General features: G+C 42.8%; 1 protein-coding gene across 1 annotated transcript; it reads right to left on the bottom strand.

Moving 5' to 3' along the window:
• Positions 1-13657: 13657 nt before the first annotated feature.
• PPP1R14C (protein phosphatase 1 regulatory inhibitor subunit 14C) lies at positions 13658-57208 on the bottom strand. Its single transcript, XM_079971583.1, has 4 exons — positions 56741-57208; positions 17641-17724; positions 17183-17215; positions 13658-14901 (listed from the first exon to the last, which is right to left on the bottom strand). Exons 1-4 carry the CDS (start codon positions 57014-57016, stop codon positions 14827-14829), a joined length of 468 nt encoding a protein of 155 aa, XP_079827709.1. The 5' UTR covers positions 57017-57208; the 3' UTR covers positions 13658-14826.
• Between the last annotated feature and the right edge of the window lie 14881 nt (positions 57209-72089).

The raw sequence follows: 72089 nt of genomic DNA on the forward strand, positions 1-72089 counted from the left end.
TTCTTTCATCATGTCCATGAACTGAACAAATCCAAACCTACTTAGCTTCAGCTCATGTCACAATGCAGCTGCTGATAATTATTCACTAGTTTGATTTCACTCATCCAGCACATAAGCTTCCCCACCCCCCAGAATAATTTTTTTAGCACCCTTGCAATGAAATAGAGTCAGCATATTTTTAGACTGGAAAAGGATGTGTGATTCTAAAAGGTCCAAAGAATGTCATTAAGAACTGAGAAACTTTGTTCTAGAATAGTATCATTTTTTCAGTTAGCAAAGTTTGCTTTTTCTTCCACTTGTTCCCCTTGATCATTTTATTGATCCTCAATAGCCGACTTTGGACCTTAAATAACACCTGCAATGACTACAGAAAGTGAAAAGAAAATGCATTTCCAGTAGCTTCAAATATTATAGAATCATGCATGCAGTGCTGCTACATCTCTTGTGAGGAGCCTACCCACCTTCAACACTGACTGGTACAAGCCAAGTAGGGTGAATAGAGCCCTGTGCAAACATCCACTTCCCCTGCGGCTGAAGAATTAAGAAACCAAACAAAGCTGCCTGTGGAGCATTGAAGTTCCCCATCTACATCTGGGAAGCAAACTGAGCAAACATAGGTTGTTGTTGTTGTTGTTGTTTAGTCGTTTGGTCGTGTCTGACTCTTTGTGACCCCATGGATCAGAGCACGCCAGGCACTTCTGTCTTCCACTGCCTCCTGCAGTTTGGTCAAACTCATGTTTGTAACTTCGAGAACACTGTCCAACCATCTTGTCCTCTGTCATCTCCTTCTCCTTGTGCCCTCCATCTTTCCCAACATCAGGGTCTTTTCCAGGGAGTTTTCTCTTCTCATGAGGCGATCTGTCCTTCCAGTGAGCACTCAGGGCTGATTTCCTTAAGAATGGATAGGTTTGATCTTCTTGCAGTCCATGGGACTCTCAAGAGTCTCCTCCAGCACCATAATTCAAAAACATCAGTTCTTTGGCAATCAGCCTTCTTTATGGTCCAGCTCTCACTTCCACTGGGAAAACCATAGCTTTAACTATACAGACCTTTGTTGGCAAGGTGATGTCTCTGCTTTTTAAGATGCTGTCACAGATTACCTGGTCACAATCTTCCCCCCCCTAAATATATATAAATAACATAAACCTATTTTATGCAAATCTATTCTCCCTTGTTCTATTTTTGGGGTTATATATAAACAACCACCCTACCTGCAGCTCCATTTGGCTTCAAAAGAATCTGCATTATGAATGTGGCAAGGCTGGAGCCAAACCACCTGCCTTTTCCTAACAATACTTCATAGTTCAGTTCCCAAACATAATGCCACTTCAGCTCTCCCATTCTAAGTGAGGGACAACTACAGATTTTCAAGCCCAGTCTCTTCCTGTTATCTTTGCATTATATTTAGATCGTAGGCCTCTCTGGTTCAGTTTTCCAGAACCTGCCCAGCTTCTGTGTTTATTTGCAGCTCTCGGTGCCAAGTACACTCTTTGTACCACTCACATATGTAGACAAACCTGGCAGCTGTCATGGAAGGGGCCTGAGTAGCATGCAAGTAAGGGGTGGCAAAGGGCCAACAGCAAGTCTAAAAATATTGCAAGATGGAGGCATAATAGACTATTAAGTAATCTGATAGATTAAGAGAGAAATGTCTATCGTGCCTGCAGAGATGCTTGAATATGGATTAGCACAGAAAGTGCTCAGAGCCATTGGTGCTGAACTTTCTGGGAGGTCCCTTTTTCCTTCAGCTATTACTCCGCTGTCCAGGTATCCCCTACCCATTATAGCCTCTCAACTATCCTTACTTCTCCCCTAAGCATTCATCCCCCCCCCCGCAAAAAAAAATCCACATGTAGCAAATAGCAATTTTGAAGTTGCGTATATGCATTTTGTTAATGTCATTCATGCATGTAATGCTAAGCCACACAATGGTTGAGCGCAACCAAGCAAATGTGAGGGTTCTCAGAATGAAGATCATGACCACTGTGCTCCTTGCCTGGTCCTGCTGCTGCTCTGCTATCCAGGGCTAAGGCATGGTTTGGCTTAGTGTTACCTACAAATCCGGGAGCATGCCTCCTTTTCTTCCAGACACACCATGGGCTAGTTTCATTCTGCTGCTTATGGCTTGTCTGGGGGGCGACAAGCCACAAGCCCAGGTTCAGATGTAGCTCTAAGCCAAACAATAGCTTAGTCCTGGGTAGTGCAGGAGCAGCAGGACCAGGGAAGGATAAAGTATATAGAAAGGTGTACAAGGTGCTATAAGTTAAAGTATAATTTAAAGTATATAAAGTATAACTTCCAGTTATATTTACTTTATGACACTCATATTTTTATGTAGACAACTTGGATTTTTAAGCCAAAGAATGTGAATAGTCTGGATACCTTTTATCACATGTGGTGAAACTGTAATGTAATTAAAAAATTATGGGAAATGATATGTAATGAAATGAAAAAAAATGTTCAAACTAACTTTTGTTTAAAAAAAAAAAAAGCTTTTTAATTAGGAATTATAGGTACCAAGATTTCAAAAGATAAGAAGAAACTGTTTATGTATGCTACAACAGCTGCCCAGATGCTGCTAGCCAAGAGATGAAGGAAGAGACAGCCCTGACCAAAGAAGATTGGCAAATAAAGTTGATGCACTATGCCAAAATGGCAAAATTAACTGGGAAGCTCAGGAACCAAGAAGACAATAAATTTTATAAAGAATGGGAAATGTTTATACTATATATACAGAATCATTGTAAACAGGTTAAAACATTAGCAGGATTTTAAATAGACTTGTCATGCAATAGAAATTACAGATAATTTAGGACAATGAAAACTTTGGAGAAGTATTGTTATGCATATGAAAATAGAAGTAAGAGGGCCCATGGATGGGATGGGGGGGAAATCAGGAGATTCAGAGCAATCTTGATATGTGAATGTGTATGATACTTCGATGTAACTTTTTTCTTTTTAGTTTTTCTTTTTTCTTTTCTTATTTTTGAAAACCATATACAGTGGTACCTCAGGTTACATACGCTTCAGGTTACAGACTCCGCTATCCCAGAAATAGTGCTTCAGGTTAAGAACTTTGCTTCAGGATGAGAACAGAAATCAGGCTCCAGCGGCGCGGTAGCAGCAGGAGACCCCATTAGCTAAAGTGGTGCTTCAGGTTAAGAACAGTTTCAGGTTAAGTACGGGCCTCGGGAATGAATTAAGTACTTTTATTTTTGTATAACTGCTATTGATATGCACACCCTACAATTCTAGGCTTTTACAAAGCCTCCTAACACAGATACACACACTTGATAATGGACGCCATAGATTCAAAGAATATCAAGGATATTTTCTTCATGATGGGGAGGGAGAAAGAGATACAATTTATATAACCAAGGTGGTTATCTCACATGGGCAGGGCTGGAGGACTGTTTCTAAAGTAAAGTTCACTTTGTAAAAATACTTTATTGCCAGGAGGGAAGTTCTAGCTCAATAACAGCAGACAGCTGGGAAGGGGAAGGTATCAAAAAGCAGCCAATCAACCAAAACTTCCCTGAGGCCGTGTTTCATTTTTCCAGATCATTGCCAACTTTATGCTGCCTCATTCTAGGTAGCCTCAATATGTTAGCTACTCACATGAATAGTTCATTCTTTTCTGCCCAGATAAAATCACCACATTTGGGGACCAATGGTATAAGTGTAACAAAACGGAAAATTTGTATATTCCTCACAAGCCTTAATGCTAAAACTCCCACAAGATCTCCATAAAGACTTGATCACCAGCATGCCTGCCATTTTGCATGGGTGTTGTTTGCTAGACATGGGGAACTACAGCCCATGGGCCAAATTAGGCCCACCAGGCATTCTAAATTGGTACATAAGACAGCTTTCCTCAGCCCCAGGCACCTGTCCCAAGTCAGGTGTGGAGCAGGTAAATCTGTGACTGCAAATGAGCAAGAAAGAGTGTTAGAGTGCACTCCAGATTGCTCCTATGCGAGTTGGAATTGCATTTAGCACTTGGGTTTGCCCAGTAGTGATGTATGGAAGTGAGAGCTGGACCATAAAGAAGGCTGATCGCCGAAGAATGGATGCTTTTGAATTATGGTGCTGGAGGAGACTCCTGAGAGTCCCATGGACTGCAAGAAGATCAAACCTATCCATTCTTAAGGAAATCAGCCCTGAGTGCTCACTGGAAGGACAGATTGTGAAGCTGAGGCTCCAATACTTTGGCCACCTCATGAGAAGAGAAGACTCCCTGGAAAAGACCCTGATGGTGGGAAAGATGGAGGGCACAAGAAGAAGGGGACGACAGAGGACAAGATGGTTGGACAGCGTTCTCGAAGCTACAAACATGAGTCTGACCAAACTGCGGGAGGCAGTGGAAGACAGGAGTGCCTGGCGTGCTCTGGTCCATGGGGTCACGAAGAGTCGGACACGACTAAACGACTAAACAACAACAACAAAGTTGGCACCAAATGTGAGCCCCATTGGGATTGACTCCACTGAGAAGCTCCAGATCAGAGCTCCTGCATTAAGGTCAAATGCAAGAGTCATGGAGGAGTAATTGCCTTTTGATATGCATAGCATGTAGATTCATCTAAAGCAGCCACCAGTATGTGAAACATGCATAGTAAAACAGAGGACTCCCCTGAGGTTGCTCCGGCATTTTGTGTGGCATGTGGGTTGGTCACTGAGTACCGCAACTTTATCATGGGGTGGGGGTCGTCTTTCTGCAAAAGCACGAATGCCTCTCTCTTTGCAGCACATCAGGAAGGATTTTGCTACTGGCAACACACACAAAAAACACACAATGTTTCTCTTGCATGCTATGTTTGTGATGATCACATAATCACCACTGCATTCTTACGGTTTATGTTTTGACTTTTACACTAAAAAGAATTAACTGCAAAAGAAAAAGGAGGGTGGAGAGAATGGTTTAGTTTGACAACCGTGTGGCTTTCAATAAAGTCAGTCAGCTGGACAAAAATCATCTGACAGGATCCAGCAAGCAGCCAGCTGGAAATAGGATTAAGCCAGTACTGTTTTACCAGTTCTGAATCTTATGCGGCACTTCACAATTACAGTTTTCTTCTGCTGCAATGGAAATAAAGCACACCACCAATGGAACAAACAATTTATTGCACCCACTTACAATTTTGTTCCCCAACATATCTTTATTCAGTCTCTTCTCTCTAGAGTTGCCGTTTCACATAGTACATTTTGATGAAATGGGTCCCCCCCACATCTAGATTCACATCAATTTTTGTCTTCACAAAACAAATACAGGTACTGCCTCATGAAGATGAAGAGTTCCTTTGAGGCCTTTAGACTTCATACAGAAAGCTGCACTTCTGCTTCCATCTGCTGCGTACATGGTGCCTCAGCAGCAAGTACATCTCTCTCACATATGTCCTTTGTTCAAGCAGCATTCAGCTGAATGTTACATAGTTCTAGACCTTTGCTACACTTATCACTCAGAAATGCATTACACTACACTATTCTCTCTCTCCCCCCCCCCCCTCTCTCTCTCTCACACACACACATATAGTGCCAACAGCAGAATTTATCAGAGCTGTTAGGTTGTACAATATTGCTATGAATTGTATTGACTTAATTCACATGGAAAAAGAACAGAGCATTCAAGTATTGATAAATATTGGACAGGTACATATTATTGCAAGAGCAAGGATATACTAAATAAACAGTGGTAGTAATTTTAGTCTACGATTCATAGTGCATTTTTAAATGTAATTAAATGGTACTTATCCAGTTTTCATATTTACAACCATTACTTGTACCCACCCGAGCAAAATACGAATGTGATATACACCTGTTTGAACCCATGGCAAGTATGTTTCTGTTAGTGCTAGGTGAAGCTTTTTTCTTTCCTTTTTTCTTTTCATCCTTAAGGAATGCACTCTTAAAATTCTCCTCAAGTCCAGTAGCAGAACAGGGACCAGGAAAGAAATCCTACTCAAGAGGCCTGGGGGGTCACTGCTCCTTCTAGACTCTGCCTATCACCCAAATCAATAATATAATATGAAATTAGGTGTATAATACTGGATTGAGAAAAATCGGCTGGGGAATGCAAAAAGAGCCTTCTTTCTTCAGCTCCGACATCCAATTGCATCCAACTAAAAGGTATTCCTTGATGGCATTTCCTTTGAAACTTTGCAAACAGGTGATTCTGTCAGTACACCAATAAGATCTGGCACTCGCAGGGATCATATATTTTAGTGTAGAAACTGAACTCAGGGGACAGTGTGGTAACTCAATCTTTGTTTTTGTTTTTCTTGCAAAACAGCTCGGTGAGAAATTCAGCATTTTCAGCATAAAAACCACATCACTTCAAGCACACAAATGCAATGAAGAAAGCTAAACCCAGACATAATTTATTTATTCCCAATATCTGTACAGTACGAAGTCCTCAGCAGTCCTCAGTTAGTCACTTTATTATTATTATTATTTTTAAAAAACTAACTAGATTTTATATTGTTAAATGCGAACATGGTTGGTTAGCTTTTGGTACATGAAAGAACTATAAAAAGTTAGGGAGCAAAGGAAGGGGGACGGAAAAAACACTCTGCTCATATGTAGATTAGGGTGTGTTCTGTAACCCTGATAATTACAGAACCACTTATTTTGTGGCTCAAGGGGAGGAAAGGTTAACCATTTGAAACTCTGTTGCAAAAAACCCTCCAAGCTGTTAAAGGTTGTAAACTTCTTTTTTCTCCCCAGCTGCTCAAAGGATCTGAAAATCTGCACTCTGAAATGAGCTTATTGTCTAACATCCTGGTAAAAACTTCACACAGGAGAGTGAAATCATTCCTTTACTTAATTGGCTGCCAGTTGCAGCCTTGACACAGGAACAAAGGAGTAATTCAGCAAAGTGGTTAAAAAGGTAAAGGACCCCTGACAGTTAAGTCCAGTCACGAACAACTCTGGGGTTGCGGTGCTCATCTTGCTTTACTGGCCGAGGGAGCCAACGTTTGTCCAGAGACAGTTTTTCTGGGTCATGTGGCCAGCATGACTAAGCCGCTTCTGGCGAACCAGAGCAGCGCACGGAAACATCGTTTACCTTCCCGCCAGAGCAGTACCTATTTATCTACTTGCACTTTGACGTGCTTTCAGACTGTTAGGTGGGCAGGAGCAGGGACTGAGCAACGGGAGCTCACCCTGTCGCGGGGATTCGAAACACCGACCTTCCAATCGGCAAGCCCTAGGCGCTGTGGTTTACACTACAGCGCCACCCACGTCCCACAGCAAAGTGGTTAGAATGATCCAAAACCTGCATGCTTGTATCCAGTGCTTTTTTTCTGGAAAAAAAATGTTTAGGAGTACTCTCATTTTCCTACTCATACTGAAATACTGCCCCTCAATGAGGCCAAACTTAGATTCAGAAAATGTTTAGGGGTATGTGTACCCCTGTGTCCCCCCAGAAAAAAGCACTGCTCATATCTTCCTCTTGCAACTTTTGAAAAGCAACTGCCCTGTGTTGCTCCATTCTGTTAAAGCCATTAGATTGATCTTCTACCTCTACAAAGATCTAGGATTCCATGCATCTAAGAGACAAATCAGCTTGCTCTCAACATAAACTTTTCTTTGTCCCAACAACAGAAGACCTAGCCTGAAAGAGGAGAGAGTTGGGATTAAGCTCTATGCACAGACTCTAAGGCCAAAAAGCAAGTCAATACAACTGATTTAAGCCCATGCCAGGAGCACAGCTGAGGACAAAGAGAGAGCACTTGATTTAAAAAATGACATCTTAAGGACTGCAGCATTATACACATTCACTGGTCCAGTAAACGGTTGTTATGGCAACCAGGAGAAGGTCTTTTGTCATTTTAAGACATGAATCTTGCAAGCTTACAGAACTTTCCATGGGCTTTCAAGCCAGTCTTCTACAGCATAGTTACAAACAGGAAGTGATCAGCAACAGCATAAATCTTGCCTTGAGCAGCTCTTAAAGAGTTTGCAAGCACCAGGAACTGGAAGATGCCTTTCAACAAGGCCTGCATCCAATTCTTAAGGAGTTCCAAACGAGGAAAAGTTCCATTGATTCTTCTGTCCACAAGTCAAGAGAATGGCAAGGCTATTTACAGTCCCTGAACGTGATTTAACTTCTATTTAATTAAGTGAAAAAGTGGTTCATGGGTCCTTGTTGAAATTCATATTAAACATGGCAGGACTCTTTGGTGCTTAATACAAATATAGACAGTAGCAAAACCCAGCTGTTGCTGGCAAAGAATTAGAACGATTTCAACACAGGAGCTTGACTTGCTTAAAGAACAGTATACTCAGCCCTGTTTTCACAGCCAGTGCACAAAGTGGAAGGTTTAAGAATGCCATTTCCTCCCTAATCAGACATAGACTAATGGAATCCTACACTTAACACAAGCCAGGCCCTCTAACAGTAATAAATTAGACATTGCTACAGATTTCGCCGGGGACGCAGGTGGCGCTGTGGGTTAAAGCCTCAGCGCCTAGGGCTTGCCGATCGAAAGGTCGGCGGTTCGAATCCCTGTGGCGGGGTGCGCTCCCGCTGCTCGGTCCCAGCGCCTGCCAACCTAGCAGTTCGAAAGCACCTCCGGGTGCAAGTAGATAAATAGGGACCGCTTACCAGCGGGAAGGTAAACAGCGTTTCCATGTGCGGCTCTGGCTCGCCAGAGCAGCGATGTCACGCTGGCCACGTGACCCGGAAGTGTCTCCGGACAGCGCTGGCCCCTGGCCTCTTAAGTGAGATGGGCGCACAACCCCAGAGTCTGTCAAGACTGGCCCGTATGGGCAGGGGTACCTTTACCTTTTTACAGATTTCGCCTGCTCCTACGGGCAGCATTGTGTTTCATTTCGTTTGTAGCCACCACACATCAGACCTCAATTTGAAAACTGGCAATTCAGACAGCAGTATTTATGGTAAAAGGCTAAACAGTATTTCCTACCATTTTAACTTCGTGTGCAAACAGGAGAAAAAGGCTGGCATGTTGAGACTGGAAGCAAGCAAGCAGCTGCACACTTCACCTGATGCCATTTGCCAGTCTAAAATTGGTCTCACAATGGTGGGGCCAGAATATAGCATGCCAGAATCAACGTGGGATCCCCATCTCCAGGACACAGATGACTCAAGCCACTGTCTTGAATGTCAACTCAAGTCCCTTTCTAAATTTAGCCTTCAGTCCAACCCTCAACCTTCATTTATAAACCTCCCAACCCTCTGTCCCTTCTCTTCCTTGCACAGCTTCCTGCTGGGCATGTAATAATCTCAACTGGGACGGTAATCGCAAAACAAGACACTAGAAGAAGGACAGAGCATCTATTCTATGACCTCTTCTAAAACCAGCCAGCCACCATGGAAGGAGGGAGGAAAGCTGCTGCAGGCCTAAGCTCCCAGATGCTCCTAGCTTCCTTTCGAATTTGATGGCTACCACTGGAGATTTTGTGACTGCAATGCTAAACTTTTGCTGTTGGAATGAAAGTAACTTACGTATCATAGAAATCGTACCTCCCAAATGTATAGCACCTTTCTGGGAAACGCCATGCTATAGTTATTATTATTTATTAATCTGTATACCACCCTTCATCCAAAGATCTCAGTGTGGTTCACAGCATAGTTTGATAGCTCTTGGTCTGAAATTCTCATAATAATCACCCCATTTTGTAAATTCTGGGTCTGCTTAAAAGAGGTGGATTGTAAAAAAAATAAAAAAATAAAAATGGCCTATTGGCTTTACAAGTCCCCACCTCTTCAGCAGGGAGGACACTGGAATTAAGGGCTCATCCACACTCAGTTAACCCGTATTTTGATCATATTGTGCACTGATTAATTCCCCTGGGTCTGAGAGTGTAATACAAACAATGACTGAAGTGGAAGAAGTATGAAAGCTAGAATCACTTTGGCCTCACTCTGAAGCCCACCCATCCAAGCCAAAATCTCAAGTGGAGATCAATAATGTGTACTCAAAACCCTCCTGCTGGCTCTTCTCCCTCAGTCCTATTTTAAAAGAAAATGCCAGATATTGGCTTGAGAGCATGCACGTTCATTCCTAGACAAGATTAGGCTTAATGGCACTCCCAATTTCTGAAGGTAAATGAAATTATACTGTGGCCAAACACGACTCTGTTCATGCTACTTTTCCCACCTAAAGAGCCTAGGCTGGAGATCTGGTTTCTTGCTGTTTTAGTTCACGGTGTGCTATTGAAATGTCACTCCATTGCTGGAGGAACACCCACACAGCATAAAAGAGGTGAATCACAATGAGATCTCAACTCAATGGGTCCAATTCTCATCTTACAAAAACATCAGGAGTAATTCTGTTAGATCACTGACGTTACACCGCTACTCAGGGGGGAAGAATCCAGCCGCTTCAGTCCCAAAAGCAAAACCAGCCAAGAAATGATTTAAAATTCAGTTCCGCTCTCAGATACATTGTAAAGGGACAAAGGAATTTTCAGCATGTGTAATCTGTAGGAGTGCAAGCCACAACACTAACTGTTTTATGCTCACGCATGAGACTGAAGGCAAACAGATACTGCTTTTTAGCTCAGAGCTTCTCATGTTTCTAGTGGGTGGGTGGTGGGAATCTTTTCTGAAATGAGTTTCTTAAAGGATGCCATTTTCAGCAACCATTCTGCTGTGCAATTCAGAGCATATAGCACCAACCTGGTTAACTTCCAGGAAATTGTGGAGTGTTTTTTAAAAAAATACATTTTAGGTAAAGCTTTATGTTGTGCTATGTGACGATTTCAAGGCGAAGAACAAGTAAAGATCCCTATCTAATTGTCAATGTTTCTTTTGTTTTACTGCCAAGTATTAAGTATTTTAATACTTAATACTCTGGCCGCAACCCCAGAGTCGGTCACAACTGGACCTAATGGTCAGGGGTCCCTTTACATTTATTAACAAATTATTCAGATGTAAGAAAATTTGTCATATTTTCATATGATGAACATGACTTCATGACTTACAGTAGGTTGCCTTACTGTCTGGCTTCCATTTTTAAAAGACCCAAATTACTTAATGAACCGGAAAGCATTTTAAGACACTTTGTTTAGCTGCCATCACTATGGGCTGGGGGAGACTACATTTCCCTCTTTCCATCCATTGTTCAGTCGTAAGAATCTTTTTGAAGATTCTATTTCCAGTCCAGACTGACTTAGTGGGCTCCTAGTGTGGTGCTATTTTCAGATTGAACGCAAACGCAATGAAAGCTGGCTTGGTGCTCTTGCACAACAAGCCAACTCCACCCCCCACCCCCCAGTGGATATTTTGCTGTGAGGAAAGATATGTGAAAACACTCTGGAAAGTGTGGGATAATGAATGATGCAACACTACACAACCTCCCTACAAGAAAATAATATTCAAAACAGGTTGACTGGAAGTGACCCTGGGGGTGGTAATCCAAACTTTGTCCTTCTACTTTTACTCTCATGTGATAAAGAACTACAATGTTCTGAACATGAACAGAAGGAAGAGGCAACCAAACCTGTTCTCAGTTACAGAGGTCCTGCAACTTCTTCTTGTTGTTAGGTAGTTTAATGTCCCTTTTATCCAGAAAGGAGATATTTAATTGTAATAATAATAAATTCTCCTCCTACATACATGTTAGGAGTTGCAAATAATAAAAATACTTAGTGTTTAAAAAGGTAAAGGTACCCCTGACTGTTAGGGTCCAGTCGCAGACGACTCTGGGGTCGTGGCGCTCATCTTGCTCTATAGGCCATGGGAGCCGGTGTTTGTCCACAGACAGCTTCCGGGTCATGTGGCCAGCATGACTAAGCTGCTTCTGGCAAACCAGAGCAGTGCACAGAAACGCCGTTTACCTTCCCGCCACAGCGGTACCTATTTATCTACTTGCACTTTGATGTGCTTTCGAACTGCTAGGTTGGAAGGAACAGGGACCGAGCAACGGGAGCTCACCCCATCGCGGGGATTCAAACCGCTGACCTTCTAATCGGCAAGCCCTAGGCTCTGTGGTTTAGACCACAGCGCCACCATTTAGACCACAGAGCCACCCATGTCCCACTTAGTGTTTAGCACCCCTTTAATTTCAGCTTGCAAGCAACCAATATGGGAAAGTGCGTGTGCATATATGTTTAACTTTTAAGAACCCCTTTAGACCGTGAGAATGCCATATTTAATTCCCCATCCCCATCCCATTCAGTTCAGGGTCCAATTTAAACATTTAGTGAAATTATCAAGTTCAGATAATATGTGCTGAAAAATAAAGGTTCATTTTACTCTGCAGGTTTTATAAACTGTCTAAGGGCCTCTCCAGACTGTGGTGCCTTGTTTTGTAGATGTATTCAGCAACTTTCAGTCTGTATGGAAACATGCCTTCCTCAAAAAAAAAACTCCAGCTATATAGATTCGCTTTAGGCTCTCTCGTTCCTCTGCCAGAGCACTCCAAGTCCAGCAAATCAACTAACTATCTTTCTGTACTCAGTCCAAAAGCATTGCCAAGGCTTCATGCTGGCACATTTAAATGCATTCTCCCCAGCAGTCCTGGAAGGAAGATACATTAAAAAACCCCTATCATGAAGGCAAGTGCCCCCGAGACTTGACACAGGTCAAGTCAGTGATCCATGTCCTCTTCCTTTTGTCATAATCCAACTTAAATCTTTATTGAACCTTTCTTATCAAATCTAGCAGGGTGAGCAGATGCATTCCATGTTCTTCTACTCCTTTTGGTTCAAAATGCATCTATCACTCACAGTGTGAACCGATCCCACTTTGTAATCTTCCTCTTTGGAGTTCATGACATGATTACATCTTTTAAGTTGTTGGTGCCTATTTATTCCACTCTATGCTATTCTTCTTATTTACCTCATTCTTTTATTTTATTTTATCATCTTTTACTCTATTATTCCACATTTTAAGACTGTGTTTCATGTGCTTTTTATTTTGTTTCCTTGGTGCTTGTCATTGACAGCAACAATAAATATTTTATTTGACTGTAGCACAACAGAAGTGGGACAAAAACCAGAATATTTGTGGTATAAAGAGTCGCAGGATTTCAGCAGGAAGCAATGGAACATCCACTGACTGCAAAGAAAGCAGCATCACTGCTCTCAGTCTTCAGCAGGCATAAACAGTATTGAAATTAGGATCGTGTAGAACAGGCCCAACACCATCATGAGCACAACTCATCATGAAGGCACAATAAAATGATGTGTGGAGGAGCCATAACTATGTAGGTGTCTCAACATGGAAGATAAGGGGCTGCACATATACCCCAGGCCCTCAATGCACACTTTAAGAGGACTACTATAGAGAAATACATGTGGCATAAGGTAGCAATCATTCCTTTAAAAAGTATGACATCTTGTTGCCCTTTGGGTCAATTATGACCATGTAAGCTATTTATAATGTACTAAACGCACCAGCATATTTCCTTTGTGATAGGCATATGCCATTTTTTAAAATGTTCAAAATTAAATCTGAAGCAAAATGCAACGCTATACATTAAAAAGCAATTAAGATCCATTCTTCACACCTTTCCTGGGCACAGTGGAGTCTTTCACCTTAAAATAAGTTGATCAATAGTTTCTTTCAATGGAATGCTGTAAGGAGACTTGAGTTAACACAACTTTATCAGATTGCTTCTGTACTCAAAACAGGTTGGCAAAGTAAGAACACCTTTCACTTCTGCTAATGGTTAAAATACACGTAAAACAAAGCCCCAATTTGTTGCATTTATTTGAGTAAATATCTGGTAAATAAAGTCATTGATAAAACATTACAAAATTAAATACATTTTAAAAAGCTTGCCAGTATACATAAAGTCCACAAACATGTATTTCTTCTTTTAAAAAATAATATTATGTTCAGAGCACCCTTGATATAAAATGCCAGACTAGCATCTACCAGCAGATGGTAGCTTGTGAAACATTTAGAATGTTTTCCTGAAGTGTTAGGGATTCCGGCTTTCACAACTAAGAACCAGTACCACCCACACAACCTACCAAGTCTGATGCCAAACTTGGAGAATCAGTCTAATATTCTTGTCACAAGAAGGGAGGGCAGGAAGAAACTGCACTGGGCCAATATTACATGGTTTTGTTTGGTTTCACTTGCATTTCCTCATCTGGAAACCTTCAAATGGCATCAACCCTTCCCTGGCTGTTGCATCAGACCCTTAGGCAGTAGGTTAACACAATCCTAACAGACCATGAGGTGAAGAGGAGATGATCTGGCTAAGCATCAAAAGTCAATAAAATAAGTTCAAAGTCTACAAAATTAAGCCCTTGAAACCCCCTAGCTTGCTCATATGTTGCTTTGTGAATGAGTCCATTCACCCCAATACTTTAAATGCATTTAGAAACAGTGGCAGCATTGACTTTTAACAAATTGCCTCCCTCCCCCACCCCCAACATCACATCTGCTACAACTTTCATTTAAATTGTTAACTAGACCACATTTCCCTTCCAACCATGTGAAGCAAAACATAACACTCACTCAATAATTTATGTACATAAGCACAAAAACCTTAACATCCATGAGTCTGGTGCACAACTTAATGAAACAACCCAACTGGTCGCAAAGGAAGAGCACCCCCTAATAGTTCTATACAGAATTCGTCAGGTAGGATTACTGTCTGGGACAGCGGAAGTCTCTCTAAATTTGGCGTTTCCCCAACTACTTTGAGCAGCATCCATAATGTTGATATCCATGATAAAAAACAACTGACACTTTAAAAAAGCCTTAAAAACAGAAGTCGTCAAATTCATTAAAATGTCAGAACTCAACCAAAAAGTAATAATAAATTGCTCATAAAGACCGAACTAGAAGTTGATCTATTGAAAGTCCCAGTTTAGCAGCCACATCTCTCAAGAGGGCTCTGCTTCCAGTTATATACTCTTCTTCTGAGGAGGGCTCAATTTTCTCATCCCTCTTATCCGAGTTAGCAGTTCTTTGATAAAATCCTACAAAAACAAAGAATTGGGGGAAACGTGTCATTAGAAAAATCACCAAGAAAGTGCAACCCCTACCCACGCATTCATTCTAACACAGCATTCAAAGCAAGACTAGGCCATGGACTCCTGAATGCATGTTTTAACAAAAGGCTGCCTTCAAAATCCCAGTGATCCAGATTGAGCACAGTTGCCAGTAAGAGTTTATACAAGCGGGAACCCAGAAAAAGACTATCAGCGGCAGAAGAGGGGAACATCTCCCCTAGTGACCCCATTGGCCCTACGTGCAACCAAAGGGCATACTTTGCCCAGACCTAATGCCTCCTCCCCACTCCCTTTCTCTCAATCACAATGGTGGCAGAGGGAAATTGATCCCATTCACACACACACATACACTTCCCTCCCACCTGCCAGCAGAGAACATTCGCTAAGTTTCTAGCCATCTCCATATATTCCTTCTGTGGTGATGCGTTTTGAAACATGAGCACTGACTTCTAAAGGAGCCAGCTTATGTCCCCCATTTGGAGTTCCATCTGAATAAATCAAAAGACTACTGTATACATCTCCTGCTCAAACATGAATGGCACCTGCATCACTAAACACTCTCTGCTTTGCTGTGAAGTTTCAAGAGAGTTCTATTTCTAGCCTGCTTACTGGGAAAAGGACAGTGCGTGTATTAATAGTACAGAGGCATTAGTCATTTACAATACCCAAACATTTCCTAGAGGCTTGTAAAGCCAGAGTGCCTCTTTCTAGGCAACAGATTTATGTGGCTTCTGCACATCTCCAGAATTTCCACTGGCAAGCTGTGACTGGGGTTCACATTAGGAGTTCTCAAGTCACACGCGGTTCTCAGCAGCACCAAGTGCCTGGTACAGTTGTTCATAAAGTTTAGTGCAACACTCCAATAGTTTGAAAGATTGGCTGTTTCAGTCTGACTGAATCTGCTCACATACACACAGAAGGTCAGAGATTTTCCCTGCTGCTTGCAAAGTATGTGTTTTCCCAGGTTGATGCCACATGCCCAGAAAAGTATTTTTAGCTGCTGGCATCCACTAAACAAGTTTACTTTTAAGATAAGACAGCCACATCAAAACATTGTGTCATTCATTTCTTACAGATGACTAACTACAGGGGAGAGAGAGAGAGAGAGAGAGAGAGAGAGAGAGAGAGAGACTCTCTTTCTCCCTCTGTTGTAGAAAACAACAAAGGAATCATGGAAGCAGTGAACAACCTGACAAGTATATATAGTATGCTTGTTTAGCACAGTATAAAAGCTGGTGTCTCAAATGCCCTTATTTTACAATACACAGAAGACACCCAAACACATCACCATGATGCTATGTGCAGCTGCACAACACACTTTCAAGTTACTAAACACAGGAAGCTGCTATATAATATTTTGGACCACTGACTCATCTAACTCAATATTGACTACGCTGATTAGTTCACCAGGAATTCAGGCAGGAGATTTTTCCAGCCTTACCTGGAGATGCCAGGGACTGAAACTGAAGGATGCACAACACAAGCTTCATGACTGAGCTATGGCCCTTCCACAACAGTTAATTTTTCATTCCACATTGATTCTTCTGTTTGTCATAATTTTTCAGGTGGTAGATTTCATAACACTCAACAAAAGGCTCATGCTCAATTTACAGTTGCCTTTAACAAGGAACAACTAGGAAAATTCTATGTGCTATATACCTTTATCCCCTTACCCTTTAATCTTACAAGGGATCGATTAAAGGACAAGTGATATGGATGCAAATATTTGTACTTAGAAACTGCAACAGAGGATTGTTGCAGGAAGACCATCAGTAGTCCACTACTGTTGCTTTTAACAAACAAATAACATGTAGATCTTAAACACATGTCGACATAGACCAACACTGCACACATTTATGGAATATCTATTCAGCTTCCCCATGCAACTACAGTGATGAGCATACACACATTTTAAATATGTGTGCAATGTCTGCCCAGCATGTGTTTGTTGCAGGAAGACCACCAGTGCTCCTCACAGCCACATGGGAAGCTACCTGAGTTAGTAAGGATTTGAAACATGGCAGGGGAGTACCAGAGAGGCAGATCATTGGGCAGTGTGGCTTAACACAATTTGAGATCCAACTATCTCGTCAAAAGTATAATGGCAAAGTATTCAAATAACTCCAATAACATGGATCTAGATTATGGCTATCTGTGCAAGTTTATTCATTTGGGTAAGACAAGCTGATTTGTACACACTAAACTATCATCATGTTCTTAAATTTAAAACAGTATAAGATTGGTTTACCTCTGTGGGTTTGTAGCAATCTACAAGCGCTTCCTAGAAACAAAATAAGAGCATCAGTTGTTTTAATAAGGGCAGTCTTCCTTCATCCTTCTTGCATCTAAGGATTGGACACTTTCAGAGTAACCACCACATTTGCTGGGGAATAGACATCCTTTCTATGTCAGTATTTCATGGTCTAGGGGAAATAGGTAAACAAGTTCTGCATACTGCAATCAATGCCTGGATTCATATTACTTTACTCCACAATTAAGGGTTTATCTTTCATTTCTCCCAAGTTATACCTAGAATGGGATTGAGGTAAAAGACTATTCTACATTGCAGCAGTAACCTCCACACCTACCCCAATAACTCTGCACAGAAAATTATTCTAGGTTTGCGATTCAGACAGTGAAGAACTAATTACCATAGGTTGCCCATATATCTTAATTGCTGTCCCAAGTTGGTAAAATCAAACTAACTTGTAATTTGAGTGCTCTCTCCTCTTCATTAGCAGCATCAAGAAGGTCATCAATGTCGATTTCTACATCGGGCATCTCTTCCTCCTGGGAAAAAGAGGAAGTTCAGAACTCTATCATTCAATTTCATTTTAGCCAGGTTAAAAAGCTGAATGGCAATCTCGCACACATACATTCACACCTCATTCTACCACCTGCTGGTTTGGTCCTAATAAGACTTGTGGCATGCAGAGACCCAATTCTTCCCTAATACACCACCATGTGAACTAGAGCATGAAACAGACCAAGAGGTGAAAGCACCTGCTTGGTGGGCTTTTTGAAAAAGACATTGAAATGTGTAGAGGCTGAAATATCTTGCTTATCCATTTAAGAAACCAAGAGCAGCACAGGTAGATGTAACCATTACCTGGTAAAAATAATGCAGTTTTGCAGGTGTAAAGAGAAGCAGACTAAAGGAGAGACCTGCAAAGTATTCAAAGAGGGTTAGGTCCCTTTTCCCGCTTCATTTCAGCTCCAGAAAAAAGATGACTTTTTATTTTACTTACCATATTTTATTTATTAGATTTGCATACCGCCCTTCATCAAAAGATCTCACTTTTCACACCTACATTATGGGAGCAGCTTAACTTAGAGAAAATGTATTTCTTTCCATTCTGATAATTCCTACGGCATAATTTTTATTATTTTATTTAATACTAGCTGGAAGTGTTCAGGGCTGCCCATGAATTTTTTGAAACCACTTTCCAAAATATATAGTAAACTTCATAAAATTTATATACCACTTGATTGTAAAATAAATCCTCAAAGTGATTTACAAAGAGAATAAAACAATAACATTATCAATAAAAACATTAAGCTATGTAAAACATTCAAATCAGCAATAAAAAATCAGCAATAATTCCTAAATCAAATGTTGGGAACAGGAATTCAGATCCTAAAAGGATGCATTTAAGCCTAATTAGAGGTCATAACGGCTGGTTAGGACATTAAATTTTACACCTTTGAAGATAAAGGATTAGTGTTGCCTGTTAATGCTAATCTAAGTGTGTTGCTATCAGAGTACATTGTGGTTGTGAAGATGGCATATACCAGCCCTATGAAGAGAGGCCATGGTGGGAAGGAAGTTGCCATAAACATGGCATTTAGGAGAGTTGGGTTTCACTGAAGAATTGGGACATGGGCTAAAAGAGAGATTTGTTCAGCTGTGTGACCATTAGTTTGCTGGGTGGAGGTACAAACTCAATTCCTTTCTTTCCCCTCTCCTACCTACCATTATAAACAGGAAAAAGCATCCTGGTGGTAATTCATTAGACACCAGGAAGCCACCAAAAGGATAGAGCTCTTGTGTGGCCAAATTCTTTTCACAACTGACAATCTGTGGAATACTTCAAGGCAGAAAAGAAATCATTAGTAAATATTTGTTCTGTAGGGCTAACTACAAGAAAACCAGCCAAGAAAGCCAAATAAATGCACACACACATCTGAGTCAAGGTAAACTGTGGAGAAAAAAGCTACAATTCTAGTCTTTGTGACTGAAGATTTCCCACAAGCCTTCAAACACTTGCATCTGGAGGAATCTTCATGTTTATTCACATCTGTGTGTGCCCCAGGGTCTGCCCCTTAGTGCAAGAAGAGACGGTTTAAAACAGCCTTTATGTCGGTGTGAGCTCATCTACACCAACAGATGGGCAGCTTTTTATTATTTAAAGAGGATATAAAGACTTTGAAGTCATTAAACCGATTCAAAACAAGTCATAACATTATTTGCCTAAAAGTCACTCTTGGGTGCAACCCAGCTGCTACCAAGGCACAAACTCCATTTCACTTCACTCAACCTTGAGACAAACTTCACATATGCCCAACAGGCATTAACAGAAGCTGGACCAGACCCTTAGTTTACAAACTGTCATCTGTACGCCTCCCCCCAATAGCTCTGTTTTCATAAGTTAAAAAAATTAAAATGTCAAGACTGACTACATCTGAGAGATGACAGCATGCTAGTCTATCAAGACATCTGCCCTGTCATTAAAAAAGGGTTATAAAAAGGAGTCAGTACTCTTACAACAACAAAAATAGTTTGGTGGTGGTTTGGAGGTTTGTTTAGTTTGCTTAAATGTTTGGTAAGAAGATGACATTAACTGTAATTCTTGTTGTAGTCCTCTCAGCATCACTGAAGGGGAGGTAATGACTTTTTTTTTAAAAAAAAAAAAAGACTTTTTGGCACTACTCTGTTTTCCAAGACTAGTATAAGTTCACCCATCCCTTTTGCAATCAGCTCCTTTACTTCAGTCCCACTTGGGCTACTTTGAATGCTCCTGCAACTGAAGAGGTGGCTGCAATTATTCTGAGACCAAGGGCTTTGGGGCCCACCAGAAATATTTACAATTTGCTCCCTCTGAAGTGCTCGGCAATTTACTTCAAACACAACTCTCTTAAATTAAAGGCATAAGGAAAGCATGAAAAACACGTGGTGGGGTTTGTAGAAGTTGTTCAGAAGCAGGGAGAGGGAACATAAACCATACTTCTTGACAGATTGTGTTAGGAGGATTCTTAAATCTGAGGATTTGTTGAGACAGTACTTTTTCAGTTTTGTAAAGTATCCTCAGTAAGCAACTATGTCAAAGGAGCTCATCTCGCTCTATAGGCCGAGGGAGCTGGCGTTTGTCCACAGACAGCTTCTGGGTCATGTGGCCAGTATGACTAAGCCGCTTCTGGCAAACCAGAGCAGCGCATAGAAACGCCGTTTATCTTCCCACCGAAGCGGTACCTATTTCTCTACTTGCACTTTGACGTGCTTTCAAACTGCTAGGTGGGCAGGAGCTGGGCCCAAACAATGGGAGCTCACCCCATCGCGGGGATTCGAACCGCTGACCTTCTGATTGACAAGCCCAAGAGGCTCAGTGGTTTAGACCACAGAGCCACCCGTGTCCCCATACTATTTAAGAAAGCACCAAATAATGCTGCATCTTGACCCTTTGATCAAGGCTTCAGCTCTAATCAGGGGTCTTCCCCAAATGTGCCTAACAGATTTCAATCATGCATCTGAGTTGTATGTTGCCATGTTTTTTGGATCACCTTTGCTCATGCATTTGCACTTTTATAAAATGTACAAGTTTTATGAACATCTCCCAATAAAAGTCAGTTGCATCCAGTTGAAAAAGTAGTTATTCCAAGTTGCTAGCTACTTAAATCTAATCAGGAGCTGGTTACTTAGAAGCTCAAGTTGCCACCAGGCAATTCACCAAGCCAAGGGAAAGGTCCCTCTTAGGAGTGTGGCACTTTATATTTTATGGAGTAAACCAGAGCCAGGTGTTGTTTGGCTCCAGCTCCCACCAGCCCAGCCAGCATGGTCAATGGTCAGGAATGTTGAGAGCTGTTGACGAACATCATCTGGGACACAGTAGATAATAATTTATTTGCATGTTGGATATTTGGAGACCCACATGCAGTGCCAGCTATCTATTATATACTAAAATTGTCATGTAATATTCTTATTGAAATAGGAATTGTTGATCAAAATATTATTTTGCACCGAGCACTATTAATATCTAGTTTCTTCATCGTCTCAACCTGTGCTATAGGAAGCAATTCCTTCTTCTCATAAGGAAACAAAAGTAGCTTGCCTGTGGCCCATTTACAATTGTAAACTGTTCTACAGAATGACAGCTTATACCACAACTGCTACAGCATGCTGACAAGTCTCCCATAACAACACAGTTTCTAAATTACATGCATCTTTTTTTAGAAGCCTGATGGTATCCAGACACAAATATAGACATTTGTTTAGCAAAGAAATGTCTCTTCTGTTTACCACTCTACTTTGATTATTCATCCAACTGAAAGGAAATACCCTTTCTTCACAATAGCCAATTAGCTCTCCCCATACCACTTTGGGGAAACAGATTCATTTATAGAATTTTAATTAGGCTTTTAATGGCAAAGTTTAACATATGATGTTTGGCATAAGCCTATTTTTAAAAACATGAAATAAAAAACCAAAAGTGTGCACAACTGACACCAATCATTGTCTTAGAGAGCCTACTCATATCAGCAAAAGCAAAACCACAGTATTTGAGAACTACCACTTCCCTCTACTTCAAAGGAAGTGTTGACCTTTCCACTGATCACTGCCCACATGAGATTATTCTGATCTGGATCTGGATAGAGTTCCATTCACACAACTGGGCTTTCCTGGACTCCTTCCCATTGCTGCTCCTCAAAAAGCTATTCCTCAAGAGTCAGGTGACACTCCAGAACTAAAAGTGACGCAACAGACGGGGATGCAGTGAGCAATGGTGAATCTGAAATTAGTAACTTCCCTGTTGTCCAGCAGAAGTGGTCTTCTTTTCATCCAAGACTTTGGACCCAAGCCTTAAGGGTGGTCAGCCTGTGGCCCTCCAGGTTATCACTAGCAATGCTATCTGGGGGATGAAGGACAGCTGTAGTAAAACAACCTATGGAGGACCACAGATTCTCTGCTCATGCCTAAATAAAACTTATTTTTCTAATTTACATTACCTCTTGTTTCTGTACTCCCCACCGTCCCACCCACTTTATGGATGAAAACGTGCACTCTCCACACACATTTTGAATATATAAAACACACCTTGCTTTTGGCCACTTGATATGGGAAAAAAAACCTTGCTTTTTCTGTGTAGACAGAAAAATGGATTGATTGTTAAGGAGCACATATGCCTGTCTGCTCAGAGATGGAGCTTAAGTGTTTTCCTTTGTCCAAAGATGGCTTTTCATAGAATCATAGAATGAATTTTATTATTTCAATCACAGACCAGTTCCAGCCCACATACAATGTCAAGGAAGTCATAAAACACGACAGGGATACATTTGAATTTGCAATTAGGTATAACAGGGACAATACAGATATAGCAACAGTTTAAAAATATATTAATTAAAACTTAGACACTAACATATAACCTAAAATTATCATTTAAGGCCTTAATCATTATGATAGCACAGCTTGTTCCTTAAGTTTTATAGCAATCACACAGAATTTGGCTACCCTTAACAAGATCTCAGGGTCCTAGAATTGTGGAGTTGGAAGGGACCCTGAGGATCATCTAGTCCAACCCCCTGCAATGCTGCTATCCCATACAGGGCTCAAACCTGCAACCTTGGCGCTATCAGGACCACACTCTAACCAACTGAGCTATCCAGGCTTTTGTCTCATCCCAGCCAGTCCCAAGCTACTCCTGTGGCTGCTAGAAGAAAAAGATCAGAGCTTTCACCTCAGCTACGATGCACATTTTCCTGCTACAAGAACCACTACTGCAGAGGATCAGCACAGCTGAAAAGTGAATTACTTCACTTTGCTGCAGCGAATGACTGCAATTATGACAGGAGTTGCAAATGAGTGTGCTCCATTCAAAGACTTTGTCACGGGCAAGCTGGCACCAGCAAGCACAGCTAGGTCGCTGGGTGAATGAATGTCTGGATTTACTATTAAGTATTTTACTGTTAACAACCAGGGTTATTTTTAGACCATTTTCTAGTACCACTTAAAAGGGTGCTTTATAAAGATTTTGAAGAATGAAAAATTAGTTGGTGAAAGATTACCATTTAGGATGGGGTGAAATTATTAAGAGCTTTTGTTCTCTTGATCAAAGTTTAATCCTTTCTCATGAACTGTGACATTCAAATCTGGTAAGTGGGAAAGTATGGAATATTTAGAAAATGTTCATTTAAATTATTTCTTTAGTAAAGACCACCACGACTTCTGCAGTAGCTTTAATTTTTAGAAGCACAGGGTTCTTTGCACCCCTAATAAGTTGGGGAAACGGTGCCTGTAAAAATATTTTTCTTTTCCAGAAATAACCCCTCATCAACAGGGCATGCCTCTGATCAACTGCTTTCTATCTCCGACAAAATCTGACATGCAAGCTTCAACTAGGCTAAGGTGTGTTCTTTGATGATTTATTGGTGTAAATCATACCAGTGAACATCCAACAACATGATGCAAGCTGGGCATCCCATCTGCCCAAGCAGCTAGACTGCTGTTTTAATGGCTTGTTAAAAGCTCAAAAAACCCCAAACAGGCTGGTATTAGACACGCCCCCACCCCCACCCCCCCGAGAGAGAGAGAGAGAGAGAGAGAGAGAGATTTTGGCTAGCATGATCTTGGACAACATTTCCAAATGGGGCACAAAAGCAACAAGAAGCAATGCTGAGCTATAACTCAATAGATCTGGAAGGGATCTAGTTTCTTTCAGGCATGTAGGTGCTACTGACTTACATTTAGCGCAAGAAATGGTGGACCCTTTTAAAGGGTAAAAACCTTGTCCCCTTTTAAGTAACTTGTATTGTCAGCCAATCCAATCCAAATAACTTGATTGTACTAGCCACTGGCCATGGCAAATCTGAATCAAAAATAAATACAAGCAAAAGGGGAGTCGTGCCACAAATAATGGTCTCTATTTAGATCTCTGCGTCTCCCTTACAGTTCACCGCTATATTGTCCAGGGTCTTCTTTCTGGGGTTTTTTGGCCGCCAAAGCAAAAAGGGTGACATTATGAATCACTGAAGCGTTTACATCGCCAAGAAGTCACAGAACCTTCTCTGCCAGGGAGCGACATATTTCCTGTACGGACGGTAAGGTGAGAAATTGCCTCTTGGGTCCAATGTATAGTGGGCAATATAGTAAATAGTGCAAAATGTATTCCACCTGTGGTTGCCCACAGTGTCTGTCTTCATATGGTACCCATCTAGGATGGTGGAGGACATAGCTTGAAAACACAGCTCAGTAAAAGTGAATCTAAGTGAGGCTGGCTGGAGATTGACAGGTAACTGGCTCTAAAACGGACCATTTTTATTTATTTATTTATTTATTTATTTTTTAAAATAATATTTATTAACATTTTAAAGACTGCAAAAGAAAGACAAAGAATTAAACAATACAATACAATACAATACAAAACCAAACACCACACAACACCAACCCCCAAACATTAAATTAACAAAACCAAACAAACACAATTTAAAACACATCTAATAAGTTCAGTATCTTAACTTTCATTTACTTGTTTCAAGGACCTCCTCACACCTCCCTTTTTGTATTCCATTTTAATTAACTGTTTCAGCAATTCCTTTCCATCTTCCTCTGTTTTCTGTCCTGTAATTTATCTTAACATATTCAAACCATATTTTTCCTTTTAATATATCTTAACATATTTTAACTTTATTTTCCCTTTAATACTCTAATAATCTATTTGTACTTAATTCCTTGTAACATTTCTACTAAAGCCATATAGCTCCTTTCCAACATTTTTCTAACACTCATTAATTTTACAATATTTTTATAAATAGTCTTTAAACTTTTTCCAATCTTCTTCCACCGACTCTTCTCCCTGGTCCCGGATTCTGCCAGTCATATCCGCCAATTCCCTATAGTCCATCAACCTGGTGATCTTCTGTCCGATGCTCTTAACTCTTTTCCAAGTCCCTTCTGCGAGTCTTCTTCATATTTATACATGAACTTTACTTTGTCTTCCACTGATCTTATTTTCATTTTCCTTCCTTTGAGGCTAAAGAGTAGATCTTGGGGAAACTCCCACCTAAAGATGATTTTATTCCTTCTCGACAGGGCAGCCAAATCTCCGTAGTTAAATCTAAGATCCGGATTCCTACAAAGCAAATTCCTCCCGATCAGAGGAATTCCGCCATTACCGGAGGCGCTAACCCGGAAGTTCCAAAATGGACCATTTTTAGAAGGGGGAACCAAGGAGAGGTATTGTCAACCAACAAGGCCCTATTTCTGCCGAAATAACCCTTAATGGCTACTCTCCAATGTTTATTTATTGTATTTCTATCTCATCTTTCCTTTGAGGATCTTGAGGAAGCATACAACAGCCCTCCCCCCCCCCCATTTTATCCTCAGAAACCCTTGGTGGGTTAGGGCATCTCCCCATCAAGGGGCAACTGAGGGCAAGTCAGAAGGGAAGGGAAAAGCTGTATCCATGGAACACTAGCAAAAACATGACCCCATGCATTTGCTGAAAGGAGGGAGCTAGAACAGCTGTGGGCAATTTTTACGGAAGCCTCCCTTCCGCACAAAGGATTTCCTCAAAGTGAAACAAAGATTTCTATCCCTTTCTGCATCACTGAAGGCATTCCTCATGGGCAAATTAAGGGCGCTTGCCTCACCCAACATGCAACAGTTGCCTTTTGATATCACTGCACCTTTGCATTTCCCCCTTCTGTTGAATGCTATAAAAGAAAAACGATGCAAAAAAAACCACCTGCCCCCAATCAATGCAGCTTTATATAGGCATCAACAGGCCAAAACACAAGTAGATTATTGAAGTCTTTGAGCATTTTCAAACAGTCACCTTTGCCCACTGCTGTGCGAACATTTAATCTTTGCTAACCAACAAACTTGGATTTCACAAACAGGTGAACATTCTGGCCACTGTAAGTTTTACATTTGCATTACAAACCCATTAAAGCAAGATCTGTTTCCCTATGTGAAAATGCTTTTATCCATGGATTGCGAAGGCTGGCAAATTGTACTTCATGCAGTACAAGTCTAGTCTGTCTTTCTTTCAAGCTTAAAGACTTCTTTATACATAGCACGTAAAACACACAATTCTCTAAATAGTGAGAAATCGTCTTGGAAGATGAAGATCATCATTATCATCATTTAAAGCCAGAGTGAAACAGTCCCTTCCATCCAATGCTAGTCCTACTTAGAATAGGCTTAAAGGTAAAGGTAAAAGCCCCCTGACAGTTAAGTCCAGTCGCGAATGACTCTGGGGTTGTGGCGCTCATCTCGCTTTACTGGCCAAGGGAACAGATGTTTGTCCGCAGACAGTTTTTCCAGGTCATGTGGCCAGAATGACTAAGCCGCTTCTGGCGAAACCAGAGCAGTGCACGGAAACGCTGTTTACCTTCCCACCGGAGTGGTACCTATTTATCTACTTGCACGTGATGTGCTTTCGAACTGCTAGGTTAGCAGGAGCTGGAACTGAGCAACGGGAGCTCACCCCATTGCAGGGATTCGAACCGCTGACCTTCCGATTGGAAAGCCCTAGGCTCAGTGGTTTACACCATGGACATATATAAGCCTAAATCAGTCATGTCTATTAATTTTAATGAATTTACTCATTAAAAGTATTGGATATAAACCAATGTGTTTTAACTGTACACTTGTCAAATTCCATATCCTGTGGCAGAAGCCCTCCATTTCACATAGAGTAGAACATGGTAGTTAAATGTGTTACTAACTGATGTCAAGTACACACTTCAACATAAATTACAGAGGTAGGTAACCCAAAGTGTACCATTGGTGCTATTTGTGCTGGTTCCAGGTCCAGGAGCCCTTGGGCAAGACTTCTGCAGTGGATTCTCTTAAAATGCTATAAAGGGAGAGCAAACGTGTATCAAGACAGGCAGGTGACCGATCAGCCACTGCAGCTTCTCCCTCCTGCTCCCGCCATTCACTGCCTACTCTAGAGGTTTTCAAACTTTTTGAGTTCATGACTCCCTTGACCAACTACATTCTTTCTGCAGCTCCCCTGTGGGACTCAGGAGCCCAGTTATGTCACTCCTTGCCTGCAGAGCTGGCAGCTTGTCACCCTTTTCTGAACACCCTTGTGGAGTGTTCCCTCAGCCTCCTCTCCTTTCCCTTCTCCTTGGGAGTCCTCTGGGCAGCCGGTGCTGCTGCCCCTGGTGTCTGAGCTGCCCCTCCTGGCCCCAAAAGAGGTGCCTCCTCACAATGCCCCATAGGGGCCTGGGATGAGGATACCCCCAGCCTTAGTGGCCCAATGGAGACTGGCCAAAGGTGAATGTGAGACCAGCATGTTACATTGGGAGGCAGCAGTGGCAGCAGCAGGCACTGCCGGGCCTGTGTGGCAACACTGGGCACTCAGCTCCCAGGCAGGCCTTGTACACAGCTAGCACAAGAAAAGCTATTGCGGTACCTGCCTGCCCGGCCTCCCACTAGTCTGTCCATTCCCAACAGCAAGGGCTGGCGGACTGGTTAGCTGGGCTCCCTTGCCCGCTTGCTTGCTTATTCCAAGGCCACCTCAGCTCCTTCCAACCAGCTCCCCCTGACCAGTCCCAGAGGAATCATTCACCTGGGGAGCGTGTAGCCAGAGATGCTGAAACAAACAGCTGTGCAAGTCTTTGGGAGGCAGAGATGCGAGAGAGCATCAGAGGAGGGAGAGTGGGAAAGAGGTACAGAGGCCAGTACTGCCCGCAGCACCCCTGAGCATCATTCAAGGCACCCCAGGGTGCCACAGCACCCTGGTTGAAAACCACTGGGCCTACTCCATCTCCTGCCCTCTCCATCTCAAGAAAAATTAGCTGAAAATGTGACTATTGTCCCACTGTCTGCTTGTTTGCTCATTTGATCTTGTTTCCAGATCCTATTACTCTGATCTTCTATGTCTTCCAAGTAGTTTTCCATTTGTTGAGTGTGCAATTCAGTGCATACTTTTTCCCTTCTCTTAAAAATCTTGAGATTAAAGAACCTGCACCTTTACAGTAGTCAGCTATCAGTGAGGACATCCCCTTCCACAATTGCACGTATTATGCAGGATAAAACTTGAGTTCTGGATTATTTGGGTATGTTTGGGGGAAATAATTGAATGCTGTGGCTTGGTGGAGACTCCATGGAACAGGATGCATTTGCAACCCTTGTAAATGGAGACAAATACGCAAAGTTCCAGATAACATCTAATAGGTCCAGATAGAGGAAAATGTGCACACACATACACACACAATAAGGTCTCAAGTCACTCATTTGCCTACAGCACTGCATACACCAGAAAGCCTGCCATGCCCCATGCCATGATGTTCTGCCTCTGACACAAAGGTGACAGCTTCATATTGAATTACACCAGCTGTATCATAGCAGCAGTGTCACCATCTCAAAATGAATGGGGGGGGGGGACACAACTTCAAATTCCTTGCATCACAATGCAATCAACAAGCATTTCACAGGGGGAAGCTACATCTCCATCAGAAATCAGATATTCTACTGCCAGTGTTCTGCTTCAGCGCCATGGGGGGTGGGGGTGGAGAAAATAAGAAAGTACATGGAGTGACTGCCATTTGTCCCTTTGGCGCATTTCCTATTTATATAAGCAGCCCTAATTATACAAACCACTTTTAAGGGCTTGTTTGGGCTACAGAGGGAAATCAGTCCAATGGACCTGCACAGCCAACTATGGTAATGAAAACTAGAGGCAGGCAAGGACTAATTACAAACCTGTATCAACTCCAGAGGCCAATGGGAGCTCATGACACTTGCTGCTCTCATTGAATTCTGACTACATTCTGCCTGCTTTCATATTGACCTCCCCCGGCAGAAGTGCCTCCCTGGTATGAATACAGTCATACCTTGGGTTACAGACACTTCAGGTTGCGTAATTTCGGGTTGCGCACCGCGCCAAACCCAGAAGTACTGGAACTTCCGGGTTTTGGTGCTTGCACATGCACAGAAGTGCTAAATTGCACCTTGCGCATGCGCAGAAGCGCCACATCACAACCCGTGTGTGCACAGACACAGCACTGCGGGTTGCGAACGTGCTTCCTGCATGGATCACATTCACAACCCGAGTATCCACTGTACACATGTGGACATGTAAATCTACTCCAAGCCACAATAGCTGTCTGTGCGTCACAGTGTGTGCTAATCATGCCTTAACAGCCATGCTTCGCTTGTTTCTTACCTGATCATCTTCAAGTCTGCAAAGTCAAAACAATAAGTCACCTGCTCACCATGCAATGGTTGCCCTTCTCCAAGCTGCCTATACTTGGGACTCCCGAGCTTCTGTTATTCCAGCTTCTCAGAGTTTGCAGTTCATGTGACCCAATTTCCTAGCTACTGCTATATAAAGCCCAGAATCTAAATCTAAACAGATTTCAAAGCCACCCTGTTGCTACCGTCATTCATTTTTACCTCCCTACCAGTCCCTATTCTAACCTGCCTATGAGCTTACAGAATTCATCTAGCTACTGCTCCCTGTGATTCTGAATGCTACTTCCCTTGGAGTGGGCTGGCAGGCTGGATTCAGAGCCTGTAAGCTTTATTAACATTTTGTATGTTAGTTTCCAGGGAGAGCAGCAGCCTTTGGCTGGGAAGCTCCAAGGCTAGCTTGCCTACGCCACTATAAATATCAAGAGATCACTACATTGTTTTAGACTCCTGCTGAGACTTTATTTCAGCAAGACTACCCAGACATCATTCAGTTACTTATATTCCTTTGGAAAGCTTTGCTGCTTTTATCTGTGTTTTGATGATAATTATTTTATGCACACTTGTTTAACAGTTTCATGGATTTTAGTTGTGTTTTATTATGTGCACCACCCTGAGAAAGCTCTTTGATTAAGTTTTTATCAATCAATCTGAGTACATCAAAAAGTGTTCTCAACTTCAAAAGCCCCTGGAATTGTCAGACTTTGCAACAGAGACTTTGAAACATGCACAGAACAAGATGGACCAGAGAGGAGTTAAAAATCACAAGCTCCAGCAAGGGCCCAGAGCTGCTAGGAAGATGTGGGTGGGCGGTTTCTCCTTAGCCTGCCTCCTACAGATGTGTTAGGAAGTCTTCAGTGACCCCAATCTCATGAACTGCCCACTTAACTGCTGCCTGCTTGTAGTATTTGAGACTTCTAAATAGCCTGAAGCATTCTGCATTTTACTGTACAGATACACTTCAATTTTTACTGAGCAAAAACACTTCTGGAACTTCAGGGGGCAATACCTTCTGACTGGAGGTACCGGGTTTCAGGAATTATGAACCCTGGAGGGAAAATATAGTCTCTTCCTTTAGGGGTGGGTGACATCAGTTTTGTATTTGTTGTTTCTTGCACACAGAAAATGTACAAATTAAAGGACAGCTGGTAATGCTCTTAGTACCCTAATAAGTCAGCAGGGTGCAGCAGCAGTGAGAAGTCTAGTCAAGAGGCTGTAATTGGCTCTGGTGCCCACCCATTGAGAAGAGGGTTAGTGCCGGCAAGCAGACTAGAGGTGTCCACACAGACTATGTATAGAAATTTTGGTTCCCCCAGTGCACTGCACTGTCTTTAACATCTTGCAAAGTTTCCAGCAACACTCAAGTACTTCTGAAGTACTGGTGTGAAGGGGGGGGGTTATATATATATATAAAATGAGTATCTAATTCAGAATAAAACACATTACCTGAGCAATTTGCTTTGCTACATTCTGTTCTGTCATGTTTTGGCTCAGTTCAAGTTCACCATGTGGTGAACTAGACAGAACAGATGGCCAATAAGCTCTACTAAACTGCCAAGACCAGCCACTTAAGACGACACATACCCAGATCTGAAATTTGAGCTCAGAAATATGAAAGGAAGAAAATCTTTTACTGCTCCATAAATAGTTGTCCAGAATCAATCACAAAAAGACAGTAGCAATGTTTTTTAAGGTTCTAATGTTAAAGTCTATCAACTAACACTAAGTTCTGAATGTCTGAGACTAAGAAGAAGTAGAAGAAGAAGAAATAGCTATCTTTCAATCTGCCTATTTCCCCTAAGCATAATGGAGCATTTACACTTTCAACCTGAAGCTAAAACTATCAAGTTAAAAATAGACTTCAAAAATAATAATAATTTACATCTGGAGAAGATATGGTCTTTTGTGGTTCTATTCTGTGGTTCATTCTTCATTTCCTCAAATAGTGAGACATTCAAGGACAGCACTACCTGATTTGGCTTGCTTTAAATATTAAGCCACATAGAAGTCACCAACGCAATGCCCTCTAGATATTCTGAACTGCAGCCCCCATCATCTCTGACCACTGGCTATACTGGCTGGAAGCAATGGGAGTTGTGACTTCAAGATTATTTGGAGAACACCATGTTGGCTACCTCTGCAGACTCATGACAACTTTATAATAGTTGCTTTGTTCACAAATACACACATAGAACACAAATTATGAAAAGCTCAAGTACCACATAGGGCTCAGCATTCTTAGCAATTTTTCCTTTCGATGGCTCAATTTGATGGCCCCAGTTTGGAAGCAAAACAGTGCCACTGACAGAGTAGGGTTGTTGTTGTTTTAGGAAAATGGCAAAGAATTGGCCTGCTTCAGCCCATAATGGCTCTTGGAGATGTGTGCCATGAGATAGGTAGGTTGTCAGGAGCAGGGGAAAGTTTGCCTCTTTCCATTCCCCTTTTGCTTCCCTATTATCTCTCTTCCATTTTCCTTCCCTTTTCTTTAAACTTAACATTGAGCTCTGACTCTTTTCCATGATTTGTTCAACCTCTCTGCCTGACAGTGTCAAACCAATATCAGTCCTCCACTTCTATCAAAGTCATAATAAAGGACAGCTGAAACGCACTGAAGAGCTTGCTCACCTGCGGAGCCAACAGCTACAAGGGCTCTAATAAAGTTGTGACAGGGTAGATTATTCAACATGACAACCTGCATGTGTAAAAGAAGGCTGTTTGTAGAGCCTACCAGACTTTTGTATAGATCAATGGCAACTTGAGAGTAAATAAAAGCAGCATGGGGTGCAGGGCTGGATTTACGCTATGGTGCCCAACAAAGCTAGGGAGATGGATCAGAATATTGAGAAAAGCCACTGAAATGAAGAGCTTTTGAATGTGATTGACAGAAGAGTGACCTTTCTGCTCTGAACTAGTTAAGCTTCACAAGAAGTTGAGGGATGTTTGGGGCTTTTCTATCACAACCAAGCAATATATCTAGTCACTTTTTGTATCTGTACTAGTATAGTTGCACAAGGAACCAACAGGACAATTTAGTTGGATAGTTTGAGTAGCTACACATAAGGGCAGATTTAAAAAATAAATTCCTCTCCTATCCCATTAGTCAATCATGAGGTGAGAGGAGTCTTAGTTACCGTATTTTTTGCTCCATAAGGCACACCTGACCATAAGGCTTCACTCTGTCCCTTCCCCCACCTCCCGCAAAAGCCAGGGATAGCCGTGCGAAGCCTCCCCAGGGCAGCGGGATGAAGGCTCCCCGCTGCCCAGCGGAGGCTTCGCGGGCTACCCCAGAGCTGCTCAGGAGCTTGTTGGGGCTGGGGGGGGGAGAAGCCCGGGTTTTCCCCAGCCCCAGCCCCAAAGAGCAGGTCAGGGCTGGCAGGGGAAGCCCGGATCCTCCCCCCCCCAGCCCCAGGGACCACACATTCGCTCCATAAGACACACAGACACTTCCCCTTAGATTTTAAGAGGGAAAAAGTGTGAATTACGGAGCGAAAAATACGGTAAGTTTCCATTTCCCCTTAATTGAAAGGGACAACATTCGGCTAATCGGCCCTATAAGTGCAAATATTTCCGCTTGCATAGTGGGACTTCCCCCTCTTCTGCTTGTACCACACCCTCCACAAATCTGCTTCAGAGGGTTGAGGAATAGATTTGGGGGATGTGCAGGGGGAGAACGTTCTGTTTCACAAGCAGAAATCCTTGCTCTCACAGCACAACTGCGTAAGTGCTATGATGGATTCCACCCTAGGTTCTTGGGATGAACGCTAGACCTTCCTGTGAAAACCTTTCTAAGCAAAACAACCTATTGTGCTTTTAACCTTCCTAAGAACTTTTGACTTTCCTATGCTCAAGTGCCTTTAAAGCAAAAAGCAACCATTTTACAACCCAAGTTTTACAAACAACAATACAACCCGAAGTGATTGAAAGTCCTGCTTCTTCACAACTCATTTTAATAAAGTATTAAGAGATTTTTAAAAAAGCTTTCCCCAGCTGCATCTTGCCTTAAACCTCTCTTTTATTCTAATAAGCCCACTGCCAAAACATTCTCAGCATGATCTTACAAATGGCATAAGCAAACAGCAAACAGCATGGCGGAAAACAACGTCGTAGTAGTCCCAGGTCACCACTTCTGGATATTGAAGTGGCTGGTTACAAAATTTGTACATGGAAAACACTTCTGTGCAAAATACCACACAGATCATTAGGTGTGCAAAACACATAGTTTGTCATAACATAGTGCTAGGTTTCTGCCTAAGCTACAAAGAATAAATTTTGTGTTGAGGAATTGTTTTTGTTTTAAAACAAAAACTCAAATGTTAAAAAAAAAAACCTTTGAATGGAAAATGAATCAATATAGCTTTATCTTCAACTTTACCTTTAATTACAACAAAATGCACAGAAAAACTGCACATTTAATAGTGTCAGATATCACTGGCACTAATCTCAGTATTGAGCCAAAGGACACTAGTTGGAATACCATCATTTGATTACAAAACACGGCATTTTCTCCTAAGTGAAAAACACACAGCAGAATATGATTACATTCCATCCTATTGCTGAGACACAAGAGTCAAACATACACCATTTTTATCTAAATTAGATCTTGCTTGTATTAAATGAAAACCCAGTGTCACAAAACCTTAAGCCAAGTGCCATGAATTTCTAAGGTGTGGGTCTAAAGACTGTCATTTCCTTTCCTATTTTATGAAAGCCTATTTAACCTGCTTCTGAAGATATACAACAATACAAAGATGCCTATTGTTAGTTCTCAACAGGATTCAGAATGACGTTGTTATGCCCACCTCTAGGGTTGCTGTGCTCCAGCTCCCCAAATGCAGGTTGCCCACCATATTACAAAGGCTTTTCAGCTTCAGCCCCCTGGTCAAATTCTTTTCTGTGGACTATGCACTTAAGGAATTTACCCATGCCAATGGGAACCAGAATATGCATATGAAACATTGGAAGTGAAGTGAGAAGGGGCAGAAAGAAGCCTTACTACCAGAGTGATTCCCTAGGAAATAATGGCTCTTGAGTGCTTGAGTTCACTGAGTCTTACGGATGACAGTGGTGCCTTCAGGACAGGACTTTGGGGCAAAAGGTCAGCAAGACCCCACCCCATAAGCACAGTAGGGCTAGCTTATAACATTTTAAAGTAATCCACATCATTATCTAAAAAATATCAAGTTCTGAGTCTTAAGTTCCTATCGCCTCAGTTCATTTCCTGAGTGAAAGCCCCTTTCTTTCAAATTTGTAGTATTGTTCTCAGACAGAAAGACATAACAAGAGACCTTGAGTTGCCCTCTATCTTTATGGCATGGCTCCTGTGCCTTGAACAATTGTCTTACAGTAATTCTCCACAGTGAGGCTATAAGGAAAACTTCACTTGCTAAAATTTGTGTGTTAAGTCTCCTGTGCCTCTAACAGTTGCCTATCAAAGTGAATCAGACAAGCTAATGAGTGGTGTGCAATAGAACATGTAGCAAATACCGGTACTCAGAATATGCAAAAGATTTTCCAATGTCTTGAAGGCATGGGAGACCATGAACTTGGCCCTGAAAAGCAGAGAGCACTCTAATGCAGCGGTGGGGAACCAGTAGCCCTCCAGATGTTGATAAACTATGACTTCCATTGTCCCTAACTATTGGCCATGCTGGCTGAAGTTGAAGTCCAACAACAGCTGGAGGGCCACAGGTCATCCCTTGATCTGGAATCTGAAAAATCAGATCAGTCATTGGAAACACAATACACCAGATTCCCAAGGCTTGCGCCGGGTTCCCAAGGCTTGCACATAGATGCCCGAAGCCCGGGGTGTGTGGCGTTGCTCTCCCTGGGTTCCAGGCTGCAGGCTGCTGTCCGCAAGCCTTGGGAGCCCGGCGGGAGCTCCCGCCGGGCTCCCAAGGCTTGCGGGTAGATGCCCGAAGCCCGGGGTGTGCGGCGCTGCGCTCCCCAGGTTTCGGGCATCTATCCGCAAGCCTTGGGAACCCGGCGGGAGCTTCTGCGAAAGCCTGTATTTGCTCCATAGGATGCACACACATTTCCCCTTCATTTTTGGAGGGGGAAAAGTGCGTCCTATAGAGCGAAAAATACAGTACTTCATGATTGCGCAACGAGAGGCCATGAGCCTCACCTTCTATAGAGGGACCAGTTTCTGTGGCGTTAACAATCCAGCAAGAAATGAGGGGGCTCTCAGGACGGAAGGGAGGGCAATCTAGCTTTTTCTGTGGAGGAAGAATGAGACAAGGAGCCAGGCTACTATGCACACCAACATGGCTGCCCAGCCTATCACCTCAAGTGAGAGCATGACCCAGAAGCCCCAGTGCTGCTGTGGGGAGCTCAGTTAGGCTCCAATTTTAAAGAGGCGTGGGGCCTGTCCAGATTACAGACAGCACCTGTTGCCTCTGAGCTGGCTGGCCTCCATCAAAGATGGAAGAATGAGCTAAGCATGTCTCATTTTCTTATGCTTCAGCAAGTAGTTACTGTATGACAGAAGGGTTGGCAAAAGAATAAGCTGCACTTGCAGTTCTGATGTCAGGAATGCCCCCTCCCCCGGGAATCAATTAGCAAATAGGCTGACCTGGCCTTATTAAGGAAGCCCCAAGTGGAAAGTGAGCCTCTTCCCTCAGCCAAGTAGCTGCCTACCATCTCACCTCAGGTCACCTCGAGCAGCCCACCACCATTTGGGGGCCAATGCAAACAGGCTGAGGCACAGGATACAATAATTCACAGCAGAGAGAAAATGTCCCCGTTCACAATGGCACAAAGGCACCAAGCCCCACAGGGACCAGACTTTTGTGAACACAAGTCAACAACCTCTTCTCATTCACAAAGGATCCCACCTGTATGGCACAGAAAGCCCCTCCTCTAATTTAAGGCTTTGAGTGGCAAAGGATACATGGATATTTCTGCCTCCATAGAATCATAGAATCATAGAGTTGGAAGAGACCACAAGGGCCATTGAGTGCAGCCTCCTGCCAAGCAGGAAACTTGGTAATATTACCATATTACCAGTTACGAAATCCGAGACTAAACTGAAATTAACCTGGCGCTTCAAGTTAACAACAAACAAATAGCATCTTTAAATTTCTGAAGTCTAAAAGCCTAACTTGTCTACCTTATCCTTAACCTGCCTCTTAAGTCTCGTAACCCAGATCCGCAAGCCATTTTCACACATTCAGGGCTACTCTGCACAGTCTGAAAATGTGTTAGGGACAGACTCCTCTTCCGGTACACTCCTTGCTGGTATCTGTGGAGCTGCAGTCATTTCAACACGCAAAGGAGTAGACCTGAATATATAGAAATGGCTGTAGTATACCATAGATACCAAATGCATAACAGCTATGTGCTTATAGAGAAACAACGTAGTTTCTGAGAACCAATTTTCATCTATGAGGAAACATTCCTTTAAGCTCAGGATGTTATCTCATTTAGAGATCCCATTCTAATCAGTTTACAAAGTGCAGTCAATCATGTACCAATGAAGAGGCAACAATCAAAACAGGAGCTTATAGTCTCTGGCTGGAATACTGGAAGAAATGCAGGTGCTGACTTGCTTCATACTGAATTTGGCTTCATATTTCCAAATGAAAACAGAGCTAAGAATCTGCACCAGCTAATGTTCTAAGTAGGCACCACATGGACCATCTAGAATCCTGGCAGAGTAGTTATTAAGTGACTCCACCCACTCTCACTAGCAAATTTCCTTTTCCATGGGTTACCAAACTATCTAGAGATCCAGGGCTCCATCTCTCCACTAGCAAAACCAAATCACTCACAGTGACAGGTCTCCGTGCCCTGACCTTAATTAAAACCATGTGGCCGACTGTAAAGATGTAAATGTGGTAATAACAGATAGTTGGTATAGGAGTAGGCTGAACTTCCTCAAATAAGGAACTCACAGCTTGCCTCCAGTAATTGCTTCTGCTGAGTAACCCCTCGCAGCAAACAGATGCTCAATCAAGGCTCAGCTGCTAGTCAGCACATTGCAAGCAGAGAGGATGTACCTTTGAGACAACTCTCTTTTTTTGCAAAGGATTAAAATCATTGGTACTTTGAGGCTCATCCAGTCCAACCCAGATATGCAGCTGTCCCATACAAGGATCCAACCTGCAACCTTGGCGTTATCAGCAACACACTCTAACCAACTGAGCTCTGTAGAAGTCTGCACTTCTATGTAATTTAGGAAATCACCTGCTCAGAGGCAACAGGAAGCTGATTCAGCTTCATGGGCTACATAGCCGCTTGACTAGTTTTACATTTCAAGCTGTTCTATTGAAACCTTAAGTGTAATTATTAAAATTGCACTAAGTTCTAACCAACTATTCAAAAAGAAGTTTCTAGACATGATTCAGAATTCTTGCTTATCAAGACCCACAGAAGATAATATGTTTGGCTCTTGAACGAAATCAAGCTTTTCAATAGCATGATATCTTGCCAGATCATTATTAATTACTTTGCCTGGGAAGTAAACAGCAGATGCTGCTAGGAGCTAAATTCAAAATGTAAGCATGTTATACATTTCTCTCTTGCACATTGTAGAGAAGAACATTAATATCATGTTTTGTCTTAAGGTTTTAGCTGTTTTTTACATTGTTGGCTTCCATTTTAAAAGGGCAAAAGTCGAAAACAGCCAGCAATGATGCCAGTTCCAACATTGGTGTAAACTCTTCAGTAGTTTGCACACACACACACTGGGGGCGGTGGGAAGAAGAGGGAGAAGCCAGGACAAGCTAATTTGGCCCTACCACAAACAAGTGTGGAGCACAACACTGTCCTGATTCACACATGCCGCAATGCACAGACCCATGCCTTCTACTAGTATGTGTCTATGAAGAAAGGGACAGGGCCTAACAGCTTGTAATTAAGCCTGTCATTTGAAGCATAGGTAGAAATAGGTTTACACCACAAAGGAGATTGAATCCATTTTTTCTATTATAGAACTACAATTACCCTATTAACATTTAAGTCAAAAGCAAAGCTTATAGTTACCGCAGAGTAATCCTGTTGAGACAGCCTGATAAGAGGATTTTCACTAGGAGGCACTGATTGTGCTGTCATTCTGTAAAGTCCTGAGCACAATGCTAAAATTCAAAATCCTCCCATTAGCAATCCACTCAGGTCTTTGGGGACTGTGTGTTTACTTGATCATAAACTGCAGCATGGAAAGATCCATCTTACTTAAGGTGGGGGGGGGGAGAGAAAGGTGGTTGCATCCACTTGTGTTGATTACTAGCAATTCAAGGAGGCAGCTGAGAAGAATAATACCCTGAATCTTTTACCCTGAATTCTCAGAATCTCTTGCCCATTCTCCAGACCCAAGGTGATTAGCAGCTAGTGATGCATGCAAAAGATAAAGGGAAAACAGACAAGGCTTATCATAAGATCAATGGTATGACCTTCAGCCTGCATAATGCTCCTAATATGTTCATCAGACTTATGAATGGGAGGCTAACTGATCTCCAAGGAACCTTCTGCCTGTTCTACTCCAACTTATTTAAGTGCCCAGTCAACATTTAACCAAGCTATGTGGTGTATTGCAGTGCCGTAGGAAATTCAATTTAAATGTTAAATCTTCCAAATGTACATTGCTCAATGAACAAGTCGACTGTTAGAGACGTATTGTTTCCCTGGAAGGACTGGCAACATTATGTTGCAAAGCAGAAGCTATGAGAACCTAGCTGAATTAAATTAGAATCACAGAATCTTAGAGTTGGAAGGGACCCAAGGGTCATCTAGTCCAACCCCCTGAAATGCAGATGAGGTTAGAGAAAGCCAGGTCTAAGTTTCTAGAGTGGATGTGGGGAACATTTGGCCCTCCAAATGTTACTGAGCTACAACTACCATCAGTCCCCACAAGCATGGCCAGTGGCCAGGGATGATGGGAGTTGTAGTTCACCAACACCTGGACGGCCAACAGTTCCTCACACCTGTTCTGGAGGCTAGCCTTTGGTAGGCATAGGCCATGGGTAGGCAAACTAAGGCCCGGGGGCTGGATCCGGCCCAATTGCCTTCTAAATCCGGCCCGCAGTCCAGGAATCAGCATGTTTTTACATGAATAGAATGTGTCCTTTTATTTAAAATGCATCTCTGGGTTATTTGTGGGGCATAGGAAATCGTTCTCCCCCCCACTTCAAAATATAGTCTGGCCCCCCACAAGGTCTGAGGGACAGTTGACCGGCCCCCTGCTGAAAAAGTTTGTTGACCCCTGACATAGGCAGTAGAAGAAAGGAAAACTGCTGTTATTAGTCTCTCAACACATCACCCTATTTAACATTACAGTGTTCCTACTGACAAAGGGAGCAAATTTGAGCAAATGAAAGAATGTAGCTCAAGCAGGTTCTAATTCATGACTGGACTACTGCCCATGCACTCAACATGGAGCTACCCTTGAAGATAGTCCAGAAGCTGCAGCCACTGAAGAATGTAGCTGCAGATTATTGAGTGGGGTAGCTAGGTGGGAGCATACATCACTGGCCCTGAAAGCACTGCACTCCCTGTAAGCTACCACACCATTCAAGGTTTTGATACTGGTGTACTAAAGCCATGAACAGTGCCAATGTGTATGACCCATGGGGTGGCAACTCAGGACAGAGCCTTCTCTATAGCAGTGCCCTGGTTTCTGAACTCAGCAGTCTACCCAGCATCAGCCTCATGTAAACATGCTCTATAACAAGTCATATTATTAGTCCATTTAGCCCAGTAATATCTACTCAGACTAGTAACATTTGGTCAACAGTAGGAAATGATCCTTGCTAATCGTTTGAGAAACAAATGAATTACTTTTTCTCATGTACCAATGGGTAGGTTATTTACCTTCAGGGACAAGCTGCTTACATTGCAGTACTAATCCAATTTCTGAGAGGTTTCTAGACTCAAAACAATCTTCCAGCGATTACTCTTGTAGAAGAAAAGTTTGGCTTTCCTTTGAATGGATTAAATCGGTTGTCCAAGTGTCCCAAGAGTTTTGACCATCATTGAGCCATCACTGGAACATCTTTGAGGCACCCCACCCTTTCGAGTTATGTGGCGCCCCCTCCCGTCTTTTCGTTTTCCATTTTTGTACATATTTGCTTTCTCACTGAGAAGCATGAAAACAAAGTCAGTTGTTAATAAATGTTAGCCTTTGTCCATGCGTCCTTGGAGGTAAACTAAGTTATATCAATTTCTAAGTAACTTTCTACAGTATTGAGAAACTGGCCTGACCTACTCTGCAATTGGCTGAGTAGTCATGCAGCTTTCCCTAGTAACTGTGCCTATTTCTGAAACACAGGAAATCGTTACATACAAAAAATGTCTGCTTTAACCAGGTTATTTTTGTTTCAGGTATGTGTTGTTAGCACAAAAAGAAAGAGGAGTTTCAAGCAACCTAGAAAGCTATGGGCCTGGTGGGTGGGCTCCAAAGGAGGAACATCTGACACAGTTCACAAGCACTTTGCATAAAGTATAGTTAAAACATGCTTTTGTAAGATGTTTCAAAGCATGGCGCTTTTTCAATCCTCAACTGCCAAACATGCGATCGGGGGTGTGCATGTGCATGCAAATGCACATGTTATAGCCAGTTTGGGAAGGGGGCTGGGAAACAAAAACAAAAATCTAAGTATATGAAGCAAAATTAAGATGTTAAAACAATGTAATAAAAATGAATGAATGAATACAAGCGTGCCTGGTGCCTAAAGATATGTAACAAAGCATTCCAATGGTTTTAACCCCATCAAGAGCAGGCCACCTCCCACCCACCCAGTCTGACCATCCACGAATAGTGCCTTAGTCTTATCTAGACTGAGCCTCAGTTTGTTGGCTCTCATCCCATCCATTATTGAGGCAAGACAAAGGTCTAGCACATCCACTGCCACACCTGCCAATGTAAAGGAGAAGCAGAGCTGTGTGTCATCACCATATTGCTGACCATGTACTCCAAAACTCTGGATTACCCCACTCAGTGGTTTCATGTAGATGTTAAACAGCACGGGGGGTAAAATCAAACCCTGAGAAACCCCACACTGAAGGCTCAATGGAGCTGAACAGCACTTCCCAATCATCACCCTCTGGAAATGACCATCCAAAGTAGGGCCACAACCATTGCCAAGCAGTTCTACCTACCCCTAAGTCAGACAGCAACTCTAGATGGATACCATGGTTGATGGTATGAAAGCTGCTGAGAGGTCAAGGAGAATTAAGAGGGACACATTTCTCCCGTCTCTCTCTCTCTCTCAACAGAGGTCATCATACTGAGCAATCAAAGCACTTTCTGTGCTAAAACTGGGCCTAAACCCCAACTGAAATGGATCTAGAAAATCAGTTTCCTCCAAGAGCGCCTGGATCTGGTCTGTGACCACCTGCTCAAGAACCATGTCCAGGTATTGGCCATTGGCCAGTAATTACTTAGATTTTGCAAATTCAGGGAGGATTTTAGTACATGAGAACCCACCCTAAATGCTGCAAAAGGCCTGCGACATACTGTTTATGCAGCCTCTGAACCAGGACTGTAGGTAACCATAGCAACCAGCTCAATTCTGAAGTGCACAGCAGATAAGTCAGGTGAGAAGCATTCACTGAAGTAGGTGCAGACAAATATAAATATTAATACATCAGTCATTGGCTAACATGAATGAAATTCCAGGAGATGGAAAAACACTACAAGCCAGATTTAAAGTAGCTCACAAAATGAGTTTACACACACTTGGGTGCCATTAACATCTAGCCATACAGCCTATGTTGATTCACTATTAAACCTGTGAAGACACAACACTTGAAAGGAAAATGTTCATTTCACAGTATCACATGAAGCCTTTACTTGAAAGCCTCTTTAGCTTCAATGAAATTTGCTCTCAAGATATGCTAACACAGCATTTGTAATGCCAAAACACCTTAGTTTGTTATAAGTAGCAGCAAGCAAGACATTGTCTTGAGTTCAGGGGAGTGGTAGGCAGAATGCCTGGCTCCCCTTCTCATTCATAGTATAGATGCCTGGTGAGGTGATAGGCCAGGTAATGGGCCATTAAGGGAACAAAGGAAGGGGCTATGCATGAGAAGACAAATGGGAAGGGGCCCCTCATTCAACTCATGGGTAGCTAGAAGAACAAATTACAGATAGGTAGCCGTGTTGGTCTGCCATAGTCAAAACAAAATAAAAAAATTCCTTCCAGTAGCACCTTAAAGACCAACTAAGTTAGTTCTTGGTATGAGCTTTCGTGTGCATGCACACTTCTTCAGATACACTGAAACAGAAGTCACCAGACCCTTCTATATAGTGAGAAGGTGGGGAGGGGTAAGGCCAAACCTTACGCCAAAGAATAAACGGACATAAATCTGACATCAGGAATCACAAGACAGAGAAACCAGTAGGAGAACACTTCAATCTCCCAGGACATTCTATACAAGATCTCAAAGTAGCTGTTCTATTACAAAGGAATTTCAGAAATAGACTGGAAAGAGAAGCTGCTGAATTGCAACTTATTACCAAACTTAAAACCATGGAGAGACCTGGTCTGAACAAAGACATTGGATTCTTATCTCATTATACATGACAAAGCCATTTTTCACCTTCTCACCCCTTGCTTTTTCCTGTAAGACCTATTGCAGTTGTTAAGAGTCGTCAACAGGCTCATCACAGCTATCTGCCAATCACCCAATCCCACCACCCTTCTGAGTAATACCCCTCCCCACCTTCTCACTATATAGAAGGGTCTGGTGACTTCTCTTTCAGTGTATCTGAAGAAGTGTGCATGCACACGAAAGCTCATACCAAGAACTAACTTAGTTGGTCTTTAAGGTGCTACTGGAAGGAATTTTTTTATTTTGTTTAGAAGAACAAAGGCAGAGTTGAGAGCTGAGAGTTGAGTAATGTGCACTAGAAGCTCGGGGGGAAGCTGCAGATTGGGAAGTCAGAGAAAGCCAGGGGGGTGTATGATTTCTGCTTGAATCCAAGGCTGGGGCTTTGGGAGAACAAGATCCTCTTGGGCTGTTGATGTTGATGTTGTATGCTCAGGTTGTATATATGTGAAAATAAACCATATATCCTAAAGACACTACGGTCTCCGCTGTATCACATTCTGAAGGAAAAAAGAACCCTGGGTAACTGCATCTTGTTAGAGAATAACTTTAGTGTACATGTTCCCCAAAAGAGTGTATTTGCATGTTTCGATTTCTTAATGTCTGTATTATCACATTTTTGTGGTTCAGGTTCATTGCATACCAAATACTGAAGATGAAACTGCAATACAAACTGCAGAATATTTGTTCTCCATTAAATTGTTTTAATCATTATTTGATGATATATCGTATGTAATTTCTATAAATCGCTTTAGGACTTCTGCTGGCTAAATTATGCCACGAAGACGACAATTGTGCAGTGAGGAGGATTCCCATCGCTGGAGAGTACAAGAATGTAATCCTGAAGTTTTCCTCTTCTCTACTCTTGTACATACAGAAAGTAGCCTCTTGCATATCATTCTGTGTTTTCCAAGTTGATTTATGGAAGAATTCAATGAACTGGTTTACTGTCATCACCTCGTTATTATGTACTGTAAAATAATATGTTTAGTATTTTACCCTCCTAGTGACCCATTTTTTTGTCAGTCATGTAATGTTTTATTATTTAGGTGTGTACATTTTTTAAAACAGAAAAATAAATTTTAGATATAGATATAGATATATAGATATATGGATATATAGAAGGAGCCCGATGAGACTAGCTATGGATAGTATATGTATATTTTCTACCCCGGTACAAGATGGGTCTTGCTTATATAAAGATAATCCACCAAGGTTTAATTTCCCCAAACTTGGACTGTAACCCCAATTGACAGGTGAAGGGTCATCATGAAGAGAAGAGAAGAGAAGAGAAGAGAAGAGAAGAAGAGAAGAATGGAATGACTGGATTGCAGCCTGGGGCAAGTATTCTGAAGAAGATGATGTGTTATGAAGGAGCTTTCCCAACATGGAAAATATACAATATACTATAATTTCATTAGAGACTGATCAAGCCTGAAATACTCCTCTGATCTAGGGAACAACTGCAGCCATTCATTTATACTGTTTGCATAGCCTCATTCTTGCATGCCATGCTCCGAATACCAGAGGAGGAAATACATGCTTTAAACTCAATCCAATATTAATCATGGGTTAAGTAGCTTTGACAGCCACTTCCAAGTCTGAAGAATGCCGTCAACTTGGAGAACCTTGCTACTTGAAGTAGACCTACACCTAGTTCAGCAGATTTCACCACAATCTGTAACAGCAGTGTTGGAGGAATTTGTTCAGTATGAAGTGCCACTTAAGGACTGGTTGCAGGTAATTTTGGCAGTTTTCACTTAAAGAGCTATTCACTTGCTTTTTAACATGGCAGACGCCAATTCCAGATGTTACATACATATCCATAGCTTTACTGTTGGAGCCACCCTCAGATGCTGTATGAACAGGGAAATGAAGGCTTGTCTAATCATGATCTTGCCACAGCATATGTATTAAGATGTCATCTTGAAGACTTTCATCAGTTTAGCACAGGCATAGGCAAACTCCGGCCCTCCAGCTGTTTTGGGACTACAACTCCCATCATCCCTAGCTAACAGGACCAGTGGTCAGGGATGATGGGAATTGTAGTCCCAAACATCTGGAGGGCCGGAGTTTGCCTATGCCTGGTTTAGCAGCACACCAAAAAAACACCCAGGACCCAGCATGATGGTCTAGCAAAGTGATGGAAGATAGAAAGCTGCCTTACACAGAGGCAGACCATTGATCCATCTAGCTCAGTATTGTCTGCACTGACTGCCAGGGCCTATCCAGGGTTTTAGTCTTTCAGAGTCTGGGGATTGAATCTGGGACCTACACGCAAAGCACTTGCCCTGCTACTGAGCCTCGACCCTGGAGTTATGCAAAAACCAGCTTGATCCTCAGAGTATGCGCTTTTTTCAAACAAGTCAATAGGATTTAATCTGGGACACAGTTTCTCAACAAAAACGGTTCATTTCACATACTGTGGTAACCAGGTATGGACAACTTTTTTTTTTTACCCTTACTAGCCCATAAAACAATTACTGTCATTCCTTCATACTGCTTCCCTTGTCCTTACATTACTTTTGAGGAAGCAGACAGGAAATAATTCCTGAAACTGGGAGGAGTATCCACTCCTGAGGGGACTTTTAAGTTTGTTAGCTTAGTTAACCCCTTCCCTGCCTTGCCAACTGAGAACAGTTCAATACAATACTTATTGGATAAAGTACACAAAAATAATGGATAAAGACTATTCATGTGCTTTTTACAATAATCACTTTTCTATCATACACTTTTGAATTGGACAGCTGCCTCCTTGTTTATCTTACATGAATGGTCACAAAAAGCTTTGCCCTCCAAGCACAAAACGTTGAATGACAGAATCTGTAGTATCCAGTCAAATTCATGAGTTTTTTGGATTCTGAATGTAGGTGTAAGAAAAGCCTACACATCTGCACAAATGGCAATTTGTCTGCTATTGGCTCAGAATATGCTATTCAGAATCACTTCAGTTTCTGCAACTAAACTCTTTTCATGTATTGAAACAGTACACCAAAAAATATTCTTTTCTTGCTAGCAAGAGGGTGCAAGGAGACCCTCCAATCACTCCAATTTTGGCACAGACTCCGAAAATACGTTGTAGTGGGTGAAGACAGGGGCAGAGGAAGGGGTGTGTGGTGGGGGAGGGCCGCCCCAGGTGTCACCACTGTAGGGGGTGACAAAATGCAGGGCAGCACTCACCACGGGGCCTGCAGTGCACCCGACCCACATGTCTCTCCTGGGAGTAATGCGGTGGCTTAGGCACCCACAGGCTCCATGCTGCCCTAAACAGTCCGCGCGCTGCCTCCCCCTCAGCTGTAGGGTGTCTGAGTGGGAGGAGGCAGGCAGACTCCTTGAGGCCCTGCGGAGTGTCCTGCCCAGCTTGCCCCGCCCTGCAGGTGGCTGGCCCCACCCCCACAGGCAGCTGGCCCCGCCCCCTGGCACAGGGCACCCACACCACCCAACTGGTTTGCTCCGCCGCTGGGTGAAGCACACGCCCAACAAAACCAGGTGTGGGAAACTTTTGACCCTCCAAATATTGCTGAACTCCCACTCCCATCAACCCGGGCAATTAGTCATGCTTGCTGAAGCTGATGGGAGTTGTATTTCAGCAACACCTGGAGAGCCCAACATTCCCAACACCTGAACAAAACATTTCCCTACCCACTTCTGTATCATGTCTTTAAATCAAGGGCCCCTCCCCACCTGTTTTATTACATGTGTATCCTGCAACATTTTCTCGACACAATAACAGAGAATTAGTGCTGGATTTATCCTGCTTTAGCTGTTCAGCAATACTTCCACAGTGCAGCCACACTGCTGCTGTTCAGAGGGGCTATAGAGCAACAAAAGAAGCCATAAAAATAAAGCAAACATTTGTGGTATAAAGAGGTCTGCTATTTTCCTGGAAAAAGAGGTGCCGAGACTCACCATGAACGCCTCCCTTGTTCTCTTATAATGGCAATGGTGCTCACCCAAGAGGTGCCGGAACTGAGTTCCAGCAAGTTCCGGCTGGAAAAAAAGCCCTGATAAAGAGATGGGATTTCAGTGGAAGTTACAGAATATGCACCGAATGGAAATGAAGAAGTGTGACTATCCCAAAACCTTTGCATGTGCAAATAGCACTGAGAGCAGGACTGCATGTAACGACTCCAGTAGCACTGTAAGCACAAATAATCATGAATGTGCAATAAATAGGATATATGGAGAGGCCCCAAGACACTATCCTTCAACCTTGTGTTCTAACAAGGTTAGATTCAAAGTAAAACACTTTAATATCCCAGGAGCTCATCAAGTATGTGCTCAACTTCAACTAGAACTGGGTTTACAATATTTCTGCAAGTTAATTGTCATCAACACAGATATACAATTTTTGAGAGCACTACATGAGATAATGAATTATCCAACAGAAACTAATCATGTTATTACATGCTCCCCAATTTCTGGGTGGTGAGAAGTTTCAGAAGCGTAGTGCTTACTCAAGTTTGAGTCTACTGTGGAATGAGGCCAGCAGTGTTGTGTAGTATTTGTGCTTATATACAAATAAATGGGATAAAAACGCTCTACCGCATGTTCCAATGTTCAGCGCCACATCAGGGACAACCAGCACCTCAAAACGCTTCCAAAACCAACTCAGCTCCCATTGGCCTTTCTCCCAAACTGCCATGTCTTCACATATAAGGTTAAAAACAACACCCCCAGGCAAAGGAGGAAGACAGACATGGTTCTCTTCTCCAAATAGTCTCGGGCTATTTTCTTAGTCACTGCTAAAGCCTGCTATTGACAGCCATCAGCTAATCTCCTGAACAAAGGGAAAGAAATGGGCAGTTTTACCAAGACTATCAACAAATTCGAGCTCTGGAGTTGGAAAGAATCCCAAAGATCACCCAGCCAAACCAAAATCCCACATCATGGTGTGAAATGTAGAGCATACACAACTGCACATAAGAACAGCGGTCAACACAAGTGGGTTTTTGGTTTTCTCACCCCTGTGAATACGCCTTCCAAATAAACAGATAAACAACTACCTGACATTCAGAAGACATCTGAAGGCAGCCCTGTTCAGGGAAGTTTTTAATGTGTGACATCTTAGTGTATTTTTGGTCTTTGTTGGAAGCCGCCCAGAGTGGCTGGAGAAACCCAGCCAGATGGGCGGGGTACAAATAATAAATTATTATTATTAAAGGTAAAGGTAAAGGTACCCCTGCCCGTACGGGCCAGTCTTGACAGACTCTGGGGTTGTGCGCCCATCTCACTTAAGAGGCCAGGGGCCAGCGCTGTCCGGAGACACTTCCGGGTCACGTGGCCAGCGTGACATCGCTGCTCTGGCCAGAGCCAGAGCCACACACGGAAACGCCGTTTACCTTCCCGCTGGTAAGCGGTCCCTATTTATCTACTTGCACCCGGAGGTGCTTTCGAACTGCTAGGTTGGCAGGCGCTGGGACTGAGCAGCGGGAGCGCACCCCGCCGCAGGGATTCGAACCGCCGACCTTTCGATCGGCAAGCCCTAGGCGCTGAGGCTTTAACCCACAGCGCCACCTGCGTCCCCCTATTATTACTACTATTATTATTATTATTTCATGCTTCAAGAGACACACTTACCTGTCTCTACCCCAAAAGATGATGTCCTTGTCAGTTTTGCCTTTCTCCCCTGTGCCTTTTCCCCTTTATCGAAAAGCATTATTTGCACTATCATCTGGTGTCCAACTCCCCCCCCCCCTTCTAGAATTAAGCCGCAAGACTGTTCAACAGAGAGAGGTAGGAGATTCCTTTGTGATATCCCAGCTGCTCAGTCAGTCAGTACACTGCTCAGGCGAGTAGGGGTTAGACTGCTGAGCAATCCCCAGTCAGCCAGGAAGCTCACTAGGTAACCTTGGGACAGCCATGCTCTGTCAGCCTAACTTACCCACAGGACAGTTTGGCAAGGACAAAATGAAGGTGAGTGTGATATACACTACCTTGGAGAAAGGGCGAGATAAATACTGCAATTAACAATTCTGCTTCCGACTGACAAAACTTGTCACACGCCCTTCTGAGTTTGCTCCTCAAGAGGTGACTGTGTACTTAACAGGATGATGAGCACACTTTCTGGAGCAGAGCAGCTCCTATTTTCATACATGTCTGCATGCAATATTATTTGTTGGTCTATGAGAATGCAGAATGCTGGTCTGATCCAGCAGAGGTCTTCTTACTGGAGCTTCTGTACAAAAATAATACGTATCTTGGATAGAAGTGTGGGTGTGCTGCTCATCTTCTCAGCCACTGCAAGTTCATTTCCTCAGGGATAAGAGGTTTTTATTTATTTTCAAATAAATTGTATGTGCCACTTTTTGGCCCTTAGGAATACACCCTAAAAGCAGCTTAAAATAAAGCAATTAAAGCATAATTTCAACCCAATTGAGTAATCAAACAGAGAAGCATATTTCTCCTGAAATATTTCATGTGGCATTTTGACAGTTCCACAAAGGATGGCATCGTGGTAGAGATGGGCTGCCCAGAGCGGAAAATGTGACAAGTGGTGTCACTTTCCAAAGCAGCAGTAAAAATGCACCTTCAGAGGCTGCCATAGCTGTCAGACCATTGGTCCATTCTAGCTCCATACTATCAACAGTGACTGGCAGACTTTGCCCATGAGCCCTTCTTCCACACTATCATCTCCAGAGCAAGGAGCCAAATGCTCCCAGAGCAGCAAAGTAGTGCCCCAAATATAATTCACCATGATGCTTTGGCTAGCAGGCTGAGCAACACAGTTCTCCTGTAGCGGCTTCAATATTCCACTTTTATTAGCTACAAAATGAACACTCTTATTGTATATTAATCCCACCTCAGTATGCTAGACAATGATGAATGTATGAAGTATAGATTGCTTTTTTTCTATCAAGCCAATCCATTTAGAGTCCCTGGAACAAACAGGCTGATATGTATTCTGATGTGACCCTGTTTAACACACACACACACACACACACACACACACACTATTGTGTTTGGGACTTGGCTTAAAAATGAACCTCATCAAGTTTCAAGATTCTTTTGATCAGACGGGGGCATATACACACTGAACTGAGCATTTTCCTTTTCCTGTAGTAATTAAGTTGCATTCTTACTGTAGTAACTAGCCATCCTGAAATCACTTCCTTCTGTTTTACCATATCCATTACTTTAAAAATAGAAAAGACAAGGGTTCCCTGAATAATGATTTATTTATGTTCTAAATATAGATCATCATCTCACTCACATCAGGTTTCAAGATTTTTAAAGTAACAGGCACCATAAAGAATGCTTTTAAAGCCTTTACCCAACACTTTCCAGATATGATCCATTCTCTGAAGAGTCAAGTCAGAAAATATTTATAGCTTTAAACATCACTTTGTTTGCAAGCTTTTATTGCAAACTACTTTGTCGTAAACTAAACCTTATTAAAATTGCAGCTTCTAGGAGTCGTGTTGCGTGAGTGATCCACAGACCCATTACAATCTATTAAGAGGAATGACCTGCACTTAAGATTCTGGAGGGCAAAGTTAGCCAGTCGCAACATTAGTCATCAACCTTGCTTTGCAATGCAGTGCATTTATCTTGTCTAAGCCGCAGTTTCTCAAATAGGGCAAGATGCGGCCACCAGGAACAATTGATCTAGGAAACTGGTTTAACGCGGCCACAAGTGGTTTCTATGAGATACTAGCTGTTGTCTGCATCTTGAGACCAGAAGGAGTGCTTTGCCTCTGGTTTAGAGCCCTTCTGAGAAGTCCATCCAGGTGTGCTCCCTGAATTGACAAAGTGATTTGGGGATGTGGGTCCCTCCGGATCTTGGGGGGTGGTTCCTCAGGAGATGCATGCTTAGAGAGTACAAACTCCCGAGACCTGTGGAGGTGGGAAGTCTCATGTTTCACTGCTCCTGATCTGTGGGGCTCAGGCTTGGTCATGATGCTGGGACCTGGGTTGTCCTCCAGTGCCACTGGACTAATGATTGGGCTGGCCATCAGTGTTGGGGCCTAGGTTGCTGTTCTGAGTCCACAGATCTGCCACTGATCCAGCCAGCAACTCCGCATCAGAGCAAAGGCTACTGCTTTAGGCAAGGGTTATGACAAGCTATAGAACAGTGTGAACTTGGCTTCTTGTTGAGCACTGGTCTGCATCTCTATGCTGTTGAAGTTGCTAGAAAGAAAGTGAAGAGATCCCTCAAAAACATATGCAAGTGAAGCTTAATATGCAGAGGCGCAGCACAGGGTCTTCAACAATCACTACCATGTGGGCTTAGATCCTTGCACAAGAGCCCTTATCCTCCTCTCATGCACACACAAGCCTTCCCCCAAATGTAGACATTGCATAATGTCCAGCCAGTTTACTACATCACCCTAGCATCCTTGGTACCCAAAAAAGTCTTAGCGGTACTGGGGATTTGAATACAATTTCCCAGCACTGAATAATGCTTTCCCTTTTTTGTGGAAGTGTCCAGTTCCAAAAAAAGGTAGTTCAATTGAGGCTTTTTTGGACTTAGTTACTAATGAAAACTTAGTCATCTGCATCCTCCACCACATCTGCCCTTGAAGTCAGCTAGGAGAGGTGGCATACTAGGGAAGCTATATCTAAAATAAGTCCAAAAGCATTTAAGGTCAATAAATATATTCAAGTACCAAAATAACACCACAAATATTTTGATGCGTGTAGATAAGGCAGATCATACAACAGGCCATCATGGATTTTCCATCTGATAAAGCCAGGCATAGGCAAACTCGGCCCTCCAGATGTTTTGGGACTACAACTCCCATCATCCCTGACCTGTGGTCCTGTTAGCTAGGGATGATGGGAGTTGTAGTCCCAAAACATCTGGCGGGCCGAGTTTGCCAATGCCTGGATAAAGCCTTCGCAGTGTTATAAACCAGCTACCATGGCTATGATCTGTAAGCTTAACATTTAGTTCTGCCTAACCTGGGACGAAGGGATGCAGGTGGTGCTGTGGGTTAAACCACAGAGCCTAGGGCTTGCTGGTCAGAAGGTCGGCGGTTCGAATCCCCCCGACGGGGTGAGCTCCCATTGCTCGGTCCCTGCTCCTGCCAACCTAGCAGTTCGAAAGTGCGTCAAAGTGCAAGTACATAAATAGGTACCGCTCTGGCGGGAAGGTAAACAGCGTTTCCATGTGCTGCTCTGGTTCGCCAGAAGTGGCTTAGTCATGCTGGCCACATGACCCGGAAGCTGTACGCCAGCTCCCTCGGCCCATAAAGTGAGATGAGCGCCACAACCCCAGAGTCAGCCACGACTGGACCTAATGGTCAGGGGTCCCTTTACCTTTAACCTGGGACAAAGTGAAGAACTCTTACACCAGAATGCTCACCCATTCACACATTCTCCCATGTACCATCTCATGATCTGTGGGTGCCAGTGCCTGCATGGAGCTGAGCTGGGCCAAACCAATTCCAGGAATGCAAGCCTGGGGCTGATCAGATTCTAGCAAATGTATAGTATTCACTTTTGATCCAAGAAATCAAAGTGCAACCTTTATAATGAGAGGACTAGTCAAGCTGATCTTACAAGTATCAACAAGGTTTTTCTAGCATACTTTTCTAGCCTCATCCTTTCAGAGGCTCCAAATATTCAAATGTGTGTTATTGCTAATAACACACGTGAACTTTTCAGATTAAAGAACTTGCTTATTTAAGCACCAACATGTTAAAAGTGCACAACTTTAATGCTACCTTTCTTGCTGAAAATATTATCTGGAATAGAATAGGTTTTTACAATCTCCCCCCCCCCCCATGAGAATGGCAAGAAGAAGAAATCAGAACAAGTTTCTGGCTTGAGCATTTAATCATCACAATCTGTCTGAGGATTTGCTTTCCTGTAGGCATAAGAAATTGCAGCTTTATTAACCACTTATTTTACAATAATTATACCTAACACATGTATGAATCCAAAGTCATTTCCTGTCTCTGAAATTAATTATGCTTATGCCCTAATTATATACTGTATTTATATTTTCCTTTTCTTATTATAACCAGAACGGTCAGTAAAATTACCACTTGCCTTGATGCACCTAAAGGGGCTAAACACTTCCCAAAAATGATCAAAGGAGGAATGAGCAACACTCAATGTTTCCCCCAAGAGCCACAGAGTCTTTAGTGGAAGGTGGGGCAGGAAGACATGAATTCTCCCACTTGAACCTTCCATATCATTGAGGCTGGCTGGCACTTTGAACAGAAGCACTGAAGTTAGAAGGGAAGGACACGGCAACATTTCACTTTCACATCTTGCAGACTTCAGGTGATTCCTTGACCAGTCTTGCCAAAGCACTGAACACCATACCTAACTCAACTATAGCTGTATAGAATAACGCCCCTGACAAGCTGTGCAAGTGTTGCACTATGTGGCTCCACCCAATAAGACAAAACCATCAGAACAAGATCTAAATTGGCACAATTTACTGACAAAGCTTCTTCCAGCTACGACAGTACACTTCACTTAAAACAATGGAAGATGTATATTCTACACTGCATTAATATTTAGACATTTTCCTTTGATGTGTGCTGCAAGAAACTCTAATGAAGCCTGCCCTCGGGTTCTTAAGTCTTTACCAGCTTTCAGTTAGGCTAGATGCCCAATAAGCCATTAGAACATAAAACAGAGAATTCATTCCAAATGCTTTTTCTGGCCTATTTCTAAATGCTATAGAAATAGCTACATGTGGAGTGCCATAATGGAGGACCATCATTGGTTACAATGGACACAATGACTATGTTCCACCTCTGCTGTTAGAGGCAGCTTGCCTCTGAATGCCAGTTGCTGGGGGATCACAAGTAGAGAAAGCAATACAGTGGTACCTTGGGTTAAGAACTTAATTCGTTCTGGAGGTCTGTTCTTAACCTGAAACTGTTCTTAACCTGAAGCACCACTTTAGCTAATGGGGCCTCCTGCTGACACTGCTGCACGATTTCTGTTCTCATCCTGAAGCAAAGTTCTTAACCCGAGGTACTATTTCTGGGTTAGCGGAGTCTGTAACCTGAAGCGTCTGTAACCTGAAGCGTCTGTAACCTGAAGCGTCTGTAACCCAAGGTACCCCTCAGGTGCTGCCTGCAGGCTTCTGTGAGAGCATGATGCTGGACTAGATGGGCCTTCAGCCTGATCCAACCAGGCTCTTCTGCTTAATTCATTCACATATTAAGCAGGGAGGGGAGGTGTCCAATTCTGAACCTCCCCCAATGTCTTACCCTTCTCCCATTCAATGACTGCTCTCTCCAGCCAAGTTCACCTCATGTACTGGAGTGAAACAGGCAGGGAAGTGCCTGAAACTATTGTGAGGCGAAGTGTAAAGAGTTCAAGTCTTTTTCCCAGCATACTTCTTTTTGTGACAAAAGTAGACCTTTATCCATTAATATGCTGAATGTGTGAACAATCACGACTACCTCCACTTTGGCCCTCAGTGAGACAAAAAGGGGGGGTCTTTAAGTGTGTGCACATGGAGCATTGCAGCAGGGTGATAAGCTGCTACAAAACACTAGCATGTCAGTGAGTTGACTAAGCTACCACCCTTTGCCCTAACTTACGGTAGTTTTCTAATTCCACAGGATTTTTGTATGGAGTTACATTCAATGAGCTCTCACCCTGAGTTTGAAATACTTCAGCAGAGATTCAGGTTTGCCACCTCAATGACAACTAGACTTCCAAGGTCATCACTAGAACTAGATATGGGAGGTCTGTAAATAGCCCATTTCTTAGATTGTTAACAGCAACAACAACTGAACAGCGCACAAATTTGGGAGGGGAAAAGAGAGAATTGAATCTGGACCATGGGGGTCAGGGTAGGATGAGGAAAGGAGTTTTGGCTCCCCCCCCCCCACCTTGGAACCATTAATCCCAATTACAATCAACCACAAGCTTCTTTGTTTCATAGGACAATATTACAGGTATGATACCTGTGTCCCCCTTGACAAGGTATTGGGGAAATAGCAGCTTGAGAGTGGGGGATAATTTTCATTGGGAAAATAGTGCAGAGTTGCAAGTCTCCATTTCCCAAACAACCAAGGTTTTGATCTAAATCATAACCCCCTTCCCAGCTGTTATTTATAGTAATAATACTAATAATTTATTATTTGTACTCCCCCTGCCCATCTGACTGCGTTGCCCCAGCCACTCTGGGTGGCTTCCAGCATATATAAAGACATAGTAAAACATTAAACCTTAGCTTCCCTATACAGGGCTGCCTTCAGATATGTCCTGAAGGTAATATAGTTACAGTACTCATTTAATTCTTTAAGAAATTTATAGTCGGAAATAACACAACCACTCTTTCCCCAATTTGCTATTTGAACAGAAGCTAACTATCATAGCAAAGTCAAAAGAACCTAATTCCAAAAGCAATTCAATCCTGCTAGAAATTAAGCATTCATTCTTCCAATCAAATATAAATTGTGCAAGATACTATTTGCTAACCTGATGAGCACTTGGCTTCCTTAGGGACAACTCATCATCCCCCAGGAAAGGAGATTCTTGCTTTCCCCATTATACATACTGAACTGTCACTCACTGTTCTTTCACCGGGAAAATTCCCAACATGCAAGTAAGGGAATAAGCAACATTCTCATTTAACATGTCCAAGCACAAGCCTGGACACATTCCACCAAACTCCAACATGAAACAGGCTCTGTAGGAGAAAAGGACTGCCAACTCCGTTGAAATGAACCCCCAAAGGCACTGATCTGGTTCTTTTTCTCTGGCACTAAGTTGACTACAGACAAGATTAAGGTAGGCAACACTCACGATTTAAAAATATATCTAATCACTCCACCTCCCATGCTCCTCTCCTTACAGAAACATCTAGTAACATACGACCTCTAGTTAGTATGCAAGCCTGACAGAAGCACTCACTGGTTGCGATGTCCTCCCCATTTTACGCATTATCCGAAAGCGGAGAGCCCACTTAGCCTAACAAATTAAGGCTGGCCTCAGATATTAAAACAGTTTCCATCTCTTTGCACTTTAAACCTGCGATCTGAGATCACACTGAGAGGTTAGCAAGCCGACAGCTCCGCGTACACTAATGAATATCATTATCAACAGTACGTGGTATGGCGGGCTGGTGGGGTTTTGAGCCAAGAAAGAGGCAAATAAACCATTCATAGAAGTGAGCGCGCTCCTCCGCGTTGCCGGCCGAGGATTTGAGCTAAGCCGCTGTAGGCAGAAGCGCGGAGGGTAATGAGCATCACATGATCCCGAGGAGAAGCGCCGCATGCAGGAACCCCCAGAACCGCCCACTCAGCACACCTAGGGCAAAATAGACACGGATTTGTTTTAAGTGGCAACAACGTGCCCCTTTATTTGGTGGTGGGAAGTGGGAATCTTGCATAGCTCCCCCCCCTCTCTCTCTCACACACACACCCTTAAGAGGGCGAAGCTGAAGGGGAGACAGAACACGGGAATGTCATTTAGAGGTGGCTTCATTCAGATTCACACACACATTCCCGGCGTTTTCCTCAGCCAGGGAGATCTTCACACTCCGGTGCAATTTATAAAACGACCGTGATGAAAAGGAATCCCCAATATGCAAATGAGAGGATTAAAAATGGCATGCAGGTTAATTAAAAAAAAATGCGATCAAATCAGGAAAGCGGTTTTGTAGAAGGCGCTGGAGAGGCAGCGTGTTGCTCAGTCTCCCTGCTCGCCAGGATGCCGCTTCCCGAGGCAGGGAGGGCGGATTTAAAGTACTTGTGGCTCCTACTTGCTGGGCGCTCTCCGGCCAGCCGGGAGCCGCGGAGGGCTGTGGGGCGTGTCTGGGGGCCTCGACGGGGCGCCCTTCCCTCCTGCCTTTCGGATCCGGGCCCCGATCACCCCGAAGGCTCCCTCCTTCCCTCCCGGGATCAGTTCCCCAGCCAGGAGTACCTCGCAGCCGTAGAGCTGCCCGAGCTGCTCCACGATCCACTCCTCCAGCACGAGCCTTTTCCGCAGCTCCTTGCGATCGTATTTGACCGTCACTTTGCCCTGCTGGTGGCGCCGCTGCTGCTGCTGCTGCTGAACTTGCACCACCGCCGCCGCCGACGGGGCCACCGACTCTTCCCGGGACGAGCCGCCGCCGCCGCTCTGGAAGAAAACGCGGTTCCCTCCGCCTCCTCCGGTGGCGGCGGGCCCCGGCTCGCTGCCCCCGGTCGCCACCGACATGGTCTGCTTCAGCCCCTGCTGCGCGGGGAGACCCGATCCTCCGGGGGTCTCGGGCTGGCGGGGTCTCTGTTACGGCTGCCCGCCGAGGTGCTCTATGCCCGCCACGCCGCCGTGCCACAGCGCGCTGCCAGCCCTGCCTGCACCTGCAGCTCGCAGCCTCGCATCGCGCTGCGCTCGCCGCCGCTTCAGCCCTGGAAGGAGGGGCGGGGCGTCCGGCGGCCTGGAAACGGGGCGGGGAGAGCGCCTTAAAGGCGCAACTCGCCGCCCGCCTGACGTCAGGCAGATTCCCGCCCCCCTCGAGCGCTTCTTGGGGTTACCAACGTTCCCCGTTGCCAGTGCTCTTGTGCCTTTAAGTAAGCAAGCTTCATTAGGGCTACCACTTCGTGACTGCATAGTGGCTAGGCTGGAATTCATCAGGTGAAGCTTTGCCCAAGGTTCACCTGCTGAATTTCCTCCCACCTGTTCATAATAATAATAATAATAATAATACTTTATTATTTATACCCCGCCCATCTGGCTGAGTTTCTCCAGCCAGCTTTCTGAGCAGCTCCCAACAGAATATTAAAAACAAGATAAAAACATCAAACATTAAAATCTTCCCTAAACAGGGTTGCCTTCAAATGTCTTCTAAAAGTCAGATAGTTGTTTAGTTGTTCATGCAGGTGGGTCCTTCTCAAAGACACCCTGTTCCTTTAAAATACTGACACCCAGAGGGGTTTTCAAGTAAACAGGGGTAGGATGGGACTGTACGAATTACACGGAAGGGAGATTTATACTGGGAGAACAAAAGCAGTGATGGCACAAGCTACATCTGATGGAACTTGCATCAGATGTAGCGCTTAAGGATACCAGAACGCTCTGCATTGCTAAATCTAGGAAGGCTAATATGTGGATAGCCACTACCAGTCACCATAGGGAACCACTGAAGTTACACTGGGCTTAAACTGGAATAGTGAGACATTGGACCTTACTGTATGGCATCGGGCAATTGGCTAGTCCTGCACACGCAATAAAGCCCATACCCTCCCCCCAGAAAAGAAACCAGGGAATTGTAGTTTTCTGGAAATTGCAGCTCTGTGACCTCTCACTACAGTTCCCAGGATTGTGGTGGGGGGGTGTACTTTCAATGTATGGTGTGTACACAGCTACTATTGCTGGGAGCACAGGATATACACCCCTGGACAAAAGTGGTGACAAAATATGCAGTGTGTGTGGCCCTCTACCTGATTCTCAGTGGCTACAAATAATGTTTGTAGTGTTTTGTGCAAGGTGCTTAAGAGTGAGTTTGCCATCTCCTTTACGAAAATCAACTCCAGAAACACAATCCTGATTGTTACACAGGGCGAGGGGATTTAAATGCCCTCCCCTCCATGCCCTCCTTTTCCCTACAGTTAATCACCCCATAAAGCTTCTATTAGGCAGGAGGGTATTTTAAGAAGCCTTCCTAGCACCAGGATCCCACTCTAGGAGATTTTGTTAAGAAAGAGGCATGTCTAACATGCCATAAAACACAATAGTAATGTAACGTGCTGGCTGGCCCGAAGCCTGGACATCTCCAGTAAGATCTGTTTGAGCTGGATTTTGTAGGTTAAGGTTAGGTCACAGGTTGGGGGGGTGTTATATTTTAAATGTAATTGTAGCTTGGTACACTTTTATCCTGTTTTAATGAGGATTTTTATGGCACTTTTTATTCTCACACAGCTTTAGCCTTTTGAAGGGGAGGGCCTTAAATGTGCATAAATAAATCTATACGGAACAGAGATTGATTCCAGGGCTTGATGGCCATTTCTGAAGCAGATTCCAGGAACTGCCACCAATAAGTAACAGCTAGCAGCAAAACCTAAATGGAGGACCTGTTCAAGTCAGGGATCAATCTAGTATGTCTTAGTAGAATGTAATTACAAAACAACTACATGATACCAGGAAAATTGCCACAGGGAATATTTTACTAATGATAAATAGCAATCTTAATAGTGGTGGTGATGTCTGGAAATGGTGTTAATAATATCGATCAGTCTGCACTCCTTTAACACAACAGTGCAAAGACATTAATATTCCATTCCATTCATCCCAGAGCTGGACCTGGAAACATGTTTTTGGGAAATTCTTGGCCCCCACTAGTCCCAGACATGTGGTTACTTAGTGATGAGGGGAAAGCACTCTGCACATGCTCAAAAGTGCTCTTATCACACATTTAAGAGACATACTTGGGGAATAAAATTGGGTCTCAAACCAAACCAAACCAAACCCTGCATTACCTTTTCATCCATGTCTCTCATCTCCCTTACCCTGGTAACTGCAGTATTGAGAACTCTACTGTGTTCTCGACAGATTTTTGCCAAATACATTTGTAGTAACCTTTGCAATATGAGTGGGTAAATGTGATTTCTTCTTCCGGCAGTTGCTCTGAGTTTAGCACCCAGTGACAGTAAACGATGATACTACACCTGTGAATAATGCATTATTAAAGGAGAAAGAGCCTTCAATGAAAGGTGACACCACCAATTCTTTCACTTGGCAGAAAAGGGGAAAAGCTAATTGAACATATGACATTGCTTTATACTGAGTCAGCCTGCTGGTTCATGTTAGCCCACTGCAATTCACTCTGACTGGCAGCAGCTCTCAAAGGTCTTAAGAAGAGGTATCTCCCAGCCCTTCAGACAGAATATTATAAACCGAAGATGGCAGAGACTGAATCTCAGACCTTATGGCTACAGAGCCGGTCCTCTAACACCAGTTCCAGCTCTTTTCAACTAATTCCTTGCAAAATTAGTTGGACTGCTTCTAGTAAGATGTACTGAACTGCTGACAGAGTCAGATCAACTGGATCTCCAATCTGATTAGGGTCAAATCTATTTTTAAATACTGATAATGCAACAGAAAGTATGACCAAAATCATAAATTGATATCTGGTGTATTATTATTAATTGGATTTCTTAACCGCCTTCAACAATAAAAAAATACAAGATTAAAATCAGTTTAAACAATTTACAATTAGAAGAGTAAGATGGGCCCTACCATATATACAGTAGATCTCAGGGGTCAAATGCCAGAGGAAAGTGCTGTGTCTTCAGCATATGATGAAAGCTATACAATGAAGGCATCAGATGAACCTCTGTGCGGAAGGGGTTCCACAGCTTAGGAGCTGCCACAGAAAATATAAAAAGGCATTAAGGGAGTATTGGATAAATTCATGGAACAGAAAGTTGTCAATAGCTACTGACCTTCAACAGCTATCCTCCACCTCCATGGTCAGAGGCAGTAATGTTCCTGAATACCCGTTGCTAAAAACCACAGGAGGAGAGCGTGCTCATGTGGTCCTGCCTGCAAGATTTCCACAGGCACCTGGTTAGCCACTGTGGCCTGATGTAGCAACCTCTTTGTATGCTCTTAATATGTTGCTGCAATTGTTGTCAAACAACATTCTTTGGAACCCTGAAGTTCCAAAGATCCTGTGATACAAAGATCTATAATGGAAGATAAATTGCCGAAAAGATAATTTGCTTGTTATCACCAAATATCTCCAGCTAATGTGTAATTGGATGTTTTGTTTCCACGGCATGCACTGAATACCAAATTGCACAATATGGTGGCTCTATCTTATAATAAGGGACGCGGGTGGCGCTGTGGGTAAAACCTCATTGCCTAGGACTTGCCGATCGTATGGTCGGTGGTTCGAATCCCCGCGGCGGGGTGAGCTCCCGTCTTTCGGTCCCAGCTCCTGCCCACCAGCAGTTCAAAAGCACCCCTAAGTGCAAGTAGATAAATAGGTACTGCTTTATAGCGGGAAGGTAAATGGCGTTTCCGTGTGCTGCGCTGGTGCCGGCTTGCCAGAGCAGCTTCGTCACACTGGCCACGTGACCCGGAAGTGTCTCTGGACAGTGCTGGCCCCCGGCCTCTTAAGTGAGATGGGCGCACAACCCTAGAGTCAGACACGACTGGCCCCAAGGGCAGGGGTACCTTTACCTTTATCTTATAATGCTTAATTTTTATGGAGTGCAGTTCTGTGCATGTGTACTTAGAAGGAAGTCCTCAACAGTCTCCTCTACTTCCCTTAGTAGAGAGCCAGTGTGGTGTGGTGGTTAAGAGCGGTAGTCTTGAAATCTGGGGAACTGGGTTCGCGTCTCCGCTCCTCCTCATGCAGCTGCTGGGTGACCTTGGGCCAGTCACACTTCTCTGAAGTCTCTCAGCCTCACTCACCTCACAGAGTGTTTGTTGTGGGGGAGGAAGGGAAAGGAGATTGTTAGCCGCTTTGAGACTCCTTAGGGTAGTGATAAAGCGGGATATCAAATCCAAACTACTATTCTTCTTCTTCTTCTTCTTCTTCTTCTTCTTCTTCTTCTTCTTCTTCTATGTCCTCAAGCTCAGAAGAAGCTAACGTTTGCCTCCACTATAACCTATTTCTCATAAGGTGTGGTATCCTTAGCAGTGATAACAGGATCTGGTACTGCAGATTCCTCTTCCTATTTAGCTCCACTATGTAAAGCAATGGGCTCGTCCACACTTTGCTTGTCCCGTGGTGAGAACGCACAGATCCTAGAGGTTTTCTGTTTATCCTGTGCTTTCTAGGCATAGGTTCAAGCAGTTTTCCGTTTGCCACCCCTTTCAGCTCTTTACCACTGACTCAGGGCAAGTGTTAATCCATGGAAAACCCAATTGGCATTTGCTCCAATTAAGCGGTACAAGCAGAAGAGTGGACAAGCCCAATATTGACCTGCTTGCAAACCTTCACCTCCAGTGGACCGGAAGCAACCATTTTCTCCCTGTTATCACTTCCTTGTATCCATTCTCATTCCCAAACATCAACATCATTATTATCTGAAGAAGTTCCTCCAGCTACTGACCAAATAGTTGTATGAGCATGGAACTGTTCATCTATTCTACCAAAGCTTTACCTTGAGGATGAGCAACACCATTGACTTCTCCATCACTGACCAGTTGCTTTTTAAGGTGCCGTGTCAAAACTTTTACAGCCCCTTAGAAAGCTACAATTTTCTCCTTCAGATTCTTCAAGTGGCATTGCAAATGCTCATCGACAGATGTCTGTTCTCTCAGTTCTCCAGGAATCCCCAGTTTTCAGGAACTAGTCCCAAATTCTATGTACCTATTTGCTTTACTTCTTTTTCAAGACCATCACCCTTCATCTACAACTTCTTATACTCCTGTCCCAGAGCCAAGAAAACTGTGTCTTATCTTTTTCCTCTTTAACTTGTAGCCATCTAGTTTCTAAAAGCCATAAGCAACCTGTGACTTCCTCTTCACAACCACCTGAAGTTTCCTCTCTTCAGAATATTGTTCCAATAAGTCATCAATACATTCCAATTGGAGCCACTATGGGGCCTTGAACCTATGGGTTCACTCAACGAAGTACAGTGGTACCTCGGGTTACATACGCTTCAGGTTACAGACTCCGCTAACCCAGAAACATTACCTCGGGTTAAGAACTTTGCTTCAGGATGAGAACAGAAATTATGCTCCAGCGGCGCAGTGGCAGCAGGAGGCCCCTTTAGCTAAAGTGGTGCTTCAGGTTAAGAACAGTTTCAGGTTAAGTATGGACCTCCGGAACGAATTAAGGACTTAACCCAAGGTACCACTGTACACAAATTTTCATTGTATTAGTCACTCAACACACTACCCTGACTCTTATCAGCAACACTCTTTTGCTTTCCCTTTCCCTGGAACACTCATTTCTGTAAATTAGATATGATTACGTCAACAAGCCAATGAAAAGGGAAGGGATTTTGTTTTTCCACGTACTTTTGAAATAATGAGGCTGCTCAGCTTCAAATATCTCTAAATGCTAGAGCTACTCCCCCACTAGTCAAATTTTCTCACAAACTAAACTCATGTCGAGGTTTCCAACTCCTGGCTTCTGATTAAGTTCCCAGGTTTTAGCACCAAATGTTAATCTGGGGATCCAATCCACACCATGCCAATAATCTTCCTCAGTAGCAACACAATGTAACAGAAAGTAAAGCTTACACAATAAAACAAACATAAGCGCTTCAGATGGTGACTGAAACAAATAATTCTTTTTAAAATTAATATACAAAGTTCAATGGTGATATTAAGTTATTAAAAAATGATATGAATTGGAACTATGAATTGGAATAGAACTTATATACAAGTTATAGAGAAAAAGGAATTAATAGGAATTAATACAAAATCAGATAAAATATTTGAAAATAAAGCAACTTACATGATTTAATTTAAAGCAACTGGATAGAATTTGCTTATGAAATAGTAAGCAGCATTGTCAAAACAATCAAAGTGAATAACATAACTCCTAACTCCATACAGCCCATCTAGTTGCAAAACAAATCTAAGTGCCCTAGCATATTAGATCAATAAAAATTCATAGCTACTAATCATTGGGCTGTAGGCTAGGCCTCGTGGTCCTCAGCATGAGCAAGGCATGAAGCAAGGCATTTGGCAGGCAACAACTAAGAAAAAAACACAACCATACAACACATATACCCTACAAGGAAAAGACCCACTTAAAAAGAAGAAGAAACGAAGTACACCTTTTGTATTAATCAGCAACGTAACTAGGGAGCATTATCCTTCTACTGAGTTGTCTAGTAAATGAGTAAATGTCTCATTCAAATAGGTTGATCCACATAAAATGTAGACCAGGAGTGGGGAGGGGGGTGCGGAATGAGCAACTGGGACCCCTGCTGTGCCAGCCACTCCTCACTTCCAGCATTCTTTTGACAAAACATTCTATGCTTTCACTTTTGTTTTCACATCAGGATGGGGGAAGTATGAGAGATGCATACTATTGGAACTTATTTTTCTTGGGTTGAAGTGGTTCTTGGCCCCCAAAAGGTTTCCCACCCTTGTAGTGCTAGCTATGGGACCACTGTTAGCTGAGGAAGTGCCCTCTCTCTCTCTCTCTCTCTCTCTCTCTCTCTCACACACACACACACACACACACTTCCGTTTTGATATTATGTCACTGAACAGGCTGTTTCTGCCATTAATGGGGACCGGTAACGTTTTGGAATTACCAAGATATTGAATGGGTACTTTTAGCACAGAGCAGAATCCACTGAAAAGACATTTCTAATTGCCCTACTAAAACAAATGGGAGCTGCACATTCATATCAGTGGGGCTGACTCAGGACAACTTTGCAGTGGATATAAGTGCCTGGTGTCCATGGAAAATTCCATAAGGGAAACAACAGAGTCGAGACAGTCTGGTCTCCTAACTAGACAGCCACAAGGTAAAAATGAAAAGCCTGTGGTTGTAGACCGTGAAACAGAGAGAGAGATCATTCTGTCATTGTTAAAATTAGACTCTAATGGATGAAACATTAAGACCAACGTTTCAGATAAAGCAGCACACTTTGTTAATAAGGATGACATTTAATAATGAGGATACTGCTAGGAAAATTAGAAGTAATATAGAAGCAGCATTAAGAAATAAGATTGCTTGAAGCTCCCTATTAATTTTGATGAGCAGAGGCAAGCATTCAGAGCAAAAGAAGCCATCATGTTTATTCACCTCAGAACTGTAAAACCCACCATTTACAAAGGACAGGTGGTGGTTGGCTGAAAAAAACACAGGATGTCCTGATCAGCTGCTTACAAGCTGGAATACTTACAGCCCAGTCCTATGCATGCCAGCGTACTGTTTTAAATAGGGAACATTCCCTAGTTATGATTGCTGGCTAGTGACATTGCTGATGCCAAAGTCTCATAAGAGGCCTTTATAAACATTCTGATACACTTCAGCATATGTCGTGAAATGATTAGGCAATTCCGGTTCGAAATCAGCAGCTCCATCTCTATTCTCTTCCTGCTAAGTATTGTCCATGGCTACTCTCGTTTTTTAAAAAATACTTGATTGGAAAATCACTTCCCCTCTTTCTTTGAAGTGGCCACAAAGTGCACATTTGGAAGACAGCAGGGAAGAGGCTTTGAAGACCGACAACCAGGGTCCTCAGGCCTGAGTCAGTCAAAAGAGGTTTCCCATCTGGTCCCCCAGCATAGCTTCTGATCCCGAACCCTCTCCACTTTATTTTGTATCTAAGCAACTGTCTCTTAAGCCAAGATGGAGACAAAGGCCTCTTATGCATCCCACCACACTGCAACCAAATGTCCTCAGGGAGGTTAAACAAACAGATAAGGATGGTGGAAAGAATACATACTGTATTAAAAAAAGCAACATGGCAAAAAATAGGGATGCAGCCCAATTAAGGGTGTGATGTTATGGCCCTTGGGAAAACGCTTTGCAGATCTGTGAGGGGGAGCATGAGGTCTGATCATGGACCTCCTCGCTGCGGTCACTGTCTCCCCTCTGCCACTGATGCTCCAATGGCAGGCCAGCAAAAACAAAAAAAGGTGAGTAACCCTCTGCTGGGTCCTCTCTTTTCCTAACATGTCCACAAAATTGGAGGGGTGGGCAGAGTAGAAATAGCTCTGCAAATGAATGTTAACTGGCTAAATTACTTAAATTAATATGTTTAATCAGCATATTTGCATAGAATCTGGATAAAAACTATATTTCTGAAGAAAGAAGCATGTTGTCTCTGTCTCAAGGTGATGTGTCAGAGCAGCCGCAAGCACAGTATTCCTGCTCTGGTAGAAGATAGAAAGTGGGCTTCTAGATGGTAGCTTAATATTACAAAACAGAGGTGGAGGCCCTTTTGCAGTATGAGAGCCACATTCCCTGTGGCATCATTCTGTGTGTTGTGACACAGAAGTATGTGGAGCAGTGATCAGATCATCAAGACCCCGTTGGGCTGCCTGTACACCTCCAAGTGTCTTGCAGGTGTTGTTGACCAGTGAGCTGTGGTTGTCATTTGTGTGGTTTAAAAAAAAAAAAAAACATTTTGATTCTGCCAGGTTTGAGAATATTTTGGATTCAGTGGAAATACCACAGGCATGACGGCAGTGTTTCTCCCCATGCAATTACGCATATAATTTGCTCTGTTAATCTCCTTGCAGTTGTGGTAGTCCCCGATATCTTGGAAGGAAACCTGTGATAAACATTGCCCAAGTGTCAAAACTGATGCTTCCAATTTGCTCATTAAATCAAAGGGTTAACACACTTCTCTTTAAAAACAGCAGGGCTCAAGGGCACCAGGAAAATCAATACTACCAGAGCCTATGAGACTTTAATTGTCCATCACGGCTGTGCTGTTTTTAAAACCTTTTTGCATTATTGATTTCTCACCTTCTTCCCATAAAAATAAAAGATTTCCACATCTTTATAAATGAGACAAAATACACTTGCTTAGAGACATGCATACAGATGCTGTCATGAGAGTCAATAGATCTTTTCCCCTTTAAGTTTTCATTGTTGCCTTGTAGGGGAAATAGGTGTGGAATATATGTGGCCATTTCTGATCCAATCTTGAGAAAAGTCCAGAAGGATTTTCTATGGCTAGGAAAGGAGGCTCCACCATAACACTCTACTGCCATTACATTCTGTCTCTTCTTCTAATGTACTTTAATATCCCATCACTTCAGTCATATCCTTGACAAGCATTCAGACTTTGTAAATAAAATATTTAGCATTCATAGAATCACAGAATCATAGAGTTGTAGAGTTGAGAACACAGCACAACCACTTCCTCTCACTGCATTGCAAGTCCCATTTTTACATTGCTGTACTCACCATTACCTGATTTGTTTTCCTGCCCCTGCACCCCCCTGAACTTCTATTCAATGAAGGTGCCATCTGCACATGTGCAAGGGACGGCTGAAATATACACCCCTCAGCTTAACCACAGGGTACATTTTCAAATCAGATGGAAGCTGGTTTGAGGGGAAACACATCAAGCAGGAGTGTTTCTCAATAAGCTACTGCATAATGTTATATGTTTGTGGGGTGCCTGGACCCCCCCTTTTAATTCCAGGGTGCTAGACATTAAATTCAGCATGTTAATATATAAGCCATGTTAAAAATATAAACTGGGCTGGTTTCCTGATGAAGTAATTGCCTGAAAAGATGGGCACAAAAAACTGGGCTGTGGCCTATCAAGGAAGCCACCAACAAGGCAAAGGCTCTCTGTCAGACACAAGAGGGGTGGAGCCTCTCCTGGGGCTCTGGTAGTTAGCCAAAGACAATGCAGAGTTGGAAAGGGGAGTTTCAGAATTGCAGTGGGCTGATGTAAGGAAGACGGAAATAGTTACGTTTTGGGGAAGCAGTTTGCAAGTTGGAGAAAAGGGGGTCACAGCACAATGTGGGCTGACAGTTTGAATCCAAACCAATCCATGGGAGAGACAAGGCCCCCCTGGAGTTTAAAGCTGTAAGCCTCCACCCCACCCCCCACGCCAGGCTCAGGTTGTATATATGTATAAACAAACCATAGATCATAAAGACACCACAGTCTCCACTGGACCTCATTGTCCAAAAGGAAACACAGAGCCTGGTAAGCATGCCTGGAACCACAGGAATCTCACACCGCTCAGAGATTGGGGTGGCATGTAACAATGTGTATGAATTGTGGCTTAAATCAGTAGCAGTGAGAGCACATTGTAGCCAGAGTAAATGATAATGTGTACATAACCTTGATCAGCTTTTTTTATTCACTTGTGGCCTGCCCCAGGCACCTCAATGCAGCAATCAGAACTCTTAATTTTACCTCACAGCAGGTAAGGACAGAGGGTGGGTGACAGGTCTAGGAATGAAGGATGCCACCCCTGCATCTCTCCCCATGGTTCCTGGGTTATGAAGGAATCACAACCATTTTCTGGGTTGTGACCTGGCAGCCTGCCTGTAGCACCAGGGAATATGTTTCTGCAGAATGAAACTCTATTCATATTTGTGCTTGTTTCTTGTTTGTGCTTCTCCAGCAGTTTTTGTGCAGCTGTGAAGTTCTTTGCCAGGTTAATGTGAACCTAGCTGACTGTTACAAGCATAATCAAGATCCCAGAAAAGTCATCTGAGTACAATGTACCCTCTTGTTTGGTGTGTGGTTTTTATCTGACTTTGGAAATGGAGTTGCATTAATAGATAGTGTACCCTTCAGGTAGATTGGACTGACTTGTTTTAGGATTGAACACTGAAAAAAAATAGGTAAGTAGATAGATGGATGGATGGATGGATGGATGGATGGATGGATGGATTTCAAATCTGTCTGTCTGTCTGTCTTCAGCTGCAGAAAAATGGAAACAAAATGTACACACAGTTGTACACCTCCCCAGTGGGGCTCCTATGGCTTTAACATTGAGGGGGGTAGGTAGCCGTGTTGGTCTGTATAGTCAAAACAAAATAAAAAAATTCCTTCCAGTAGCACCTTAAAGACCAACTAAGTTAGTTCTTGGTATGAGCTTTCGTGTGCATGCACACTTCTTCAGATACACTGAAACAGAAGTCACCAGACCCTTCTATATAGTGAGAAGGTGGGGAGGGGTATTACTCAGAAGGGTAATACCCCTCCCCACCTTCTGAGCATGGGGTCAAGGAGAGGGCTTGGCTAGAATCTCTCTTCCTGGAATGTTTCTCACTTAGAGTTCTTAACGGGACAATTTCTATTTCAAACTAGTCCTTGGCATACATTGATTGGTTGTGTTATCAGCTCTGAGATTTCAGGATGTGACAGAATGAAATAGATAAGGTCTAATCATCTAATTTTGAGATTATTATCTGTTTACTGATAAACTGTCTGGCTTCAACAAGGTGAAAAATGAATTAACTGATGATAAATTTATTCATTGAAACTTTTCATTGAAAAAAATGCTCTTTTGAATTTTTCTTAAGCATGAGAAATTAAAGTAACAGTTACAACCCATTGTTTAGGGTAATAAAAGTTACCTTTATCATATTCATTTACTTTGTAAATGTGGCTTCTTTATTGATCATTTGTATTATCAAGTGACTGGCTCTTGTGCCTTTAAAAGTAGCTTAATCTGAAAAATCAGCCTGTAAAGCATTATCATTGTTTGGAGATAAGCATTATAATCTGATAATGTCTGCAGATCGAACACTGGGGCTGGTGAAAAAGAAAGAAAGAAAGAAAGAAAGAAAGAAAGAAAGAAAGAAAGAAAGAAAAAGTTTGTAACTCTTATCAGCTTGAACCACGATTTTAAGCAAGCCACTTTGATATCACAGAACATTTTCACATGTGAGGCTCATGTAAATTTTCACTTAAATCTGTCTGTTTACATAAATCTGTAGCATACATTTTGATTTCTCTTCCCTAATCATCCCTTAATTAACAGCATGGAACAAACAACATAAGAAAGGTACAGAAGGCACATTTAAGCCTAATTTGAACCCTGAATTGACAGCATGATCTTGCCTAGCCCAAAAGATCAGTCCTACCTATCAGCCAAACTGTTGCTTAATGTTACATGTTTAAAAGGAGAAGTAAAGGAAATAATAGATGTGACTGAGAACCTAGCCACATTTGGGCATTATTTAGCTGTTAATCTACTTTTTCCCTCATTCAGATTAGAAAAGTATTCAGATCCATATGTATTTGTATATGAGGAGTAGCTTTGGTATTTTCTGTTCATACTACCAGGTGCTTGTGTTTGTGTTTGTTCCTATCTTCTGATTTGCTGGTTGTATTATATCAATTAAGTACTGACAGAGTACGCATGCAGATAGCTGCATACACACCTTGTTTTTTTTTTTTTTGAAAACAAGTATCTCTGCACAAGAAGTGAATAAAAGCACAAAGTCAGGCAACTGAAAATTTGCTTGTACCGGTTTCTGGTTTTGTGCAAATCTGAGGGATCTACCGTATTTTTTGCTCTATAAGACTCACTTTTTCCCTCTTAAAAAGTAAGGGGAAATGTGTGTGCGTCTTATGGAGCGAGTGCAGGCTGTGAAGCTATCCCAGAAGCCAGAACAGCAAGAGAGATTGCTGCTTTTGCTGTGCAGCGATCCCTCTTGTTGTTCTGGCTTCTGAGATTCAGAATATTTTTTTTCTTTTTTTCCTCCTCCAAAAACTAGGTGCGTCTTGTGGTCTGGTGCGTCTTATAGAGCGAAAAATACGGTATATCTATCTTTCTAGCTAGCTAGCTAGCTAGCTAGCTATCTGGTTATACTCCAGCGGAAAAGAAATAAAAGCAATTGTAAATTCTCAGCACACACTTTTCAGATTGCTGTGCAATTTTTGGTGTAAAAATGTTTGATGTGGTTTGCTTGTGCAGTTTTCTGCTTTTGTGCAAATCTGAGGGATCAAAAGAAATATACATATACTAGTTGTAATGTGGTATGCTTCTGGAGATTTCTTGTTTGTTGCGAATCTCAGGAATCAAGAGTAAGAAAATACATCCTTCATTCAGGAGCATGTCAGAAATAGTTATGAGCACAGCAAGAAAAGAAATGGAAGCAGTGAGCGTGGAAGGGGGACTAGTAGAAAGTGATGATTGACCCACCCATCCTAAAACCCCAAGTGGAGCAATTTGGAACCCCATTTCCACCCCCCAACCTATCATATTATCCCCATACTGCATAAACCCAACTTTATAGGGGAAAAGCTTTGAGGGTATTGTTTGAGGGTAACATCTTTTTGCACATAAATAGTAACACAAACAACAGCAAACACACAATAAACTCCAGTGTGGACAAGTCCTTTGGCTGACAATGGAAAGACAGGAGTTTGCTATGCATGTTACTGAGGTGGCAGGTTTGGACATTCTTCCTCACTTGGATCTAGAGAACCAACCTAGTTCACAGCACAAGATAGCTGTAATGGCCTTCATGATGGATGTGTTTTTTTATTCCAATACCAGCATTTATGACGCTTATTTCATCAAGTTATTGATGTTCCTGCAATACAGTTTTCATTGTGTGACTTCACTGCTGGATGCAGTGGACAAAAATGCAGTCTGCATTTCCTGTTTTCATATAACTGATCAATGTTCATAATGGGATCCTGTTCTGCCCCATAGTATCTTATGTCCAAAACTGCCTCAAAGTAGGTATCCAGTATGACGAAGGGAGGACACCCAAGAGGGGACTCTCATGCACCCTTCGTTGCCCACCTGAAATACAACAACCTTGCACTGTTGTCAGTAGGTCTTACTCTTGGTTGTTTCATTGAACATTAACTCTTTGCTTGCATGGTTTTGCTTTCAACCTCCGAGATAAGCAACTAACCCATATTACATTTAAACTGTTTTATGAGTTTAAAGATGCACTGGGGATTTACTACCTAGAACAGAATTGCTGTTTTTGTTTGTTAAATTTGTATACTGTCCTTCATCTGAATATCACAAAGCAATTCATAACATAAAAACACAAAATGAGAAGACAAAAAACATAATCAAACAAGAACAAAGACAAGCCAACAATCCCCACTGGCGAAGGAAGAGCAGTGCGGGGGGAGCGCACCGCCTCTGGCAGTGCAATCCCAGTGGGGTGCCATTGCGGTTTCCCCCACCCACCCACACTGGGCGCCACGCCCGCAGAATGTGCACCAGCCCCACCCCCTCCACATCCCCACACACCCCCACACACATCGGTGCTGGAGCATGAAGCTCCGCCACTGACAATCCCCCCCTCCCACAAACACATTTGTATTACTGCCAGCAGTGAAGACTGCTGGTTTTTAAGGAAACAATTGTATCTCATCAGCTACATACACATATTATGTAGGAATTCTACCTCCCTCCTGCACTATGCTTCTGCCTGGCCAAAACTGCTAGCAGCTGAAAACTTCTGGAAGATTTAACACCCAGCAACAAAACCTATTGGGAGTCTTGCTCTTGCCTGAAGATACAGACAATAGAACAGAACAAGATGGAGCATGAATGTAGAAAAACCCTCCCTATCTGGAAGCAAAAAATGTCAGGATTTGAATGTGGATAAAGGGAAATATAGGCTGCCAGAAGAAAGAAGTTCTTTTTCATCTTTGCTGCAGCCTGCAAGTGACTGAAACAGAGAAAAGGGGGAGTTACTTTGGAGTTCTGCAATGAGCTCTCCTTTTTCTCGACTCTAAACAAATATGTAAGGTGACTTTTGTTTTTAATTGGACCAGCCACTGTTAATGAAAATATTGTTATAGGATTGGGAGGCTAGTCTGATTCTGCAGAGGAAGAGGCTACTTAAGTGGTTAAGTATCTCTTTTTGTATGACTAAAGGGTGCAGGTAACAAGTTGCTAAAGA

Source organism: Podarcis cretensis, assembly GCF_951804945.1.
Source record: "Podarcis cretensis genome assembly, chromosome: 3".
Taxonomy (NCBI): Eukaryota; Metazoa; Chordata; class Lepidosauria; order Squamata; family Lacertidae; genus Podarcis; species Podarcis cretensis.

What these genes read in the sequence shown, in the direction of transcription:
- PPP1R14C (XM_079971583.1), bottom strand. Translation starts at nt 57,016, where the DNA reads ATGTCGGTGGCGACCGGGGGCAGCGAGCCGGGGCCCGCCGCCACCGGA. An exon ending in GGCAGCTCTACGGCTGCGAG is followed by an intron (nt 17,725 to 56,740) that starts GTACTCCTGGCT and finishes TCTTTTTCCCAG; the next exon opens with GAGGAAGAGATGCCCGATGT. An exon ending in AGAGAGCACTCAAATTACAA is followed by an intron (nt 17,216 to 17,640) that starts GTTAGTTTGATT and finishes TTTTGTTTCTAG; the next exon opens with GAAGCGCTTGTAGATTGCTA.